Genomic DNA, 72,089 nt, shown 5'->3' with positions numbered 1-72,089 from the left:
GGCTTTGGACTTCTGCCATCACATTATCAGCCCCTACATCTTTTGCCTTTATTGAATAAATTTGTTTAAACGTTGTCTAGAAAGTTCCTTTTCTTGTTTTGACCATAATGAATCTTAGATAGCATGCAATTTTATAGCCCTTAAAACCATACTTAGAATAGTACCTCGAAGCAGAATTTAATAGCATCTAATTTATTTTAAAACGGAAAGTAGGCACTTCAACTGTGTCAGCAATAGACTAAAGAGGGCTCTAGAGGTTGAATGTTATGCTCCAGATGGGCTTTCTTTGTGCATAACATGATTCCATTTCCATTTTAGGCCATTACAGCAGGAATTAATTGCCTCCAGGAAGTTTGATTGAAGCACTAGAGAAATCGTAGTCCTGAAGTTTTGATGTGGGCATTATTTCTGTAAATTCCACCAGAGCAAGGCTAGCTTTCTGATGCCCATTGCACTCTGCGCTGTTTGATTATGAGTTGCATGAAGGCAACAAAAAAAAGCAAAATCAATCTGTAAGTTATCTTGCTGAAGGTAATTAAAATTCCAGCTGGTGTAAATGGTTAAGCTGACATAAAGCAGGCTCTCAAATGTGGGGAGTTAATGAAATCACCCCGATAGCTCAGCATCTAAAATTAAGGATTTGGTTGTGTATTGGTATTCCTTATTGTGTGAGAGCCTAGTTAGGATCTGGAATTTAATGCCTTAGAGGAGGGTGGAGGTAGATTCAATCGTAGGAAATGGGTAGGCACCTGAAGAGAGAAAAAAATTTGCAGGGTTATGGAGAAAGGACAGGGAAGTGGATTGAGCTAATTTGCTGTTACAGAGAACTGGAATGGACTCAACAGGGCTGAATGGCCTCCTTCTGTGCTGTAAACATTCTATGAATCCATAGTTATGCCTATGGAAAAGAAGGTCATAAGCTCCTGCACATAAGCATTGAGTGACATTTCAAAACATGGAGCAGGATCTTCCGGTCGACGAGCGGGGGCAGGGCCCGCATGCCAACGTGTAAAATGACACGGGATGACGTCAAGTGGAACTCCCAATGTCACCCTGCCTCATTTCCATTTTCAGATTGGCGGGGGTGCTGCCATGTCAGCTGCTCGCCCGCCGACCTGTCAACGGCCTATTGAGACCATTGAGAAACTAATTAAAATCATTAATGGACCTGCCTGTCCAACCTTAAGGTTGGTGGGCAGGCCGGGAGCCTTGGCGGTCATCAGAAAAAGCATGAAACCTCATCCACGGGCGGAATGAGGATTCATGAGGGTTTTTAAATTTTTAATAAAGGATTCGGTTAAAGTTGTGGACATGTTCCAACTCATGTAACAGTGTCACATGAGGCGACGTGTCAGGGAAATTTTTCTATCATCTTTATTGCAAATTTTAATTTGGCAGCATTTAGCCTCAGGGAGATCAGTACGCTCTTTCACTCGCATGTGCAAAAGATGGCACTCCCGGCTGAGGGAATCTCCCCCGCCTGCACAGGGAGCGCATGACGCTTCCTGGCGGACGTCACGCTTGGCGGGCCTTAATTGGCCTGCGTCCACTCCCGCACTTCCCCCCATCAGGGGGGAGAATGTTTCCCATGAAACTCTAATTACTTAAAGAAAATACAATAGTGATAGCAGGGCAGGTGACATCTTGCAGTTGTGGCACTGGTGAACATCAGTGTGATCCACAGCAACCACATCTACAGTAGGTATCTCCAGCTCGGAATTTAGCTCAGAGTTGATACGGTGGAGTCCAAGCTTTGAACACTGTGATACTTCAAGGAGGGAGAAAGTTCATGGACACTTTGTTCCACGAGACAGTTAGATCATTTAGGTTAAACACTTCAGATTTGGTCCATGGTCAGGGACAGGAGGCTGTGACTACAAGTGAGGCAGGTATGAGGATCCAGAAGATAGCGTTGGAGGAGGCTTAGCTTTTGAATTTGACCAACAAGTGCAAGGTTCTTGCAGCTTGTGTGGATGAGAGCAGGGGCTATAGGGAGGATGAACAAGCTGACCACAGAATTGTGGGACAGGGGGTCATTTAAGTGTGGGCAGTGAAAAGGAATGGGGCACAATAGCTGCCTAAGTCCTGAAGGCTGTGGTGGCTGCCCGGTGTCAGGGTTAAGGACATCTCCTCCGGCTGGTGAGGAACTTGGAATGGGACAGGGAAGGATCCAGTTACTGTGGTTCACAAAAGTACCAGCGGCATAGGTAGGACTAAGAAAACAGTTCTGCTAAGGCATTATGAGCAGCTAGGGACTAAGTTAGAAAGTAGAACCATAAAGGTAAAAATCTCCGGAATATCACCTGAGCCACAAGAAAAATGGCAACAGAGAGCTGTGCTGTTGAACAGGCTTCACTTGGACCCTGCTAAGACCAGTGTCCTGGTGAATTGAATAATAGGGGCTATAGAGAACACTTTAAAGTAAATAGTGGTGGGGGCTGGTGGGTCCACGTGAGTGGAGATTTATAAAATTAATGAGAAAGGACAAGGTAGCCTCATGGGTAATGATACCAAAGTGTGACAGGAAGAGACAGAACATTCAGACATAAGAGTGTGCCAGCAAGTAGAGTCATAGTAGGGAAGAATAGTAAAAAGACAGAATGAACAGAAATAAAGGGTCTTTATATGAATGAACAAAGCTTTCATAACATGATGGATAAATTGATAGCACAAATAAAAATAAATGCTCTTGATGCAATAAACTTTAGAGTGATTTTGTTGCAAGGTGACCAAGGCTGGGAGCTGAATATTCAAGGCTATTTGGCATTTTGGAAGGGTAGGAAGAAATTAAAAGGAGGTGTGGTAGTGCTGTTAATAAAGGATGAGATCAGTACAATAGTGAGAAATTATCTTGGCTGGGATGAAAATCAGTTTTAGTGGAGACAAGAAATAGCAAGGAAAATAAGTTATTGATTACAGTAGTTTATAAGTCCCTAAACAATAGCTATACTGTAAGACAGAGTATGAAATAAGAAATAATGGGGGCTTGTGAGAAGGATATTGCAATAATTGTGGGTGATTTTATTCTTCATATAGATTGGTCAAATCAAATTGGCAAAGGTAGCAAAAGTGACCATCGCATGATAGAATTTCACATCCAGTTAAAGGGTGAGAATCTTGGGTCTGAAACTAGTGTCTTAAGCTTAAATAAAGGCAGTTACGAAGGTATGAAGACAGAGTTAGCTAAAGTAAACTGGAAAAAAATAGGTTAAAATGTAAAATGGTAAGTAAGCAGTGGCAGACTCCAAAGTAGCTATTTCATATCACTCAATAAAGAGAAAGAAAGGCTCTATGAGAAGGATGAACCAACCTAGGCTAACTAAGGAAGTTAAGGGTGGTATCAAATTGAAAGAAAAGTTTTAGAATGCTGCAAAGAATACTGGTAGGCTAAAAGATTAGTAAAATTTTACAAAAGCAAAAAGTGATTAAAACATAGGAAGAAGTTAGAATATGAGAGCAAACTAGCAAGAAATATAAAAACATACACCTAAGCTTCTACGAGCATATAAAGAGGAAGAAGGCTACTAAAGCATTGGTCCCTTACAGAGTGAGACTGGGGAATTAATAATGGGATAAAGGGAAATTACAGAGACTTTGAACAAGTATTTTGTATCTGTCTTCACAGTAGAAGACACTAAAAGCATCCCAAGGATCCTTGAGATTCAAGGGGCAAAAGGGAGGGAGGAACTTGAGATAATAACTATCACCAGGGGCAAAAATTGCCTGCAAGGAACCTCATTTTGAATTTGTAAGGTCAAATGTGCTTTGCCTGGGGTCTTTTAAAATCTATGAGTTTTAATGTAGCCTTAACTGGGGTGTAACTGAGAGTCAGATTAATTGGGGTTTTTTTTGTAGTTATTATAATGGTAATTTTGTAGACATATGTATGTGCTTACAATTTTTATTGTATTAATAAATGTTTAATTTAGTTTTATAAAACCTCTTGAGACTCAGTGGTCTTATTACTACCAAATTCAAAGCCTGCATCTCGAAGAATAAAAATTGCAAAAATGGATTATGACAGTTGTTTCAAGTTTCCCTCTGGGATTTGAACAATTTAGCCCTTACCATCGGCTGTGTCATAATAGTTTGGTGAGATAGAGTTTTAAGAGTGAATTTTGTTCTTAAATTTTGCTCATAAAATCTAATTTGGTCTATAATTAACAGTAACTGGAAAGTACTATGTAAGCAGGCTAAGTTCCTTCTGTCTTGCAGTTTAGATGGGGTAAATTCACTCTCAGCTGTAGGAGCTGAGTAGTTATTGAGCTAATTAGTTGAATCTGGTTATTGTAGCATCTGTTCAGCTTACCAAAAATTCAAGGTTCTTTAGTTTAGCCTTTGCAATTTATAAAAAAAAAATGATTCGCAGGATGTGGGCTTTGTTAGCTGGGCCAGCATTTATTGCCCATCCTTAGTTGCCCTTGAGAAGGTGGTGGTGAGCTGCCTTCTTGAACTGCTGAAGTCCATGTGGTGTAGGTACACCCACAGTACTGATAGGAAGGGAGTTCCAGGATCTTGACCCAGTGACAGTGAAGGAATGGTGATATATTCCCAAGTCAGGATGGTGAATGACTCGGAGGTGAACTTCCAGGTGGAGGTGTCCCCATCTATCTGCTGCTCTTGTCCTTCTAGATGATAGAGGTCATGGTTTGAAAGGTGCTGTCGAAGGAGCCTTGGTGAATTCCTGCAGTGGAGTGCAGCCAAGTTAACTGAGTGAAGACTTGGAATTTGGTGAGAGGGGAGTTTGTTTGCTTTTTCTACCTTTCTCACCCCATAGAAATTGGTTCTTGCTCTGCTGCAGGGAAAGGAGCTAGCTGTTTGGTGAGTATCTGGTAAATGGTTAAGTTCTATTCGATCCCTTAGGTTTGAAATACTACACAAATTGGTGATTAATAAAATATATTAAAAAACAACATTAATATAATTAAGTAATTATTTAAAACACATTAAGGATGGCAGGGCAGGTGATATGTCAAGGCTGCAGCGTGTGGGAGTTCCTGGATTACATTGTGATCCAGGGCAAACACGTCTGCAGTAAGCTTATGTGGTTTGAAGAGCTTTGGTTCCGAGTTATTGAGCTGGAGGCTGAGTTGCAGACTCTGTAACACATTAGGGAGGGGGAAAGCTACCTGGATGCTTTATACCAGGAAGCAGTCAGACCATTTAGAATAGGAACTTCTGATTTGGTCAGTGGTCAGGGGCAGGAGGGTGTTGACTGCAAGTGAGGCAGGTAAAGGGACCCAGGCTGCAGGTCTGCAGGAGTGTGAGCCTCTGCAAATGTCCAATAGGTTTGAGGTTCTCTGAGCTTGTTTGGATGAGAGTGGGGGCTGTAGGGTGGATGACCAAGGCACGCTGGCACAGGAAACCATCCAAGTGGGAGGAGCAAAAAGAATGTAGTGGTAGTAGGGGACAGTATAGTAAGGGGGATTGGCAGTGTTCTCTGTAGCAAAGAGCAAGAGTTCAGATGGCTTTGTTGCCTGCCCAGTACCAGGGTTCAGGACATCTGCTCAGGGCTGGAGAGGAACTTGCAGTGGAAAGGGGAGGATCCAGTTGTCATGGTCCATGGAGGTACCAACGACATAGGCAGGATGAGGAAGGAGGCACTGCATAGTCAGTATGATGAGCTAGGCACCAAATTAAGAAGCAGGACGTCAAAGGTAATAATTTCTACATTATTACCTGAGCCATGTGCAAATTGGCAAAGAACAAATAAGATTAGAGAAATGAAGACCTGGCTCAAATACTGGTGTGGGAGAAGTGGGTTCCAGTTTGTGGGGCACTGGCACCAGTATTGGGGAAAGTGGGATCTGTACCGTTGGGTCTACATCTGGACTGTGCTGGGGCTGGTGTCCTCGCAAGCTGCATAACTAGGGAAGTAGAGAGGGTTTTAAACAGGATAGTGGGGGCAAGGGATAAAATTTGGGAAGATGTGGTAAAGCAAAGGGCAGAGACAAGGCAAGAGAGACAGGTATTAACATGGGGAATGATAAACAGGCTGTGACAGGAAGGGATAGGGAGTACAATTCTAAGAGTAAATCAGCAGGTAAGGCTAGATGCCACAAAAATAATAAAAGGACAAAGCTGAAGGTTCTGTATCTAAATACATGTAGCATTTGAAACAAAACAGATGAACTGATAGTGCAAATAGAAATAAATAAGTACGATCTGGTAGCCATTACAGAAACATGGCCACAGGAACATAGATTTTGACCTGAATATTGAAGGGTATGTGACAATTAAGAAGGACAGGAAATTGGGAAAAGGTGGAGGGGTGGCTCTGTTAACTAATGATGGTATTAGCACATTAGAGAGGGATGACCGAAGTTCAGGAAACCAGGATGTAGAAGTGGTTTGGTTTGAGACGAGAAATGATAAAGGCAGGAAGTCAATTGTGGGAGTGGTGTACAGGTCCCCTAATTGTAACTACATGGTAGGACAAAGTATAGAAGAAGAGATAATGGGAGCTTGCTAGAAAGGTACAGCAATAATCATGGCCGATTTTAATTTACATATAGGCCGGAATTTTATGGCCCCTTCACAGTGGGGATGGGGCTGTAAAACGAGGTGAGCCATTCTAATCTCCAGTGACTTTGGTGGGAACATAAAACCCTGCTGGTGTAAAATTCTGGCCATAGACTGGAAAAATCAGATGGGCAAAGGTAGAATAGATGAAAAGTTCATGGAATGTTTTCAGGATAGTTTCATATAACAACATGTTATGGAGCCAAACAGAGAGCTGGCTATACTAGACCTGGTGTTGAGCAAAGAGATATGATTAATTGATAACCTCATAGTGAAGGCACCCCAAGGTAGCAGCAATCATGATATGATTGAATTTTACATTCATTTTGAGGGAGAAACAAATGAGTCCAGGACTAGTATTTTAAACTTAAATAAGGGCAATTGTGAGGGCATGAAAGCAGAGCTAGCTAAAGTGAGCTGGCAAATGAGGTTAAGGGACAGGTCAATAGAGGTTCAGACATTTAAAAGGATATTTCAGAATACACAGAATAGATACATTTCAATGAGAAAGAAAAATTCCAAGGGGAGGGCCCACCATCCGTGGTTAATTAAAAAAATTAAAGACAGTATCAAACTTAAAGTAAAAGTATATACTTACACAAAGATGGGTTGCAGGTCAGAAGATTGGAAAGAATATAAAGACCAGCAAAGATTGACAAATTAGAGTATGAAAGAAAGCTAGCCAGTAATATAAGGGTGCTGGGAGCACACAGAGAGAATGACAAACTCTGGGCCACCTGCCCATCTCATCAGCATCTGTGTCTGGCGACAGTGTGGTCCAGAAGGGTTCAGCTCACAAAGGATGCCATAGGATCCCCACTCCATAATATGACCCTGTTCATGGAGAGCAAGTGCTCTGCCATCAGCCAGACAGGAGTCAGACACTCAAATAAACCATGTGAGGATCTATAGAGTGCCTCCACTACATGTCGTCATCATCCTCCTGGAATGTAGGAACTGTGAGCATCTGCTGCATCTCCATGTCAGGAGCCTTATCATAGAGGGTATGTGCAGTGCCATCAGTCAGACAGGAGTCAAACATTCAAAGATGCAATATGAGGATCCATGATGTCTCCTCGCTGCAAGTCGTCATCATCCTCCATGAATCTAGCAGCAATGAGGGCCTCCCGAGCATGGCAGCCTTGCCTCGCCATTGCGATGACCTCATCGCCATCATCCTCACCTTCGAGGACCTCCTCACGCTCATCACCGTCGACGTCCTCCTCATTGGAAGAGACGTGCAACTCCTCCATTTCCTCAGCCAGCTCCTTTACCTGTTGCAGCGCCAGGTTGTAAAGGGCACAGCAGAAGATAATGATGCATAGTACCCTCTGTGGACTGTATTGCAGGGCTACACCAGACCGGTCCAGGCACTGGAACCTCATTTTCAACATCCTGATGGTTTGCTCCACCAAGGTGCGAGTTACAGCATGAGCCTCGTAATACCTTCTCTCTGCTGCACTCTGAGGCCACTGTACAGGTGTTATCAGCCACATCCTCTGTGAATAGCCCTTGTCCCCAAGGAGCCATCCCTGCAGCCTCTCTTTACCCTCGAAGACGTCAGGGATCTGTGACCTACTGGGAATGTAGGAGTCATGGACACTCCCTGGGAACTGTGCACAGACCTGTAGGATGCGGTTGTGGTGGTCACACACCAGCTGAACATTCAGCGAGTGGAGGCACTTGAGGTGGACATAGTTGACTGCTTGTTGCCTCAGAGATCTGAGCACCAAGTGAGTGTACTTGATGCCATCCTGCACCTGTAGGAAAATTGAGATCTCGGCAAATCCCAGCACCCTTGCTTCCTAGCTTTCCTGATCCTGGGTGAAATGCACAAAGTTGTGTGCCTCTGTGAAGATGGTGTCTGTGACCTCATGGAGGCTTGTGATATCCCGTAGAGATCACCTCTGGAGCCCTGAAAGGAGGCACTGGTGTAAAATATGAGTGCCACGGTCACTTTCATGGCCGCTGGCAGTGGATGTCCTCTATGTCCCTGTGGCATCAAATCCTGCAGCATGTGGCAGATGTGACCGACTAGTTCCCTGGACATGCGCAGTCTTTGCGACACTGGTTCTCAGTCATCTGCAGGAATGACAAGCATTGTCTATAGACCCTGGGTCTAGCTAGGCGCCGACCAATGATGGCTCGCTGTGGCTCTTCAGTGGGAATCCCAGTCGCCCCTTCTTGAGGGTGTTGCTCCTCCCTCTGTCCAGCCAGGTGCCCCCATCGCTCACTTCTCCCTCATCTCCGCTCTCTGTAAGCCATGAGGCATACAGCTAGGTCACCAGGCTCCATGCTCCTGATGTACTCCCTCCTGCGGGATGAAAAAGAGAGATGCATGGGTTAGCATGGGTGTACTAGGAACCTCTCTTAGTTAAGTCGGAAAACCACTTAACGCATACCGGAGAGTGCTGGCCACCACTTGGACGGCCAGAGTTTAGTGTGCAATATGGCTGTCCAAAACCCCACCCACCTTCGCCCCACCCCATCTAACCAATTGGCTTCCCCTTTGCCCATTGGACTGCATGCTGTGCTCTCAGCCCAGGCGCAGGCATTCTCCTAAACCACACTGCAAGGCTGCACTGTTAGCTTGAACCATTGGGGAGACTTTTCCAAACCTGAAGGATAACATTGCAAGGGGCTGCTCCATGGCCAGTTTTCACAAGATTGTACAAATTGCTTAGTCATCTAATTGTTCTGCAGTCTACTAAAATGCTCATTAGTTTGCAGTCTATGCCCCAGGGGTGAAAAGCTCTGGAGCATTTGGTGGCACTTTCATGGCTCTGCGTTACTTGAGTGGGCAGATAAGCTAGAGGCCTGACTCCAAGCATGTGAACGTGGCTGCGCCTGAACTGTCTCAGCTGTGGAGGAATGGTCACTTTATACAACATTTCTCTAATGCATGGCCGCTTCCCTCACCCACCCCCACCACCCCATGTGCTTGTGCACTACCATCACACTGGGATGCCTTGCCAACCCCCCCATCAACTCGCAGCAACCGCTGAGCAGCCCTTACCCTGGCACCGCACCATCAGCCAGCCGGGTAAAAGCGGCTTGCCTGTGCCTTTGCCTGAAGGCGTGGCGCCTCAACCTTGAAGTCGAACAGGCAACCATCACAAGCGCTGCGCGAAATGCCAACATGCTGATGTGCCCGGATTATCCAGCGTGCGGGGATGATTCCAATTGGCAGGGCTTATAATGATATGCAGGTGTATTAAAATGAAGTTCCCAATGTTTGGCAGTGGGAAAAGCGGCCCGCTATTGATGGGCAGAGCGGGCGATCGTAAACTGGTTTCATGATGGCGTGAAGCTGATTTTTGCGCTTCCCTCCATATTGTCCACTCATGCCCACCATGATATCTGACACCAGCGGGCATGGAAAATTCCGTTCAGAAATACGATGGATGAACTCCCCGCATATGTTAACCAAGTTATAGCTAGTGCAATCAGGCCACACAATGGTACGTGTTTGTCCAGAATTGAGTGGCTGTCTGACCATTGAATCCCTGCGCCCAAGCTGTTAAAAGCAGTTACAAAATATTGACTACCTGGATCAGCCCCCACAAAACCCTTGGAAATGTTAATCCCAAAACTGTTACAGAAGGCAAAACTCATTCACCAATCTGATGATTCTTCTAAACCCAAAATATTCCCTGTCAAAACACCTTTGCATGTTAATGAACTATTCACGAACCCAAAATGTGGAATTGATACAAGATTTACAATGTTACAATCAAAAGGTTTGCGTCAATCATTGTCACAAGTGTGATTTTTGTACTATAAGAAGCGTACATTTCAGGGCAGAGGTTAATGCAAGGATAATCACGGGTGGGAATGATAACTTGCACAGTTAGGACAGACTTCCCCAAGTGATCGTTCAGCTGAAAACTGTTCGAAAATCAGGAGAGTTAAAGGGAATCGCATATGTGGATGCTGATTGAAATTGAAGGGAGCAGAGTACTGACGTTCGAATGTTATTCGTGGTACAATAACCAGTTAAAAGGATCCTGAGTTTTACTGAGTTGTGAGCCTTGACCATTTTACTGCACCTGGACAGATTCAGGTCACACTCTGGAATTAGAATGCAAGAGGGGAGGTGTGGGCTCGCCTACCTATAGAGATCAAATTGCACCAGAAGATAGTTGACTTTCAAAGTCAAAGTCAGAGGATAGTTGACTTTCCAAACCTGAGTTCAGTAATAGAGCAGCAGCACAGCTGTGCCATATATTACAAATCTCAGTCATGGACCACACTGCCAGTGGTAGTCATTGTCACCCGAAAGTTCCATCTTACTGTACTCCTGGTGACACAGAAGTGCCCCCCCACCGGAATTTTAATTTTCATTTTTTTTATTGCTCCAAATCATTGTTAATATTCGCAAAAACAAAATATGTGGATGCTGGAAATCTGAAGTAAAAACAGAAAATGCTGGAAATACACCTGAAAGGATCTGTGAAGAGAGGAACAGAGTTTGCGCCCTGAATTTTACTGGCACCTGCATGATAGGATTGGAGGCTCAGAGGAAGCAGGCAGCCAATTAACATAACTAAAAGTCCAATTTTAGGGGCCATTTTGTTTACCCCCTACTGCGTGGGTAGCTGCCAGCAGGCTGGAAAGGCAGCCCCCACAGCCCTAACGATGCTCATGGTAAAGTTTCCCCTCTGGACCTTGAATTTATTTCTTTTTTTTGCATTTACCTGGTCAAGCTGCCAGGGTCTCCTGCTTGCCTCGGCAGTGACCACCTCCCCTAGTGGCACTGCTCAGGTTACAGAGCTCTCACTGGGGCCAGCGGCATCAGGAGCCTGCCCAATGTCTTTAATTTGGCGATGGACCCAGAGGCAGCCAATTAGGAGGCCGCCTGTGGTAAAATTGCCGAGCCAGTCCAGCTGCCAGCAAGTGAGGGTTCGAGATCCACTTTTTGCTCCGACACCAAGGTCCCGCTTCTGCATAAAACTCAGCCCAACATTTCAGGTTCATGTCCTTTCATCACAACCCGCTGATAAAAGATCATCAACATGTAATGTTAGGCTGAATTTTCACGGTCCCCTGGAGACAAGGCTGAAGGAGTGAGTTGTGGGCAGGCGCAGGAATATAGTGGGAGAGCTCATCAAGTCTGCTCTCCAATATCTTCCTGCCACCAGGCAAATTTCCCAGGGGCAGCCAGAGAGCGGGAACCTTTGCCAAATTATCTGGTCTTGGCTTGGTTCAGCATTGCCCTCACTACTGTAGTTCTCAGGTTCCTGGTCTTCATACTATGCATGTGTACAAGAACAGGGCCAGGCTCAGGTGTGATGGTATCTCATTCAAATAGCCCATTATTCCCAGGCTCACAGGTAAAGAATAATCAAGGCAAGGTACTGGAGGCGACTGATGAACTGGATTTGCAGGACAAAGGTGCCAATCAGTCCTGGCTTCCAAATCACATGATATCTCTGAGCTGTTGACTTCTCTGCCATCTCACCAGCACCATTGCCAGAGAAACAAGGCAATTTAAAAAAGGCTGCTTATCAAGCAGGGAAAACAACAATTGAAGTGTTTATTGCTAGGTAACACCTCACAGGCAAGTGAACTTTACTGATATGATTCCAACCACAGCCTTATTGCAGCAAGATTAACATTTTGCTGTGTCAACTTTCTGCAGTCTGTTACTTGGGATCTAGCCTTCTGGTTGTGGGTTTTCTGCAGCATTGGAGTTATTTGGTTTGAATTACTTAGCTTAATGATAAAAAACATGCTGAAGCAGCCCAATTATGTTTATTGGCCAAATTGCTTTGAACAATCAGAACCCCCAAGGAAGTGATAGGGAGATGTAGATCATAATTGTGAAGTCTGATTATAAGCTCAGAGAATCTCATTTAAATGTAACTAATAAATAGCTACTTAGGGTAATTTTACTATCTTATTGAACAGATTACCCCTCTGTGTGGTCAATCCAGATAATGAAAAACAAATAAAAGGATAAATTTCTAATTCAACAGGAAGCACAGTGAAGGATATAGGTTAATATAGTAACAAGGCAAAAGGAAGTGGAAAATTATCTGAGTTGATTGTCTGCAGTACTGAAATAATAAGACAAGTTGGGTTGCTCTCTTTTATCTTCACCTTCTCATGGTCTTGTACTCTGATATAGGATTTTTAATTAAATGGACTATGGGTCAAATGCGGCACTTACAAGTCTCTGCTACAGCCCTTGGGAAGATCCAGAGTCACAAAATATATCCACTCCTTCAACAGATTGTTCCCTCACTCCCAACAAATTCATTTCAATATAAAATTGCCTTGAAATCAGCTTTATGCTTGAAAAAAATATGAAGCTCCCTACCAAAGTAATATATCACTCTAAACGTACACAGGCCTTAACACTAAACCTAGGCTGGGGAGCTTTCAGCCCTGGGCTCCTACTTCCACTCTCGGGGAAGGTCCAGAATGATTCCAAATACATTTCTGTTATGATTCCTCGCTACTTAGACTGGTCCTCTGGTCAAGATGGTGGACCACGGGCAGGTCTTCCACTCACTCACATACAGAAAGTGTATTCAATGGGTGGGCAGTGGGGTTGTTGGGGGGGGAAGGGGGGTTGGTGGTTGGGGGTGCACTGGGTGGGGATGGTGGTGTTCCCAGGCTTCTCTGTGCATTCCCCCTTTCATTCTGTCTAAACGTTGAAAAGGCCTTGGTAGAAATCATAGCAGTTGACATGTGGCATGAGGTCCCTTTCAGGTCATCTGACAACCCCAATCATTCACTTGTGTTGGAGCAGCTCCGTCAGAACTGAAAGCTGTAAAGAAAAAAATGTTCTCTTTTCTTTGATCCATTTGGACCTTGGAGTGACTTCAGGCAGGACAGTAAAATGCTGCTGCACCTTAGAGTGACATAATCCATGATCATGAAATTTGTGTGGATTCTGAATACACGTTCACTTAAAGCTTATTAAAACTGCATCTGTAAAATAGAAAGAAGCATTTAGTTGTCTGACACCTTTCACAACCTCAGAACATCCCAACCTCTTAACAGTCAATTAATTATGTGAGAAAGTATAGTTACTGTTTCAATATTTTAATGCGTGGCTTCTTTGAAGTTGGATCTGACTATATTCTATTAGATTTCAAACTTACCTGACAAGACTCAACAATTGTTGTTGGCAGAGTAAAAATCATGACCGCCAATACAAAATCAGAGCAACAGTGGGAATTTGGTTATAGCGTTACACAGAAGAAAGACAGAACTTGTATTTAAGTAGTACTTTCATATCCTCGGACCATCTGAAAGTTCTTCACTGACAATGAGTTACTTTTGAGCCTGGGGTTGGGGGGTGAAGTCCCATCCGCTGAGACCTGATGGCCAATCAGGGGCTGGCAGCTCTTCAATGCTCGACGGTGCCACTTTAATGCTTGACGGTGGCTGTTGCTGGTATGACACCCATTACAAATGGATCCAGGCACAGGTGAGTGGCTCACGGGGTGGGGGTGTGGGCTGGGGAGAAGGAGATACGGCGGCAAGGGCAAGGAGGTGCTTGTCAGTGGACCCCACCTTCCCAATGTTGTGTCCCTCAATCAGGCACTAAGCGCAAATGAACAGAGGACACCTTCACTCCCACACCCGGGGAGACCATAACGGCAACAGGGTTTGCTTCTTGGGTTCCCCACATGACGAGCCCCATGTCCACCGCTGAGTGAATGCCAGCAGTGGCACCATGAGGTCATTCAGTGGCCATTCATTAAGTTTAGTTTGCTTGTTACGGTAAAAAGGTAAAAATGTGAAATTTGTAATTTAATTCTTTGCGTGGGCCACTGGGAAATTCATAACTTTTTATAAGTTATTGTTTGATGGAGTAATGCGGTTGAGGCATAAATTCCCTCTGAAATGGCTTAGCAAGATACTCAGATGTGGGCTTCGCTGCCTGGGCCAGCATTTATTGCCCATCCCTAGTTGCCCTTGAGAAGGTGGTGGTGAGCTGCCTTCTTGAACTGCTGCAGTCCATGTGGTATAGGTACACCCACAGTGCTGTTAGGAAGGGAGTTCCAGGATTTTGACCCAGCAACAGGAACAGTGATATATTTCTAAGTCAGGATGGTGAGTGGCTTGGAGGGAGACTCCCAGGTGGTGGTGTTCCCATCTATCTGCCGCCCTTGTCCTTCTAGATGGTAGTGGTTGTGGGTTTGGAAGGTGCTGTTGAAGGAGCTTTGATAAATTCCTGCAGTGCATCTTGTAGATGGTACACACTGCTGCTACTGTGTGTTGGTGGTGGAGGGAGTGAACGTTTGTACATGTGGTGCCAATCAAGTGGGCTGCTTTGTCTTGGACAGTGTCAAGGTTCTTGAGTGTTTTGGGAGCTGCACTCATCCAGGCAATTGGGGTGGCACTTTGTGCTAGGTATGACTGCAACCAGTGGAGTGTTTTCCCTCTGATTCCCATTGACTCCAGTTTTGCTAGGGCTCCATGATGCCACACTCGATCAAATGTTGCCTTGACATCAAGGGCAGTTACTCTCACCTCACTTCGGGAGTTCAGCTCTTTTGTCCATGTTTGCCCCAAGGCTGTAATGATGTCAGGAGCTGAGTGACCCTGGCCAAACCCAAACTGGACGTCAGTGAGCAGATTATTGCTAAGCAAGTGCTGCTTGATAGCACTGTTGATGGTCTCTTCCATTACTTTACTTATAATCAGTGGTAGACAATGGGTCATTGGCCTAGTTGGATTTGTCCTGCTTTTTGTGTACAGGACATACCTGGGCAATGTTCCAATGTTGTAGCAAGTTCTGGAGCACAAGTCTTCAGTTCTATTGCCGGAATATTGTCCTGGCCCATAGCTTTTGCAGTTGTACCAAGCTGCTACAAAGTCAAAAAGGAATGATGGACTACCTGGCATTGACCTAGGCATCAGAAACGACAACCCTATTAGCCTTGCAATGTCCTCCTCACTAACGTCTGGGAGCTTGTGCCAAAATTGGGAAAGATTAGTCAAGCAACAGCCTTACATAGTCATACTTATGCAATCATGCCTTACAGACAACGTCTCAAACACCAACATCATTGTCCCTGGGTCTGTTCTGTCCTAATGGCAGGGAAGACCCAGGAGAGGTGGCGGTATATTGGTATATAGTTGGGAGGTAGTTGTCCTGAGAGTCCTCAACATTGACTATGGACCCAATGAAGTGTCATGGCATCAAGTCAAACATGGGCAGGGAAACATCCAGCTGATTACCATGGACCACAACCCCTCAACTGATCAATCAGTTCTGCTCTATGTTGAACACCAATTAAAAGAAGCACTGAGGGTGGCTTCAATATCAATCGTCAGTGGTGCCACTACTGACTGAGCTGGCCAAGTCCTAAAGGACATAGTTGCTAGACTGGGCATGCTGCAAGTGGTGAGAGAACCAACAAGAGGGAAAACTTAATTGTCCTCATCCTCACCAATCTACCTGTCATGGTCATATTGGTGAGAGTGACTACCACACAGTCCTTGCGGAGATGGTATCTTCACACTGAGGATACCCTCCATCATGTTGCGTGACATTATCACCATGCTAAATGCCATAGGTTTAGAATAGGCCTAGCAACTCAAAACTGGGCCTCTTTGAGGCAGTGTGGGCCATCAGTAGCAACATTGTATTCAACCACAATCTGTAAGCTCATGGCCCGGCATATCCCTCATTCTACCACTACCACCAAGCCCAGGGAAAAACACTGGTTCAATGAAGAGTGCAGGAGAGCCTGTCAGGAGCACCACCAGACTAACATAAAAATGAGGTAACAACCTGGTGAAGGTTCACAAGGAACATTTGCATTTGCAACTATCTTCATCCAAAATGCCAAGTGGATGATCCATCTCAGCCTCTTCCTCCGCAGCATCACAGATGCCAGTCTTCAGCCAATTCATTTCATTCCACTGCATAGGCCACAAGCCCTGACAACACTCTGGCAATAGTACTGAAGACTTGTGCTTCAGAACTAGCCATGGTCCTAGCCAAGCTGTGCCATTATAGCTAGAACATTGGCATCTATCCGACAATATGGGATGTGGACATCATTGGCTAGGCCAGCATTTATTGCCTATCAAAGGGCATTTAAGAGCATTGGAATAACATGTAGGCCAGACCAGATAAGGACAGCAGATTTCCAGATGTGTTTTTACAACAATTGACAATGGTTTCATGGTCATCATTAGACTTTTAATTCCAGATTTTTTATTGAATTCAAATTCCACCACCTGCCAGGGTGTGATTTGAACCAGGGTCCCCAGAGCATTACCCTGGATCACTAACCCAGTGACAACACCACTACACCATCATCTTCCCTCCAACACATTTACATCTTTCCTTAAACAAGGTGACCAATACTGTGCACAGTACTCCAGATGTGGTCTCACTCATGCTCTGTATAAGTGAGGTATAATCTCCCTACTTTTGAATTCATTCTCTTAGCAATAAGTGACAGCATTCTATTAGCTTTCCTAATTACTTGCTGTACTTGCATACTAGCATATTGCGATTCATGCACTAAGACATCCAGATCCCTCTGCATCTCAGAACTCTGCATCTCTCACCAATTAGATAATATGCTTCTCTTTTATGCTTCCTGCCAAAATGGGCAATTTCACATTTTACCACATTAAACTGCATTTGCTAGATCTTTGCCCACTCACTTAACCTATCTATATCTTTTTGTAGCCTACTTATGTCCTCTTCACAACTTACTTTCCTACCTGTCTTTGTGTCATCACCAAATTTGGCAACCATCCCTTCATTCAAGTCATTTATGTAAATTGTAAACAGCTGTGGTCCCAGCACTGATCCCTGTGGCAGACCACTTGTTCCATCTTTCTAACCTTTAAAAGACCCTAGTTCTGCCTACTCTCTGCTTCCTGTTAGTCAGCCAATCTTCTATCCATGCCAGGGATTAAGTGAACAAGATTTCACATTTGATCTTGCTGTATTCAGTTAAAAGCTGAATTCAATTCTCAAACTTTTCGAGAGAGAGAGAGACAACCTGTCTGTTAATGCCTTGTATCAGTTAAAAAAACATTAATTTAAAGATGGTGACAATAAAATTAGCAGTCAACTTGAAAGTATGGGCTATAAAGGCAGCAATTGTTAAAGTATTTTCTCAACACCTGAACCTTGAGGAAGAAAAATGTGATCCCGATAGTACTCAAGTTAGTTTAGCTAGAATTCAGTTGCAAATAAAACAACTGGGATTGGAAAAAGAAATGCAAAAACTTGAACCTAAGGTCCAAAGAGCAAAGAAACAGTTAAACCTTGAACTTTAAAGGGAACAAGAGAAACTAGAAAGAGAAAGTTAGAAAATAAATTTGAACCGGATAAAGGTTTCAGTTAAGAGATAGGAAAACTTGGCAATGACTAAGATTTAACCTTGGTTTAGATTTGGCAATGAATATTTGCTTCATGCATAATTTCAGTGAGAAAGGAGTTGAAATATGTCTTGTATTGTCTGAGAGAATTCTACACAGCTGCAATGGCTGAAAGAAAGTTGGACAATTTTATTGCAGAGTGCATTCGTGGGGAAAGTGTTAGAATTGTACTCGTTGCCTTCAGGCATAGAGTCTAGTGATTATGGTACAGTGGAAATTGCTGTTCTCAATGTCTATGAGTTTCTGCTGGAGGCAGAAGTTTAGAAATTTAAGGAAGAAAGGAATCAGATTTGTGTTGAATTTGCTAGAGAAAAGGAAATGATATTTGATAGGTGGTTTGGTTTATGAAGATTGAAAAGGATTTTGATAACTTTAGAGAGGTGTTGCTAATGGAAGAATTTAAAAATAGTGTCCCTTCAGGAATAAGATCTCACTTAGAAGGCCATAAGGTTTTTAAGTTGAGAGCAGCTGCCATAATAACTGACAATTAAGATTTGTCTCACAAGCATGTTTCCAGTAAGCCTTTGTTTGCAGCCGCACAGAGAAACTGGAGAGATTAGAGGCCTGATAATGTTCAGAACTATGGTTACAATGAGGAAGATCGGAAAAAAGGAAAAGACATATACTTTTCACAGTAGTAAAAAAGGATAAGTATGATTCAAGGGGACCAGCACGTTATTTTTGTCATGTATAAGTTGACTGTTAGAAATTAAAAATTAAATTTTAAAAAAAAACAAGACTGTAGAATTTGTAGGATTGCATAGGGTTTTGACAGAAAATGCTGTACCAGTAGGTGGAGCTTGTGACAAACCAATAGCTTTGAATGTATTTACTGTTTGAATAGATCAGGGCATAGAAAATTATAGATTTTGTTTTGTTTTAATTGTGAAGTGACGCCATTTTTGTCCAGTAAAGCTGGCAAGCAAATTTGTATTCTTAGTGATACAGTGTCAGCTCAATTGCTAATGTTGGCAGTTGACAAGAATTTCCCTCCAGAAAATTTGCTGTGTAAAATTGTATTGATACAGGGTATTGATGAAGGCTGTTTACTCATTCTACTTTATAGAGTTAATTTAGAATATTGTTTATTTACCAGTCTTATAATTGTGGGGGTTATGCCTAAATTACCTATTAAAGGTGTTGATTTTCAATTAGTAAATGGAGTTAAGCTGGAGTTAGGGTGTTGCACCTCCAATGATTTCAGAAAAGCCTTGTGAAGCTGTTAAATCTGAAAATGGGCAACAGAAATCAAATGTACAAAAATCCATGGCATTCTATAATCCTGTTGCAGAAATTACTATTTTAATTGAACAATTTACAACAAGTCAGACACTCAAAGGGCTAAAAAGACATTGGAACATCAGGCTAAAAATGAAGAGTCAATGACAGCTGAAAACAAATTAAATCTGTTTGAATTAAAAATGCAGGCAGAACCTAAGCAAGAAGTGACAAAGCAGAGAACAACAGTACTTAAAGCTACTGATGCAATGAAGGAAAAAAGTGCTTTAAAAGAGAATAACCAAAATTGATAGCAAAGAGCTGTGAGAAAGGATATGTGTTCTTAAACATAAATTCAAATTCAGAACGATGAAGCTATCACTCTTGATAGAAAAGAACTAGACAAAATTCACACTGAATTGGAAGACGAAAAACAAAAAGAATTGAAAAGAGGTCAAGAATTGACCAGAAAGGAATGTCAAGATTTTATATCTTATCACCGACATAACTTTAGTGAAGGTCTTAAAGCAGTTAAAGAAGATATTACTTGACAATTGCTTGCACAAAAGGAGGCAATGTTAAACCTGCATCTCCTGGAAACGAACACAGATGAACTGAATCATGAAAATAAACTTAAAAACCTAAATTTAAACTGTATGAGGACAATTTGGATGAGGCTTTCTTTACAGACTTGAACATTAAAAATCCTGCAGACTTGGAAGAGGATGGACATCAGAAGTTAAAATCCGAACAGGGTGCTTCTAAGGCTATTTTAGCAGGTCAGCACCCTGGTGAAAATGTTGTCTTGACAAAGTTAATCAGACCAATCCAAGTTTATAAATTTCTAACCAGGGACATGGAAACTCAGTATAAAACTATGCAGAATGAGAAAGGAGATTTTCTGTGATGAATGATGGAAAGCTAAGCCACTACTAAAAAAGTGCACCCTCATTTTGCAAAAGAGTAAGAACTCTAAGAACTCATGCAAACTGGACTTCAAATCCAAATTCTCACATGCAGTGTGTGGTTTCTGGTTAAGCATTATAATGTTGCCGAGATGGAATGTTTAATGGTAGAATGTAATGAAAGAGGGAAGAATGTTACCCGTACTGTATGTAGTAAGTTTGTTAGAATTTTTACAATGTTTTATTTTGATAGAAACATCATTACTATGGTAATATATTTTCATTTTTTTAGGGGGAGGTGTTATGACCACTGGAGATAATAAGATGGTTATGATTTAAACTGCCTCCTTTAATTCAAGGTACAATTGTATAGGGGAGGGGGCATGTGACCACATATGAAGTCTACCCAGAGACAAGCCCAAAGAACCTGGTTGCCATGTGGACAGCGGCTCAAGTTCAAAGCGTAAGCCATACGTTTTAGCATTTGAATAAACAAAAAAGGCAGTTGTTCTTGCTGTGCGCAGACTCACAGACTCTGAGAGGCAGTAAGACCAAGATTTTTTTGAGGAAGACCCATAACTGGCACTGCTATGCCAGGCAGAATAAAGACTGCTTTTGGATTAATCATCAAACAGAGGGCTGGTGGGAATGGAAACCATGTTCAAGGAAACAAGCAATGTAATAAGTTAAAAACCATGGAATCACCAGAGGGTACTTTGCAATGGGAAGTCCAGCCATTTTTGCTCAAAGGGTTGAGTGAAGGGGAGATTTTTAAAAGGACACAGGAAGATTCACCCTGGTGAAAGAGGGAAAAGAGATCCTGTTAGAACTGCGGGGAGCTTTGGACTCTAAACTCTTTGGAGAGTGTGTTGTTATATGTAAACTCGGCCTGAGGCTTTGAATGTGTTTAGACATTTCTTTATTCTCTCTTGGGATGTGAACATTGTTTGTTGCCCATCCCTAATTGCTCCAGAACTGAGTGACTTGCTAAATCATTTCAGAGGCCAATTAAGAGTCAATCACATTGCTGTGGGTCTGGAGTCACATGTAGGTCAGACCAGCTAAGGACAGCAGATTTCCTTCCCTAAAGGACAGTATTAAACCAGCTAGGCTTTTACAAAAATCAATGATAAGTTCATACACACTGATAATTTCATAGTCACCATTACTGGGACTAGCTTTCAAATCCAGATTTATTAATTGGATTTAAATCCCACCACCCAACTGCCATGGGGGGATTTAAACCCATATCCCAGAGCATTAGCCTGGGTCTCTGAATTACTAGTCCAGTGACAATACCACTATGCCACCATCTCAAAGTTGCTAGGGAACATCTTTTCTATAGTTTGTGTCAGTTGCCTACTAAGTAATATTTTGTCAATGCTGGTTTTAGATTGTTTGTTACAGAAAAATCTTAAAACATAAAATTTTGTTGTGTGATCCTTTGCTTAGGTCACTGGGAAATTTATATCTCTTTTTAAAATGTAATGGTCTCTACAGGGATTATAACACTATGGACAAAGTACATTTCAATTTTCTCCTGTGCACTCAGAGGCGAAATCTGATGCTATGCCACTGACAGGAAGATCTGGCCCATTAAGTTGCATCTGCTAATGTCACTTAGAATGATTTCTAAAATATTATTATTCTCTGAGGCATAGTCTATACTTTACTTCATTCACTAGTATTAGCAAATAAAGTACAATGCAGTAATATTTTCTAAGATTGGCATGAGGAGGACATGGTATGACATATCTCATTGGTCAGTGATAACCACATGCCTTTATTTATGTTTGCCAAGATAAAATATAGACGCAAGATGTATCACACATAAATCATGATGCCTTAGGTATTTAAGGATCATGTTCTCCTTGCGTTTCAGTTCCCTGATCGAGATTTTGACCCATTAAGCTCTGAGGAGAATATCTTTTCAGGTTTTCTCTGTCTTTGGACAACCATATAATTACTTTCCTTCACAGCGGTGTCTTGAGGCGATGAGAATATGATATTGAAGATAACAATAAAGGCTAGTTAGTCAATTACTTACATTCTTATATTGGTACAGAAGCTGCTGGGTGATCATAACCCTCATTTATAGTAGGCAACCTATCAAGTGGCCATCGATTAAATCTCTTTGTTAGGTCAATGTGTACAATTAGTTCTAAGAATCATGTGACGCTCATGTTATTGCAAATGAATACCAAGAAATACTTGCATCCTCTACTGCCTCACCCAAATGGTTGATCTTCATTTGTGCGTCTGTAGAGTGAGGATTGTCGGACTGTTTGATTTTGCAGTGGTGTCACAGCTGAGCCTGGTCCTGCCCTCACTCACAGTCACACGCACGCTTTGAAGCCAGTCGGTGCCCAAACTGAAAGCACAGCTAAATTAACATAGATAGGAGATAGAATATAGGCATTTCAGTCTCATTTCCACAGTATTCAGTGCACATAACAGCTGATGTATTGGATGGGCTACTTTTATGTTTTTAATGTTATACACATTTATCTAGTTCTTTCTTTGAAGACCTTCTCAATTTAATTTACACCATTTTAATTAAAAAGTGTGTTACATATGCAAGTATTTTATAGATAAATAGTGAGATTTTACAGACTATAGCTACAAAGTACCATCTACAGTGTACTCATAGCGAATGCAGTTAGGGTGAATTGATCCTACCGACTAATTTCTTTCTGTTAACAGAAAGATAATTTGGAAAGATCAATAACCTTTACTGTCTGATATTTATTAAGACAGCTGAAACTGAATCAGTGGCTCATCAACTGTTCGTAGGATATTAAGAACACCATAATTTTTGGTGCATGTATTACCAGACTTAAAAGCTATTGTTAAGAGACCAGCATCGTGACATGTTTACCCAAATTCCTGAGAAAACTTTAGCTAGATTAGATTAGGGAGTATCCAAAGTTTTCACCCTGAGAACATTTGGATTTAATCCAGATTTCATATTTTGTTATATTGCTGTTTAGCCTAATCATCTCACAGCTGTGGCTACTAATATTATTTCAAATCCCTTTACTCCTCAAAAAGGAATCAGGCTCAACTTGTTTATTCTCACCACTGTACCACTGCAGGCAATGGCAAATTAATGTCACAGTGGTGAACAGGGACCAATATTTGAAAGTATTAAACAAAATCTCAATATCGAATAATGTCTCCACAGAGGATTCCCCTGCTACTATCTATCATAGCTGAGGTGCAGTAATTAACTGTTCATTACGTAGTTAGCAGTGTATTAGAATTTCTGGCATATTTTACCAGGTTCTAGTCAGATGCAAAAGCTGCCATTTTATATTCAATAAAGCATCAAAACAATAGATTTTTCAGCCAAGCCTTTTAGAACTTACAGACAAGAGGTAGCCAGATCACAATGCCACACTGCTGCATAGCTGTGAATCAATCCAATAGTCTCTCCTCTTTTCATTGCCCTGTAGTAATGCCTGCTGGGAGCAAGGGTCTCACAAGCACTAGAATTATTTTAGTGTGACACTTATAATGAAAGGACATGCATTTATATGCTGCTTTTCATGACCTCGGGACATCACTGAGTCATGTATTTGTTGCATCCAGCTCAACCTCATTCCAAGCACACCTGCAATTAATTGTAACATATCGATAGGGGTTTAAAATACACAGACATGAGAAACTGCAGTCATAGTTACCTGAATTATCTAATAAAACTACACTGCTGTATATTATTCTCAAATCAGCTTTCCTGTGTTCGTTGTTATTCTAATCGGTTCCTCTAATGTGTCCTGAATCCTTGAGTTTGAGTTATGCATAACTATTTGTCGCTCTGGGTATTGTGCACTTTTTGCCCTAGTTAAAATTCTTATTTGCAAGTGTGCTATTGCAGCCTGTAGCTTTCACAGCTGTTAAGTATGCTTCAATCCCCTCACTATTCTACAATGTCAGGTAATGTTGATTTGTGATCCTGGAGCATTATGTATTAAGCTCACTGCATTTTTTTGTTTTAAAGACATATGCTGTTTATGCAAGAATTTGCATTTGTTTATTTATTAATGCTAGGCATTCATCACCATTTTCTCTTAAAAACTAATAATAATGCTTCTTAAATTTCTTTTCCCCTTTGCATGCATGGGGTTAATTTCCATTCAAATCATTGTTTAAATTTTAAAATATCGTACTTGAACTGGATGGCCTCCTAGGATAACATGTTAATCTGGGGATTTTAAAAATACATTGATCCTGTCTTTGTTTCTGCATATTTGAGACTTCACGTGTGAGTTGTTATTTATGTTCAACACCTCTAAAAATCTCTTCATTTGATTTGTTACATGTATAGATTAAATGATATGCATAGGGCATTGCGCCTGGAATTGTTTTCTATAATTGAGTGTTACTTGCTTCAGGGTCTTCCTTCTCGTGTTAGCTGTTACAATGTTGTCCTCTTTCCTCCTTTAAAAGTCTTCTAATCGTTTGTATTAGTGGGCTTGCAGATTTCACTCCCAATCTCTCTCTCTCTCTCCATGGCTTGATATCCAATTTGCTGTCTATTTCTACTTTGAAGGGTTTATTTCTGTTAAAAGCAAAGGATTGAATTTCCATGGAATTTTCCCCATTTCCCACTGTAATATTGACAGATGATTGATGAGAACCCTAGGAAAACATTGAAAATGGCCATCTCCACAGTTTCTCAGGGATTTCTATCAATCCTCCCCCTGCACTATGGCAAGGGGCTGGAGGAATCCCATGGAAAGTCAACATTGGTTATTGAAATGCAAGCTATTGTTGGTAAAGCAATAGATGAAAATTGTTTACAAAAACAAAATACTGCTGATCCTGGAAATCTGAAATAAAAGCAAAAAATGCTGGAAATACTCAGCAGGTCAGGAAACATCAGTGGAGAGAGAGAGAGAAACAAAGTTAACTGGCTGAGTTTTGTCCCAGTGATGGGAAATCTGCCCACCAGTTGGAGGACAGGCGGGAACGCTGCGTCGCTTCTGTGGGGGTCACCAGACGCCATTAGACACTTAACAGGATAGCGTTGGGCAAGGCCAAGGGAGTGTTGAAAGGACAAGCAGAGGAGAAAAAGATGTGGTTAAAGGAGGTGTGAATAGAAGAATGATGAATATCTGCCAATTGAAAGAAAAATAAAGGAAATAAAAGAGTGAAACAAACGAAGAGCAAAACCAGCAAAGAAAAACAAAATGCGGGCAGTTATGATCTAAAATTTTTGAACTCAGTGTTGAGTGCAGAAAGCTGTAAAATGCCCAGTTGAAAGTTGATGGGCAGAACTTTAAGTCCTGCGGGTGGGCGAGCGCTTGACCTGATCGGGCATAACATTGCGCGCGATGACGTCAGGTGAGCGTCCCGATGCTAATGTGCACTCGTGCGATATTTCGATCGGCGGGCACACGTGGGTGCCAGATTGGCACCCGTCATTAATTAAGAGGCTACTTAAGGCCCTTAACAGTCCAACTGACGGCGATTTTTCCTTGCCCGTGCGATTTTGGGCATAAACGGGATAAACGGGCAAGCAGCCAGATGACATCTTCAAAAACCTCATCGATGGGCGGGATAAAAAAGGTTAACAGTATTGCCAATGTGAGTAGTGAGGAACTTTGCTTATTGGTATTTGGCAGCCTCACCTCTGTTCGGGGCTTCATTCTTAGAATTTCCAGGCTTCATTTCAAGTCTCATTGGTGTCTGCAAGGCCACCAGAGGATTCAGACCATATGGACCATTCCAAGTATCAGACAGCCTCCGTTACCCTGGTAATGGGGATTGTGGTTTCCGCTGGAGACACCTCCTCTGAGGAGGCAGAGAGGGGCAGAACGGAGAGAAAGCCAGGTATCCCAATGCAACTTCCAGGGGAGGGACCTGTGGGAAGAGAGGCACAGGCACAAGGGGCGCAGGGCCAGCATGAAGTCCAAGGCGGAAGGGGTCGCAGAAGATGCCACTATCCTGCTGCCAAGGTTTACAGCAGCAATACAGCTACCACAATATGTCCGAGGTGCAATGCCGCAGGAGGCTCCACCTCTCCAAGAAGACCATGACCACCATTTGCCAGATAATTGGGCCTGAGGTCACTTCCAACCGTGTGGGTGGACACCCTATGCCAGTGGGCCTGAAGGTCACAGTGGCCTTCAACTTCCATGCCGTCGGCTCTTTCCAGGGATCAGTGGGGGATTTGTTTGGAGTCTCCCAATCAGCTGTCCATAGTTGTGTCAAGCTGGTGACAGAAGCTCTATTCAGGCTGGTCCTGACCTTTATTTTTTAACCATATGGACAAGGTCAGCCAGGCTGAGTGAACCAGAGGCTTCACTGCGATTTGCTGGGTTCCCCCACAACCAGGGTGTAGTCGACTGCACACATGTGGCCATCAAGACGCCAGCGGGTCAGCTGGGTGCCTTCGTCAACAGGAAGGGATTCCACTCCATGAACGTGCAGATAGTGTGTGACCACAGGATGGAAATTCTGCAAGTCTGTGCAAGGTACCCTGGCAACTCCCATGACTCTTACATCCTGAGATGCTCCCAGGTGCCGAGGCTCTTCAGTGCTCCAGCCCGACTGGATGGATGGCTACGCGGTGACATGGGCTATCCATTGAAGAGATGGCTCATGACGCCTCTCTGCCACCCAAGAACAGAGGCAGAGCAGTGTTACAATACGAGTCATACCTCCACAGGTGCGCTGGTAGAGAGGATCATAGGTCTTCTCAAAATGCGCTTCCAATGCCTGGACCAGTCAGGGGGAGCACTACAATAGACCCCAGAGCGGGTATCACTGATCGTGGTTGCATGCTGCACTCTCCACAATCTGGCACTGGCAAGGGGGGACCCACTGGAGGAAGAGGATCTTAACGCAGCTGCACAGGCCACAGATGATGAGTCCAGTTGTGAGCCCAAAGATGAGCCTGGTGAAGAGAACGCTGAAGGCGTGGAGCCAGACCTTGGTAACCTGTAGGGAGGCAGGGACACCAGGGACATCTTGATCCAATGCTTCTTGAGCTAGGCTACCAAAGATCAGCTTCAACCGCTTGCCAGGGCTGCCGCCTCCATCCCGGATTTCTGAAAAGACCTTTTCATTTGAACACAAGGAACTCAGTGCCTGTGCAATAAAGTTCAGAACTATCTGCGGCCAGTATTACACACTGGTGTTCCCCGCACCAATGAAATAAAAAGGTGAAGAGTACTCAGGCCATGATGACAAAAACACAATTTATCTCATTCTGACAGTTCCATAATATTTACATAAACGTTTCTGTTCTTCAACCCCAAAGCACTAGACATAAAGTCAACATAAATGTACATAAAATCACCTGTGACCTGTCCCTCTTGTGCTCATGGTGCCTTTAACTTATGTTTGCGAGTGTTACAATTAGGTGCTCCCCCTTCACTGGCACCAGCATTGGAGACAGGCTGCTGACTCTGCTGTCTTGTCGGCCTTGATGTCCTTGGCAGTCGTCCTGTGGCCAGTGGAGCCTGTGCTGGCCCCGTCTTGGACAGAGCAGCCGGTGCCATGTCTGGCATCTCCCCAGTTGCTGCAGCCTCAACAGATGCCATGGTCACTGGCAGAGGGGCAGAGAAGCTGTTGCCATTATCCAGAGCGCCCTGAGAGGAGCCTGCAGAGACAACAATCAGCTTGTGCGCCAATGTGAGGTTGCTGTGGACCTCCCTACTCACTATTGATGGACAGGCACTTAGCTGGGATACTGGGTGACTCATCCATCTCCCACATGGACACTGTTCGCCTGAGGTCAGTGCCTGTGTGAGGACTTTCAGGTCCGAGTGCAACCCCAGGAACCCCTGATTCTGATCCTGGAGCTGCCTCTCCATGAGAGTCTCCACTTTCTCAATGGAGGAGGCAGTGTGCTTGGCCTTGACAATCAACACAATGCTCATGCTCCACATGGAATCCTCCATAACGGAGACCATGGCATGCATACCCTTATGGATCTCCGCCAGATCCTCCCGCACATCCTGCTGGACATCCAGCATCTGCCGCCTAATGGGCGACTCCAGAGGTTCATCATCAGCCTTCGATTGAGCATCATCCTGGTCCCCAGCAGTCCTCTGACTACCGGTGCCTTGGGCACTCTCTACCTCCGCCTGCACTTCAAGTGAGTGTGAAGTGCCCTCACCAATGTGTACCAAGATCCTAGCCACTGATCTAATGCCCACCGAACTGCTGGTATCTGTACTGGTGCCTGCTTTGCAGAGCAGGTGTGATGCAGGTACAACAGGAGCTCGGTAGTCCTCCGGTGTAAGGGGTGTCCCTTCAAGGTCCACAGAGCGCACGCCTGCTGGTGAAGCTAAAAGGAAGAACAAGGACATGTCATTAGTTAAAGTCATCACACTGTCACACCTGGTTGCACAGGGCATGTGCAGGTTCTCAAGCTCCAGTGCATCTTGGTGGTATTGGGAAAGGATTAGGAGGCTAGCAGGGCCTCCGCCGGTCCGCAACTTTTCAATATTGTTGTGGGCCGTCTTCTCCTGAAACAACAGAAGAGCGTTGATTAGGCCACTCTGTACCTGCAGCACCATTGCAGCCTGGCCAACCCCAGCTGAGGAGCACCTGGCAGGGCCTTGAGCCACAAGGCACTCAGTCCAAGCAGCCAGGGCTCAAACCCTTGGCCAGCTCCAGCACCATTGACGGGTCATTGATGCGCTTCTGGCACTGGGCCCAGGTGCGCCATAGCGCATCATGGTTGCTCACCATTGCTGAAACGTCCCCCATGCCCTCTTTGTGAGGTATAGTAGCCTCCTCGACCCATCCCTGGGGACAAGGGTGTCCCTCCTGGCAGCCACCTCTCCAGGAGGATGGTGAGGCACTCATTATAAAGCGGGGGCTGGGTTGCCCACCCAACCTGCCCTCCTGCCTGCCGTGTCCAGCTGCACTTGAATCCAAAGTGAATGTACAGGAGACCCCCCTCCATGGCAGCCTTCCAGGGGCTGCCTGGGCAGTTTTTAAACCGGCCGACAGGCCCCTGCCCCAGCTCCCGCTTGTCCCTATCCAGCCAGCAGGAAAACGCAGTCAGGGCCTGATCGCAGGCTGCGGGCCGCTTTCCGGCCGATCCTGGACCTGCCCGCTGTGCCCACCCGACGACCTCAAAATCCTGGCCGATGAAATGTTCCTCGAGCTTCTGTTGAATTTCTTTAGAACAATACTGTAGGAGGTTGAGGACAGAGAAGTCAGGATGGGAGCAAGGTGGAGGATTAACATGACAGGCGACTGGAAACTCCTGCAGACCAAATGTAGGTGTTCTGCAAGGTGGTTACCCAATCTGTGTTCAGCCTTCCCAACATAGAGGAGATTAAATGGCCAGCAGCAAATAGTGTACTAAATTGAAAGAAGTACAAGTAAGTCACTGTTTCACCTGTGAGGAGTGTTTGGATGGTGAGAAAGAGATGGCAAAAAGGCAGGTGTTGCATCTCCTGCGTTTGCATGGAAAGATGCCGTGGGAAGCAGAGAGGATGTTGGGGGTGATTGAGGAGTGGGCTAGTAGTATGGTGGAGGGAAGGATCCCTTTGAAATGCTGAAAGGGAAGAGCAGGAGAAGATGTGTTTGGCAGTGGTGTCAAACTGGAGGTGACGGAAATGACAGAAGATGATCCATTGAACATTTTTAAAATTCATTCATGGGATGTGGGCTTCGCTGACTAGGCCAGCATTTATTGCCCATCCCTAGTTGCCTTTGAGAAGGCGATGGTGAGCTGCCTCCTTGAACCCCTGCAGTCCATGTGGTGTAGGTACATCCACAGTGCTGTTAGGGAGGGGGTGTCAGGATTTTGACCCAGTGACAGTGAAGGAACAGTGATATATTTCCAAGTCAGGATGGTGAGTGGCTTGGAGGAGAACTTTTAGGTGGTGGCGTTCCCATCTATCTGCTGCCCTTGTCCTTCTAGATGGTAGTGGTCATGGGTTTGGAAGATGGAACCTGATAAGGTGGAAGGTGAGGACAAGGGGATCCCTATCATGTTTCTGGGAGGGAGAGAAAGAGGTGAGAGCAAAAGCGCTAAAAGTGGGATGAGCACAGTCGAGGGCATTATCAACCGTAATGGTTGGGAGACAGGGTGAGAAAAAAGGAATTCAGAAATTCTGGCATAGAAGGTTGCATCATGAGAATGGATGTGACAGAGACAGAGAAACTGGGAGAATGAAATCATCTCTACAGAATGGAATGTGAGAAATGAAGTTAAGGTAGCTGTAGGAGGCAGTGGGCTTACATTGAATATTCATTGAAGGTAAAATTGTTTATTGACCTAAAAGGTCACAAAAGAAGATAAATTGGATCTTTCCATATCTCAGCCATTGCTATTTTCTCTAATATTTATGAAGTAATTTTATTCTTTCATCTTGTGATTGGAAATGATCTTGGAGTCATAGGCCTAGAAATTCAATCAGACTTGCAAACTGGATAACAGACTTGCACTGATGTGTACACATGGTCTCCGACACCATGGCAACTCACTATCATAATTCAACCATTATCATTAGCTATGTGCCTATTCATGGGGGTGGTAAGTCATGCTCCTGTACCCATTAAAAATGAGGTGCACTTTGACTGTTGAAACCTCATGAGTTGAAACAACTGTAAGAGGTTCAGAGAGGATACTCAGTTTCTTGAGTGCAGTGTTGGAAGCTCCTGTCCAGCTGGTGGTCAGAACCGGGGAGGGAGCAGAACCTTTCAAGCGATACCTTTGCTGGCTTTCTCCTTTATCCTTGTTTTCAAATTTCTCCATGCACACACCCCCTCCACCTCCATATCTCTATAATTTCCCCCACTCTACAATACCCTGGAATCTCTATGCTTCTCTACTTTAGGTCACTTATACCATTTCATCACTCCACCTTCAGCAGTGTGCCCTCAGCTACCTGGCACTGAGCACTGGAATTTCCTTCCCAAGCCTCTCTTTCTCCCTAACTCTCTCTATTTCTTTAAGATCCGCCTTAAAATCTACCTACCTTTTGGTCACTGTCCTAATATCTCCTTTTTTTAATTCTTTCACACAATGAGGCCATTGCTGGCGAGGCCAGCATTTATTGCCCATCCCTAATTACCCTTGAGAAGATGGTGGTGATCTGCCTTCTTGAACCGCTGCAGTCCATGAGGTGTAGGTACGCTCGTTAGGGAAGGAATTCCAAGATTTTGACCCAGCGATAGTAAAGGAACGGTAATATATTTCCAAGTCAAGATGGTAAGTGACTTGGAGGGGAACCTCCAGGCGGTGGGGTTCCATACATCCTCCGCTCTACTCTTTCCAGGTGGTAGAGATTGTGGGTTTGGAAGGAGCCTTGGTGAGTTGCTGTAATGCATCTTGTAGATGCTACACACTGCTGCCACTTTGTGTCAGTGGTGGAGGGAGTGAATGTTTGTGGATGGGGTGCCAATTAAGCGGGCTGCTAGATCTCAGATTGTGTTGAGCTTCTTGGTTGTTGTTGGAGCTGTACTCACCCAGGCAAGAGGAGAATATTCCATCTAATTCTTGACTTGTGCCTTGTAGATGGTGGATAGGCTTTGGGGAGCCAGGAGGTGAGATACTCGCCACAGGATTCCTAGCCTCTGACCTACTCTTGTAGTCACAGTGTTTATATGGCTGGCCCAGTTCAGTTTCAAGTCAATGGGAATCCATAGAATGTTGAAAGTGCGGGATTCAGTGATGGTAATGCAATTGAACATCAAGGGGCAATGGTTGGATTCTCTCTTGTTGGGATGGTCATTGCCTGGCATTTGTGTGGTGTGAATATTACTTGCCACTTATCATCCCAAGCTTGAATGTTGTCCAGGTCTTGTTGGATTTGGACATGGACTGCTTCAGCATTTGAGGAGTTGCGAATGGTCCTGAACATTGTGCAATGAGCAGCAAACATCCCCACTTCTGACCTTATGAGGGAAGGTCATTGGTGAAGCAGCTGAAGATGGTTTGGTCCTGGGCACTACGCTGGGGAACTCCTGTAATGATGTCCTGGGACTCAGATGATTATCCTTATGTGACTCCATGCCTCATTTCTTATTTCTAGCGCCCAATACACACTCAAATCTGGCCCTTGGAAACAGGCTGGGAGGTGCGGAGGCTGTAGAATCAGGAGTGTGGGCGAGGGACCGGGGTGCCTGACACCTTTTTAACTCCCTCGATTCAGTCAGGTATAGAGAATGTTGAGGACGGTGTACCCAGTTGGAGTTTAATTGAGGCCCTTGTGGCAATTAATTGGCCACTGAAGGGACCTGTTCCACTGCTGCTGGTATTCTATCAGTGGAGGTGAAGTGGGGCCCAATGCCATGTGAGGGGTCACCCAGTAAAAGCTGCCAGCCCAGGGGGTGCCCTTTTGATCGGTTACCCTGAGGGGTAACAGAGGGGCTCCTACCCTCAGTGACCGTGCCCCTCCCCACCCCACCACCTGACTGGCCCTGATGAACTCTACCCACTTACCTGGGTTCCAGGGCCTCCTCCATGGTGACTGCTCCTGGCTGCAGCCACAGCAGTGGCTATTGCTCACGGTGGCGCTGCTGAAACTGAATAGCTGCTGGCCCTCTGATTGGCCAGCAGACCTTGGAGGGGGCGATCTTTGCCCTTAAAGGGATGGAAACCCCAAAAACAGGCAGTTAATTGCCTGGTTGCCGTTGAATTGTGTTGGGGTTCCCAGAAATTGGCACAATGGGGTTGTCCCCAACTCTCCAGCCTGCTGTCGGGGCCACCACTCTGACATTAAATTCAACCCTGCGTGACAAATTCCAGACGCTTACGCCTGCCAGTTTCTCTCACAACAAAAGCTAATCCCTGTTCCTCTTTAATTTCTGGTGCTGAAAATGTGGACACCTCTCCGTCATCTCTGGAAGAACTTTGGTCCAGTGATGGTGAATCATTGCCCACAAAAGTGCAGAAGGATAGGATGACACGACCACCAGCTCGCCAGAGGACATAACTGCGTTCTGACTTTGCTGCAGAGAAACCAAATGCGGATTTCAAAGGTTCAGGATAATGAAGGCGTAAACAAGGAAGTGCTAGATTATTTAGTATAGCGATTCTGTGCACACTGACACAGAGAGCGAGGAACCCTGGTCTAACCTACATGGAGTTTTGTGCAGAATGAATGGAAGCCATTCAGCCCAACCTGAAGTTTAGTGGTCACGTCTACGAATGCCAAAATGGTGCTCACTATGATTAACCTCGCTGACAGTTCTGGCATCATCTCTGAAAGTTCACGTTGGCCACATTAGACAGCTGCTATTTTGGCTCTGTGGACCAATGTTGACAGGAACTTCAAAGCGTTATGCCATCCCTCTACTCTATTCACATGTGAAGCCTATGAGTGTGGTTGCATTGACCCAAGAGAATGGCCTTGGCCCATGGACATCCTTTGGTGTCCTGATATGGATGGAAGACTGTCTGGTTTTCTGCCAGGTGCCTTCCCAGTGTCCTGATCAGCCAGCCAGCCAGACTGGACAGCAGCAGCCCATCGCCAGATACTGCCATCGGCCGCCACGCCTTCTAGGCCCAGACCCCAATGTTGCCTACCGCGGCTGCCTGAAGCGTCCGCAATGGAGGCACAGCAACCTACCAACATCCAAATTATAGCCATCGGCAAAGAACTTCACCAGAGTCATCAGTTAGGTAGACAAGCACACAAAACAGGCACTAAGAAGTTGCACAAGGGTGAGTCTTAATTATTCCTATTAAATGTTATACACAGAGGAAATTGAGTTATTTGATAAATTTGTTTTTTTTTCAAATACTGGGGATACATTTAAGGTTGCATTGAAGGAAAACAATGGTTGAGGTAGTAGTTAGGATGGTGGGATGGAATGTAGGCCTGTAGGTGTTTTCTGGATGGGATGGAAAGTTCAGGTTATGTTCTCTACAGTGAGATAACCTCAGTGCTTTTGCAGGTATAGGGACACGGGCAGTCAATATCGCATCTGTTCTTTCTTCTTCCTTCTCTTGCTTGCAAAGTTATGCAGCAGTCCACCCCCAATCTGAATACATAATCAAGGTTGCAATACAAAGCTATGGCTTAGGCAACAAGAGTGTTGTTTGACCATACCAATCCTCTGCTTGATGTCACTTCTGGCGGTGACAAGGCTTTTGTTGTTTGGCAGCTGTGCTGGATCCCTGACAAGAGTCATGAGTCATGTTTGAAAGGAACAGCCCTTGACACCTAATAGCTAGCCTGTGGCTTGATGCCTTGGTGGGAGCAAAGATGGTATGGAGGACTAGCACAAAATGAATGAATCATGACTCCTACCCATTATCCAGGCACAGGCCTCCATGATGTGCTGCCTTTGATTAAAGAAGGGGAACTCCTTCCTATTCAGCAACATGCCATGATGACGATAGGGAGTACATGAGGCCATTTGGGTGTAGTCCATGTCACCCTGGACTCTGCAGAAGCCTGGTGCACTCTCATCCTGCCTTGCTCTGTCTGTTTCAAAATAGTTGTTTGTGTCCCTCCAGGTGTAGTGACCTACTTGATACAATGGCCAGGATTTTCAGGTGGCAGAGTTTCCCTTCCCACCATCCAAGGAGTCAGTGGCAAACGTATTCCTGCTGTTAGGGGCTGCCCCGCAACCATTTAACCTTCCAGTGAGTTTTAATTGGCTGGAGGCAGGACTTCAGCCCCTCACTTGGAGGGGAAGTCCCACCTCAGAGATCTGCCAGCCAATCTAATTGGCCAGCAGCTCTTGAGCCCCAGCAGCATCAGAAACCGCAGTGGACAGGACTGGGACCACAAGCAGTCCCCAGACTCTAAGTTCCAGGAGTCTAGGGCCAGGTAAATGTGGGGGTCTCAGGGCAGGAGGTGAGGCTCAGGGGCTCAGGAAGAGGGAGACGAGGTTGTTGGTAAAGAGGCCAGTGGGGAGGGAGCACCTGACTAGGCCAGGCCTTTTGCAGAGATGTCCTATGTTAAAACGAGGTTGCTGGTGGAGGCGCCCCCCCTGACCTCGCCTCCCCCTCTTCCTGCCCGAGGCCTCAACAGGGTCACTTTATGTCAACTCGCAGAACTTCCTCCTACCTCTCCCTGGACCATGACCCCACCACTGAACATCAAACCATTGTTTCCAGGACTGTCACTGACCTCATCTCCTCTGGAGATCTTCCTTCCACAGCTTCCAACCTGATAGTTGCCCAACCTCGGACGGCCCGCTTCTACCTCCTACCCAAAATCCACAAACAGGACTGTCCCGGCAGACCGATCGTGTCAGCCTGTTCCTGCCCCATGGAACTCATTTCCCTCTATCTTGACCCCCTTCTCTCTCCCCTTGTCCAGTCCCTTCCCACCTACATCCGTGATTCCTCTGACACTTTACGTCACATCAACAATTTCCAGTTCCCTGGCCCCAACCGCCTCCTCTTCGCCATGGACGTCCAATCCCTCTACACCTCCATCCCCCACCAAGATGGTCTGAGGGCCCTTAGCTTCTTCCTTGAACAGAGGCCCGAACAATCCCCATCCACCACTACTCTCCTCCGTCTGGCTGAACTTGTTCTCACACTGAACAATTTCTCCTTTAACTCCTCTCACTTCCTCCAAATAAAAGGTATGGCTATGGGTACCCGCATGGGCCCCAGCCTATGCCTGTCTCTTTATGGGGTATGTGGAACATTCCTTGTTCCAGTCCTACTCCGGCCCCCTCCCACAACTCTTTCTCCGGTACATCGATGATTACTTCGGTGCTGCTTCATGCTCTCGTCAGGACCTGGAAAAATTTATTAATTTTGCTTCCAATCTCCACCCCTCCATCATTTTCACATGGTCCATCTCTGACACTTCCCTTCCCTTCCTTGACCTCTCTGTCTCAATTTCTGGTGATAGACTGTCTACCAATATCCATTACAAGCCTACCGATTCCCACAGATACCTCGACTACAGCTCCTCACACCCTGCTTCCTGTAAGGACTCCATCCCATTCTCTCAGTTCCTTCGCCTCCGTCGCATCTGTTCTGATGATGCTACCTTCAAAAACAGTTCCTCTGACATATCCTCCTTCTTCCTTAACCGAGGTTTTCCACCCACGGTAGTTGACAGGGCCCTCAACCGTGTCCGGCCCATCTCCCGCGCATCCACCATCACGCCTTCTCCTCCCTCCCAGAAACATGATAGGGTCCCCCTTGTCCTCACTTATCACCCCATCAGCCTCTGCATTCAAAGGATCATCCTCCGCCATTTCCGCCAACTCCAGCATGATGCCACCATCAAACACATCTTCCCTTCACCCCCCCTGGTGGCATTCCGTAGGGATCATTCCCTCCGTGACACCCTGGTCCACTCTTCCATCACCCCCTACTCCTCAACCCCAACCTACGGCACCTCCCCATGCAAACGCAAAATATGCAACACCTGCCCCTTCACTTCCTCTCTCCTCACCATCCAAGGGCCCAAACACTCCTTTCAAGTGAAGCAGCATTTCACTTGCATTTCTCCCAACTTAGTCTACTGCATTCGTTGCTCCCAATGCGGTTTCCTCAACATTGGAGAGACCAAACGCAGACTGGGTGACCGCTTTGCAGAACACCTTCGGTCTGTCCGCAAGCATTACCCAGACCTCCCTGTCGCTTGCCATTTTAACACTCCACCCTGCTCTCTTGCCCACATGTCTGTCCTTGGCTTGCTGCACTGTTCTAGTGAAGCTCAACGCAAACTGGAGGAACAGCACCTCATCTTCTGACTAGGCACTTTACAGCCTTCCGGACTGAATATTGAGTTCAACAACTTTAGATCTTGAACTCCCTCCTCCATCCCCACCCCCTTTCCGTTTCTTCCCCCTCCCTTTTGTTTTTTCCAATAATTTATATTGATTTTTCTTTTCCCACCTATTTCCATTATTTTTAAATGTATTACACCCATCGCTTATTTAGCCCCACCCCCACTAAAGCTACCTTGCTTGTCCTGCTCTCCACTCTTAATTAGCACATTCTTTTAGATAATATCACCACCTTCAACACCTCTTTGTTCCTTTGTCTGTGACATATTTTGGTTATCTCCTATCACTGCTTGCTTGTCCCAACAACCCCCCCACCCCACTCTTCTACACCCCCCCCCCACCCCACCCCCGCCCTTAAACCAGCTTATATTTCATCCCTTTCCTATTTCTACTTAGTTCTGTTGAAGGGTCATGTGCACTCGAAACGTCAACTTTCCTCTTCTTCACCGATGCTGCCAGACCTGCTGAGTTTTTCCAGGTATTTTTGTTTTTGTTTTGGATTTCCAGCATCCGCAGTTTTTTGTTTTTATCTTTTGTTTTTACCTATGTTTTTACCACTTTATGGGCTTGCTCCCTCTCTCTGAACAACTCTTGCCAACCTGAAAATTGAGGATGGGCAGGAAATGGCCCTTAAGTAGTCAATAATTGGTCTCAATTAGGGCAAGGGCAGGTGGGCCCGACTAGGCCTCAACCGTCCCAGCATAAAACCAAGAGAGGTCGGGGCAGGTAGGAGCCTGGCGGGAAGGCCATTTGAAAAGTTTTACGGCTACCCCACTCCCCGCATACAAACCAGGAGGCAGAGAACATGTAATTCTATCCAATAATTCAGGGCTCCAGTGCTCTTGACAGTCATGGATAGTGCTGGCCATGCTCTGGTTTAAGATTTGAGATATAGCTGCAGCAGATCATACGGCTCACTGAAGCCCCTGTGGTGAAGTGAAAACATATGATATCTTCAGCGTAGTGAAGGCAGGAGAAATATTTCTGGAAGACCCTGAAGCATTTTAATGAGATGTGTTAATACTTTCAGTGTGGGCATTAGGTACCTACCAAGAAACTTGATCCATTATGCTGGGTGGTGCACCTCCGAGACAGAATGAGAGCTTCCATGCCTCCCCAATATTGGATTCTTAGTGCATAATGTAATCTTATTGCTATGCCATAGAATGTTATAACAGAGAAGGAGGCTATGACCTCCAGTCTGAAAAACCTCTACTTACAATTACTCTCTACCCAAGCTGACACATTCCCTTTAATAGCATCTACACCTTAACTTTATCAACAACCTTCCTGTGCTGGTATCTTATCTGATTTCAGATAAGTAATCAATCAAGATCTCATGAACACTCCAGTTATATTTCACAGTCAGTAATTTCCAATCACTGAAATCTCATACGTACATGCAAGTGGAAGTAACTCAGAAAGCACAGACAGCCAAGACTGTTAGGGGATTATATTGGTGGAAGAGCGAAAACCAACACTAAATGGCTGTTGTCCTAATAAGAAATGCCTGGCATGCAAATTTCAATGCCCAGCAAACAGCATTTGACAAGTGAAAGGAGAAGATAGTATCTCCACCAATTCTCGTGCATTTCAACCACATGCAAAAACATATGTCACAACAGATGCAGCTGGAAATGCGATTGGAGTTATATGCTCACAGTACGTTGAAGGAAGCAAACAACAAATTGCATACATGTCACGCCTGTTATCAGAAACTGAATGCAAATACTCTACTGGAGAGTGGGAAGTACTAGCCTGCATATACACTTGTGAACATTTATACACGTATCTCTATGGTAGAATGTTAGCTTTCTGTGCTGATCACCAAGCACTGACTACATTGTTACCCACATCAGGTCATCGGCCTCTATGCATCTACAGATGGTCAGGTCATCTTCATCAGTACAACTTCTATGTTGAGTGTCTCACAGGTTCATGCTGACAAGCCTAGCTATATTACTACCACAGGCAGCATTAGCCATAGCAAAAATGTACTTCAAGCGAACAGGCGCAAGGAAACCATGATTTGAAGTTTGAGTTTGTATCAAACAGCCAAATTGTGACCACAAGCTCCCACCATCTCTATCAGGACTGAAGCAGACCAAGTGGTTGCTTGGCACCAACTTTTGGGTGGCAACACAAAGTGGAACATGAGATGCCTGATAGTGAGAAAACCAGGATATTTTGAGGGGAATGATGATGAAGATACACTTGCATTTCCAATGAGTGACTGTGATGTTGATAATCTACCTCATTGATCTAATCACAAGGAATCACAACCTCAAATTCGTAGATACCAATGCCATCACCAGTGACGTTCATGTCCATAAGTTTGTGCTTTATGATGGTTTAATTTAAAATGGAAAAAAGATGTGGTGTTCAATTATTGGATGTTTGATTATGTGTTTCTGTTGACTATTTATTTGTATTAATTCATGGAATATGGGCTTCTCTGGCTGGGCCAGCATTTATTGCCCATCCCTAGTTGCCCTTGAGAAGGTGGTGGTGAGCTGCCTTCTTGAACTGCTGCAGTCCATGTGGTGTAGGTACACCCACAGTGCTATTAGGAAGAGAGTTCCAGGATTTTGGCCCAGTGACAGTGAAGGAACAGCGATATATTTCCAAGTCAGGATGGTGAGTGACTTGGAGGGGAACTTCCAGGTTCCTATCTATCTGCTGCCCCTGTCCTTCTAGATAGTAGTGGTCGTGGGTTTGGAAGGTGCTGTTGAAGGAGCCTTGGTGAATTCCTGCAGTGCATATTGTAGATGGTACACACTGCTGCCACTGTGCGACGGTGGTGGAGGGAGTGAATGTTTGTGGATGTGGTGCCAATCAAGTGGGCTGCTTTGTCCTGGACATTGTCAAGCTTCTTGAGTGTTGTGGGAGCTGCACTCATCCAGGCAAGTGGGGAGTATTCCATCACACTCCTGGCTTGTGCCTTGTAGATGGTGGACAGGCTTTGGGGAGTCAGGTGGTAGGTTACTTGTCACACGATTACTAGCCTCCAACCTGCTCTTGTAGCCACAGTAGTTATATGGCTAGTCCAGTTCAGTTTCTGGTCAATGGTTACCCCCCAGGATATTGATAGTGGGGGATTCAGTGATGGTAATGCCATTGAACATCAAGGGGAGATGGTTGGATTCTCTCTTGTGGGAGATGGTCATTGCCTGACACTTCTGTGGCGCAAATGTTACTTGCCACTTGTCAGCCCAAGCCTGGATATTGTCCAGGTTTTTCTGCATTTGGAGATGGACTGCTTCAGTATCTGAGGAGTTACAAATGGTGGTGAACATTGTGCAATCATCAATGAACATCCCCACTTCTATGATGGAAGGAAGTTCATTAATGAGGAAGCTGAAGATGGATGGGTCGAGGACACTACCCTGAGGAACTCTGCAGTGATGTCCTGGAGCTGAGATGACTGACCTCCAACAACTACAACCATCTTCCTTTGTGCTAGGTATGACTCGAACCAGTGGAGAGTTTTCCCCCTGATTCCCATTGACTCTAGTTTTTCTAGGGCTCCTTGATGCTAGACTCTGTCAAATGCTGCCTTGATGTCAAAGGCAGTCGCTCTCACCTCACCTCCGGAGTTCAGCTCTTTTTTCCATGTTTGAACCAAGGCTGTAATGAGGTCAGGAGCTGAGTGACCCTGGTGATACCCAAACTAAGTGTTAGTTTATTGCTAAGCAGGTGCTACTTGATAGAACTGTTGATGACCCCTTCCATTACTTTACTGATGATCAAGAGTAGACTGATGGGGTGGTAACTGGCCGGGTTGGATTTGTCCTGCTTTTTGTGTACAGAACATACCTGGGCAATTTTCCACATAGCAGGGTAGGTGCCAGTGTTGTAGCTGTACTGGAACAGCTTGACTAGGGACGTGGCAAGTTCTGGAGCACAAGTCTTCAGTATTATTGCCAGAATATTGTCAAGGCTCATAGCCTTTGCAGTATCCAGTGCCTTCAGCCGTTTCTTGATATCATGTGGAGTGAATCGAATTGGCTGAAGGCTGGCATCTGTGATGCTGAGGACCTCCGGAGGAGGCTGAGATGGATCATCCACTCGGCACTTCTGGCTGAAGATTGTAGCAAATGCAGCCTTATCTTTTGCGCTGATGTGCTGGGCTCCTCCATCATTGAGGATGGAGGTATTTGTGGAGCCTCCTCCTTCAGTGAGTTGTTTAATTGTCCACCACCATTCACAACTGGATGTGTCAGGACTTCAGAGCTTAGATCTGATCCGTTGGTTGTGGGATCGCTTAGGCTGTCTATCATTTGCTGCTAATGCTGTTTGGCATGCAAGTAGTCCTGTGTTATAGCTTCACCAGGTTGAGACCTCATTGTTATGTGTGCCTGGTGCTGCTCCTGGCATGCTTTCCTGCACTCTTCATTGAACCATGGTTGATCCCCTTGTTTGGTGGCAATGGTAGAGTGGGGGACATGCCGTGCCATGAGTACATGTTTGAGTACAATTCTGCTGCTGCTGCTGATGGCCCACAGCATCTCATGGATGCCCAGTCTTGAGTTGCTAGATCTGTTCGAAATCTATCCCATTTATACTATTATGCTACTATTTATGCTATGTGCCATTAGTTAAGCCTGTGGGTGTGGTTAGAGAAAAGGAGAAACTGAAGTAAGCTGGGAGCTTGTGAAGCAGTGAATAAAGCACCGATTAAAAGTCCTGTCCACACATAGAACCTCTGTTGTGTCATCTTTGCACATCCCTGAGGCACAAAACAAAAAAGCCAGTATTTTTCGAGCACAAATATTCTGCACTCAAGCAAAGATGTTGTCAAGGCCCATACCTTTGCTGTATCCAGTCTTTTCTTGATATCATGTGGAGCAAATCAAATTGGCTAGAGACTGGCATCTCTGAATCAAGGGACCTCAGGAGGAGGCCAGGATGGATCATCCAACTCATGGTAAGTTCTGTTAACTCATCACCCATTTGCTCACTGAGCTGCAGTGGCTCCTTGCCTGGTAATGCCTCAACTTTTAAATTCTCATCCTTGTTTTTAATTCCCTCCATGATCTTACCCCTCCCTATCTGCAGTGCAACTGAATAGCACTTGCTGGGTATAACAGGTGGAAGATATCTTTCATTTTGTGCCACCGCCCAAGGCCAATTGCTACTATTTTCTATTTCCTCTATTTTCACATCAATGTCCCAAAAGCTGTTACAGTTGGAGATGTAAAATGGGCTGCTGATTGTCTATCATCCACATTACACTATTGCACTAAGTTAAAACCTGCCTCACTGCGAACAACATCATGAAATTCATTAGTATTTAGTGAAGATGGAAAAGAAACATTGAAATTTCTTACTATCAGTATGTTTTAAATATTCAAAATGTGAAAAGATTACAATGAACTTTAACATCAACATCCTTTCCCCTTTTTTTATTTTAGCTGCATAGATTCTCAAATTCTAAGTGCTGATAACAAAGAAGTTGTGAGGAGTTGCTAAGTCTTATCATGCTAGGAAGTTGAATTAAAATGATTAGATATACTCATTAACCCTGGGCGCCTCCATGAACCTGTAATTTCACCTGTATACGTTCATTCAGCTTACTCATGCTCTTAAATTCAATTAATTTGGCAAGTCAATTTGCAGTGTGATGTTCTAATACTCACTGTTCAAGCAAAATGTCAAAAATGAGTAGAGATCAGCAAAGGAATATTGATTCGGAGACTCTGGACCATTACTATTTAAAGTATTTTAAATACAGATCATTTACAAACTTCTGTTATAGTTAATATATAAACTCCACTCCCAAAAAAACATCAAAGTCTGTGATGAAACAATCATGAAAACTCACCCAAAATCCAAGTGTCCTATGTTTATATTGAAAGATTATTCTTGGTGACTGAAACCTATCTTCATAAGCAATATCAACATACTTTAAACAATTTGTGTGTTATTTTTAGTTAATGTTTAGCAGTAAAAATAGTTCTATCATTTTGGCTTGGCTGTCTTTCTATATTAAAGAAATGAAATGATAGCAGAAAATTGAACGCAACTTATCTGCCTTAAGGAACTTCTAGCGTGTTTCCCTGCATTACAACAGTGACTAAATTTCAAGGGCAGAATCTTTGGCTCAGCGAGTGGGGGCGGGGCCCACTCGCAGAGGCGTAAAATGACGTGGGTTGACGTCAGGCGTGCATCCCGACATCACCGTGCATCATTTAGATTTTCAGTTCGGCAGGCTATGTGCCCGCCGAACTAGGCCATTTAAAAAGTCATTTAAGCAATTACCTGAGCTGCTCGTCCAACGTTGGACGCTGCTCGTTGGCGGGCAGGCGAAGAGCCCAGGCGACCTTTGCATTTTTCATGGAACCTCATCCATGGGCGGGATGAGGTTTCACGAATGATTTTAAATTTTCACAAAAATTTTTATTAAAATTAATGCACATGTCCTAGCTCATGTGACAGTTTCACATGAGGGGACATGTCATGAAAATTTTTTCACCACTTTATTAAACTGTTTAACCTTAAAACTTATCTCCCTGGGGCACCTCTGCGCCTCAGGGAGGTTTCTGCGCACTTTCATGCATGAACAAAAGAGTGCACTCCCAACTCAGGCAAACCACCCCACCCCCCAGCCTGCACAAGGAGCACACTGCGCTTCCGGGCATGCGTCACGCTGGGCGAGCCACGTAAAATGATAGCACGGACCCGATTGGGGGCACTGATCAGGTCCGCGCCCACCCACGCCCGGTCCCGCACCGCCCACCCGACAGGCAGAAAATTCTGCCCCAAATGCACTTCATAGGATTTCTAGTACTTCGGGACATCCTGAGGTGAGAGGTGCCAGGCACGTGCTAGTTCCTCCTTTCTACCTGAGATATTTCAAGAGTTGAGCTCAAATTTTATTTAAATATTAAATAAAGATTACATCTCTTGTTAAGAAATTGCTAAAGTCTATAATTAAGAATATGGTGACTGAGCTCATTGCAGACTTTCATCTGATCCAAGAGAGCCAACATGGACTTGTAAAGGGTAGGTCATGCCTGAGAAACCTGAGTGAATTTTTTGAAAGGTTGACTCTAAAGTAGTGAACAGGGGAATATGCATGGATGTTATTTATACAAACTTCCAGAAGGTATTTGGTAAAGTTTCTCATAAGACACTGTTAAATAAAGTTGAAGCTCAAAGAATTGAAAGCAAATTACTGACCTGGCTAGGAAATTGGCTGAGTAGCTGGGGACAGATTGTCGGGATAATAGATGTTATAATATGCCTTTAAGGGATAGCAACATGCCATCACTAGAAGGGAAGTATGTCATGTGATCCAGCCTCAGTTTCACTTTGGTCTATGAGCAGGACACAACACATACAGCTCTGCTGTTGATGCCTTCAAGCTTTCTATTTACATATATATGTTCTTATGTACATGGCCTAAATAAATGAACCAACAACATGTTTACACAATCCCTTATGGGTGATTGGTGCCTTTATATCATTGTAAAAACACAGCAATGGGCAAGTACTCAAATTGACAGGATATGTCTAGTGGTGTCCCATAAGGATATGTGTTTCGACCTCACTATAAACAGTATTCTTGAACAACTTAGATGATGGGATATAAATCTACATATTCAAATTTGCCAATAACTCAAAGAAAGCTGGCATTGCAAGCAGAATAGCAGTAGTGAACTGCCTAAGGGCAGACTCTCTGCTCATTTCTGCATGCTTCACAGTCCTGCGCTTTCCTCTTTAGTTGCTTATAAGAGCCTCCTAATTTCAACTTCAATGAACAATATGACTAGAGAGAAGAATAGATGAGGTGGTTTCCTCTTGTGCTCCTCATGTGTGCTTCAAGGAAACAGAAGTCCTCTTCCCAAAGTATGTTCTACCTTTACATAGATGTTGTTCCACAAGGTGTGGACTCTTTCACCATTACCACTGAAAATTGGTTGGTTCCGCTATTGCCCATGGTTTGTAACCCTGAGCATGGGACCTTTACCTAGGTTGAGCAGTGTAGATGGAAGTTTAAAATTGTAATGAGGTATTAATAGATTAAGTGAATGGGCGAAACTGTGGCAAAGGGATTTCAATGTAGGCAAATGTGAGGTCACCTACTTTGAACATAAAAAGGATATAATGTTGAAAAGTTAGAAAGAATGGAGGCCCAAAGGGCTCAGTTACAGAGATCGTCAAAATGTCATGAACAGGTACAGTAAATAAACAGAAGGGTTAATGAAAATGCTGTCTTTTACATCTAGAGGAATAGAATAGAATTAAAAGGGAGCAAAGTCATGCTTTAGCTATACAAAGCCATGGTTAGACCAGGCCTGGAATACTGTAAGCAGTTCTAGACACCATACCTTAGAGAGGATATATTTGCCTTAGAGGGAGAGAGGGCAGCATTGATTTACTGAAATGATACATGGGGCAGAATTTTATGCTCGGCGTGTGGGCACGCGCCTGACACGCCCAAGTGTAAGATGGCGCGCAATATTTCGTTTGGCGGGCACGCGCCAGAGTCCACTGTGTGCCCGCCGATAATTGAAAGGCCTATTAAGACCATTAAGAAGCTTGTTAAAATCAAATTTACACTGCCTGTCCAACCTTAGGGTTGGCAGACAGACAAAAAGGCCAAGCGGCCTTTACATTTTTTTAGGGAACCTTATCCATGAGCGGGATGAGGTTCCCTAAAGCAAATAAACATTAAATAAAAACTTTATTTTGAAATTAAAAACGTCCCATCTCAGGTGATAGAGTCACATGAGGGGACATGTTTTTAAATAATTTTTACTGTCTTTATTAATTTTTTAAAAAAGCGCTTCAATTTCCCTGAGGCAGCTCCGTGCCTTAATTGGCCCGCATGCATGAAATCACAGTGTGGAGCCGATGGCGGGCAGTGGTCGGCTTCCCGACACCCCCGCCCCCTCCTGCCAAGCCCGCTCGACAAGGGAATAATTCTGGTCCTGGACTCCAAGGATTAAGCTACGAGAGAGATTAAACAATTTAGCATTGCATTCCTTGGAATTTAGAGAGTTAAAGGGTGAATTGATTGAAGTTTTCAAAATATTAAAGAGAGCAGGTGGGTAGGTTGGGAGAAACTATGTCCACCAACTCAGGAGTCTAGGACATTGTCAAAAAATTAAAACCAGACATCCCAGAAGTAAAATTAGGGAAGATTTATTCATGCAAAGACTTATTGGAGTGTAGAAGTCTCTTTTGCAAACCGCAAATCGCTGCTAAATCAATTGTTCATTTTAAATCTGAGATTGACACATTTTTGCCAGCCAAAGGTATTAAAGAATGTTCTACAAAATTGGGTTGTGGAGTTAGTTCACAAATCAGCCATGATCTCATTGATTTGTGGAGCAAATGGCCCACTCTTGCTCCTATATTTCAATGTGAGAAGTTTTGCACATTTGTACAATATCTTGCATCTCCCACATGGTGATAGTAACATCCAAGAAGGTTTCTCTCGGTCCATAGGACTGGAAAGTCAATCCATCATATAGATTGCTATCTACTCCAGCACTACAAGGGAGTCTGACAGATAAGAAGACAAACCTCTTAAAGTGTGTAACCAAACTCTTATAACAGAATAATTATTCTAAATTGCTTAATTTATAGTGCAATTACTCTGCTTATTAAACAGACAAAGAAGCAGCTTTCCACCCTATTCCAATACTAACAAAATTGTTGCTTGGTAGAATAGATTTTGAGTATTGCTGGAAAAGAGGCATGCTGTTGAAGCTTTCCATCTTGCAATCACCTGGACAGATATAAGGATATCAAATTTCAAAGGAAACAACAATTTATAATGCATGAGAAAAGGTTGCTAATTGGTTGGCAAATGGACTTTGATTGGTCGAGGCATTGCCATGGGGAATTCACCAAGAAACAGTTGTCCCCCATTTTTTTTGTTTAATTGAGAAAGGTGTAATGCTTGGACATGTTCTTTCTGCTTGTATGAATATAAGTAGCTTCTAGCAAGCGTTAGCGAGCCACATTGTGAGCCCAACCGATAAACTTAAATTGGTTGTCAGTGTAATACTTAGCACACTCAGGTTCATTCAGTAAGTTTTTTAAAACCTATTTGTTCATGGAATGTGGGCCTCACTGGCCAGGCCAGCATTTATTACCCATCCCTAGTTCAGAGGGCATTTAAGAGTCAACATATAGGCCAGGTCAGGTAAGGATAGCAGATTTCCTTCCCTAAAGGACATTAGTGAACCAGATGGGTTTTTACAACAATCAACAATAGTTTCATGGTCTATATGAAGGGTGCTGTCAATTCTTTATCCATCAGCAAGAGAACCTGAGTGCAAATGGCAAAGAAATTTGCTGATATCAGAAAATCTACCAATGTAAAGTCATCCAGGACTTTTCCAAACCAAATAGATGGCAGAATATGCATGTCACAGAGTGTTTCATCTCAACCTATTAAATCTTCACTGTTGCCATATAAAAAGCACCCAGACAACACTTTCATAAATGCTCATGTATATCTGTATTACAACAGAGTGAGCATTCCAACTACAAAGTAAACATGGGCCTATCCTTGCATTAGTAACTGTGACAGTAAATGCACAAAGGAAGGAACTAGCAGTTTGGTACTAGTCACTTTATGCATGCAGATACTGGGATGCAACTCTTTCGAGTACAATCACAGTTCTTGGTTTCCGGGAGTGGGACATGAACCCACAACCCTCTGATTCAAAGGCGAGGGTGCTATGAACTGAGCCACAGCTGACACCTTCAATACTGGGATGCAAGGTGGACATAGTGTGGGATGTTTTCCAATTGATTACATCTGATAATTGGGGATAAAGTGGGTGTAGCCAATCAAAAGTGAGGACAGAAATCAGTTCCACTGGCTCTCTGCCTATTTAGCACCCCACTTAATTTTCCAATTAGGTTGTCAAATGACAATTTCTCTTGTTGCAATATTTAAGTGAGATCTCAAGAGAATCATACAAATATGTGTGCAATTTTCTGGAGTTCTGATACAATCACACTGAGAAATAAACTGGCTCCAGATAAAATGGATGTCTAAAGTTTCCAATGTTGATAGTCTAGGTAGAAGTATATTTTAAAAAGGTCTGAGAACATTTGCCAACATTACTGTGTTTTTATCAGTTTCAAGTCAATGTTTAGTTGCTCAGATTGCATTGTGTTGTGTTTTCAAAGTCCCATTCCTTTTTTGGAGTGCCACATTATTAGAATTGTCCTCTACTTATGTTTTTCTGGGGGGAAAAACAGAAGGTGCAAAGCAAATCAGGTTATGTTAGAGATAGATTGTGTCCACAAATCAATAACCTCAAATCAGGCTGAAGGATATCCACTTGCATTTGTCAGAGAATCTCTGCCTGCAAATGCTCTAAATCTCTAGGGAGGCAGTGACAGAGCTGTACTAGATAATTGAAGAATGTGTTAAAATGCACCATTATTCTGGGACAGCAACAGTCAGCTACATCCCCAAATTCTGCACTTCCTACTCCTTGCAGGCAAATGCTAGTACTCTGCTGGACTGCCAAATAGAACCAACCTCTTCATTATCCACCCATTTACAACATCATCACAGATAACCCAAAAAAGGCCAGGATATGAGTCGGCTGAACAAACAAAATGGATCCACTGGTGCGATGAGTGATATTTAGTGTGATTGAAGACCTTATTGTTTATGCTCTCCAAATGTCCAATATTTCGATACTAGGGCCTGGAATAACAATGGAGAGCCAGTATAACACATATGGAAATTACTTTTTGATCCCTGGTTATTTCTGCCACTTTGAGATTTTCCACTGGAAGTGAAGGGAATGTAATGGCATGCGAATGACTGAAATACATCATATGACAGAATTACTACCATGTATTTCTTAGCAATAATTTTATAGGTCAAGGAACTGTTCTTTTTATTTGAAAAAAGATACTCAGTTGTGCTAGCTATACCATGCTGTGGCAAGCTGGGCATTGAATTTGACCGTAAGAAATCACCATCAGAGTCAGGGATACATCCATAGAGGCCACAGAACTCCCTGCTTACTGTACTTCCACTGGTGAAAGGGCAAATGAAAAATCTAGGCATATGTCTCAGCTTGCAGGAGGAGGGAGCACAGAGCAAGAGGGAGGCCAAGTAGCATTCAGGCCATAAATGATCTTGAGGAAACCACTAATGAATTCTCTAGTTGGAGGCCATGAAGAAAATGGAGCAGAGTGAAACTAGAGACCTCCCTCTAGCTCTGAATGGGAGCTATTCTTGTCCTGTTTTTCTCTTCACTCTCTTAGTATCTCAGTCATTCGCTCACTTACCTGAACTCCATGATCATGGAATATAGCTATGTAAGCATCTTCTGCAAGGATGTCTTACAGCCAACATTTTAACATATCAGATTGAATTTCCCTTTCTCACAATCATCTTAACATATCCTTGATGAAAGATCAGCTGAAACACTGGAGAAATTGCAACAGGTAAAAACACACCACTCGCTTAAACATTGTGTCGTTGCTGTATTGGAGGTTCTCTACTGATCATATTCCAGGAAGCATATCAAAGCTAAATTATTCTGAGTCTCTACACAGTTGTGTTGGTAAGAGTGGCGAAGGGCAGTACATTACTAGTGCAACCAAACCTGCTTTGTAGGGAAGAAAACCTGCTAGGAGTTCCCATAATTCTGATTTTTGATTACAGCAATGACAAAAGCGTGCAAAAAAAAACAGGCATTAAAAAAATCCTTCAAATTAAATGCAGAAAGGAAGTACAGCAATTAAAAATCTCTCCATCAAAAATTCAAGCAAAAGTGATAACAAGGGGCCAGAAGCATTATCCCCATACAGCACCAATGCTGTTCAAAGTACCTGTGTACCTGTGATTGACTGGACGGATATTGCCATATATTGCAAAGTCAGCTGCTTAGAATATTTTGATGGAGGGTGTTCGCGATACATGGTATGTGCTCTGGGCACAGAGACAACGTGGGATGGGTGCTTTGGAAACTTGGAATGAAGATGTGTGGAACCAATATTTCAGATGGCAGCAGTTGACGGCTGGGTGTCCGATGGTGGGGGGGAAAGGGTTCCAAGGGTGGAAGGGGTCTGGTGGGGAGGGGGGGGATGTCCAAGTGAACATTCAAGGGAGGGCTCTGATGAGTCCATGACTGCCTCCTAGGGAGTGAACTGAGTGTGGGCGTGGAACGAGGGGATGGTGAGAATGACCGAGGGCATACGGAGCCAGTAGGATGGGACGGTGAGGGTTCAATGGTCACAGTAGAAAGGATGGCACGAGTGGGTGGTTGGGATTAAGCGGCAGACACGGACCCTGGGAGTGAGAAGGAGGAGGTTGGGGATGTGGATGGGAGTGGGACTTTTGGTAGGGAAGGGGATGTACATGTTCACCCGGACATCCCCGAAAGAAAAGGTTTGCAACTGGTAGGTCATGGAGGTGAGCTGGAAGGTGATGCCAGGGGGGTCAACTGTGATGGAGGAAAGGAAGTGAGTGACTGGGGGAGGGGAAAAGATGATGAAAAAGCAAATCCAGACCCTGCTGTCCAGTCTGAAAGTGAAATGACAGTCATGGTGGGCAAGGTCAGCTGCTGCATGAGAGTGTGATCTTTGGATAGGCAGAGATGCAGGTCAGCTCAGATGGACAACTGAAAGTGACCCATCGCAGGCAGCATTTAAAATGCTCAGGACATTGAAGTGAGTGTAATACATGAAGGATCCGTGTGCGTGGGAGAGTGCTTAACCGAAGCTCCAAAAGGCCTTACCCCACACACGCACTTCTCCCTCCAGAATCACTCGTTGGCCGGCTGCTCCCTCTGCAGTGACAAAGGACGAAGTTGAGGGGGTCACAGGCAATAGGGATGCAGAGGGAGAGGACAGTCTCTGAGATTCTTGAGTGGATGACCCACTGGTGTCCAGCTGCTGCTCCTCCTCCCTTTGGATGCCCAGGAGCCCTGGCCTGACTCCTGGAGGGGAAGGAGCACCTGGAGGGACGTTGAAGTGCCCCATTTCCCTCTTGTGTTGCCACTGCAGGAACTCACCCATGGCACACATCTCCATGCTCTGCTGGATCAGGGTCCCCATGGCATCTGCCATCCTCCCCATGGAAACATCCATACACGCACATGTGGGCGCCACTTCTTCAGAGGGCAGGCGGATGCAGTCCTCTGACTCACATGCCACTCTTTTGAGGGCTTCCAACAGCTCTGCATGACGTCCCACGCCTTTGCTGAGTCTCCAGGATGAGTTGGAAGGCCAAACCCAGAGGCTCATCAACTGACTCAGCCCTCACAGATACCTCTTCCCCAGCAGTCCTCCGAGTGCTGGGGAGCTCGCACAAACCTGCCTCCTCTTGCTGCAGACATGTGTCCATGCAGTGACCACCAGATTGTGAACCTGAGCCTGCTCTAGATCAAGGTTCCACCAAGGTGTGTGTCTCTGTGCTGGTGGAGGGTGTGGGTAAGCGCTGTGATAGGTCTTCCAGGCTGCTTATTTCCAGCTCTTCAATGGTGGAGGAATCCTCTTGGCTGGAGGTGAGGATCTGGATGGAGCTGAGGGACTGGCTGGCTGAGGGTGTTGATTGCTTGGCAGAGCTCCCTGTGAATCAAAGTAGAGATAATAGTGCATGGCAGCAGAGCCAAAAGCAGGAGGGAAAGCACTCACATTTGTGTTGAGAGAGGGATGATGTAGTGTAGGGTCCTCATGAGGGTGTTTGTCACCGACCTCACCGTCACCACAGGCAGAGTCCATATTCCCACTGTTTAGTGCAATGGCACCTCCTCAAATTGAGTGTGGGTCCGAATGTGGGCCACTCCATCCCGATCTGGGACTTCTCCCTGCTGATGTGAGCAGGCTTATCCTGCATGAAAACAGATGGAGAGAGTGTGAGCAGGATGCATGGCACTGTGTGGAATGTTTGTGTGACGAGCAGAGCCATAGACAAGATGAGGACGTGAGCTCGAGAGGGTATGAGTCTGATAGAGATGTGAGTGTGTGAGCGAGCATTAGTGGTGTTGTCCCCTGAGGTGTGAGATCTCTGTAGATGTGTGATGGATTTGTAAGTGTGTGAGTTGAGAGAGATGAGAAGAGTAGCTTACCCTGGCGGAATGGGTGAGACCATTCATCCTGTAGTGGCACTGGGTGGCTGTTCTTTTTTGCAAGGCATTGGCACTGACCACCACTGCCACCACCTCCCATGCTGGATTGGTGATGCACCTGCCCATCCTGCGGCCAGACCGGGGGTAGAAGGCATCACGACGGGCCTCCATGGTGTTAAAAAGGTGCTCGGGGGATGTGTCACTTAAGTGGGCGGCGCAGACCTTTTGCCTTTCAGGGCCATCCTGTGTGGCAGTCCTGGGCTGGAAGCACTGAGCGGTGTGCGCACGGCTGTACTTTAAATGTGGTGCCTGGCATGATGAAGCAGTGAGGTGATGGCATAGCGAGCGAAGGAGAGCCTGCCCACTATAGAAACAGTGTGTTTCCCAGGAATGTATAATTAACGTGGCGAGTTTGGGATGATACAGAGTGAAAAACCACCATTGAGCCCGACAAGTAAAACATTGTTTTATCTGCCCGCTACCGCACTTGGTGCAAATCTGGGACAATTCTGCCCATTGTTTTTATAAGGGAGCCTGCTTCGGCATCCACCAAATCTTCCTCTTCTCCTTTCTAGTACCAGCAAGAAAAGGGGGAGGAAGAGAAGCCAGCTGACTCACAGCTCCAGCTAGAACTCCTATCCTACCTCTGAAGATGATGGCTCAGAGTCCTGAAAAGATGTACCATCACAGCGTTCACTACACTCTTCACCAGCATAGTTACATTCGCTTCCGTGGGTTCAGATTCTAGACTAAGCTTGGGGTCACAATCTAGTGAGCACCTCACTGACACGGGCCCACAGCTGACGGAGGAATTGACAGCCATGGGTCCTGACACTCAGAGGACTGCTGGACTCCAGGCCCCTGCTCAGCCCCATGCAGATGGTGAGCATCTGGACTCAGTCATAAAAGATTTGATGGAGACGCAGAGACAGGCAGGGGAACATCAGGTAGAATATACAAGAATACATATCAGGTGCATGTGATAAAGGGATGGCAATAATCATGAGCGACTTTAACCCATACATAAATTGGATAAATCAGATTGGAGTATTTGCCTGGATGAAGAGTTCATAGAATGCTTTTGAGATAGTTTCTTAGAGTAGCATGTTCTGAAACCAACCAGAGAGTAGGTTATATTAGGCTTAGCATTGTGCAATGTGACAGGATCAATTAATGAGATCAGAGTAAAGACACCCCTCAGTAGCAGCAACCAAATATGATTGAATTTTATATCCAGTTTCAAAGGGAGCAGAGTGGGTCTAAGACTAGTATTTTAAACTTAAATAAGGGCAACTACGTGGGCATGAAAGCTGAGCTAGCTGAAGTGAACTGGGACACTAGGCTAGAGAATAGATCAATAGAGAAGCACTGGAAGACATTTAAGGGGATATTTCAGAGTACTCAGAATAAGTATATACCTACTATAAAAAAATTCTAAGGGGAGGACTCACCATCTGTGGTTAACTAAAGAAGTTAAGGAAAACATCAAACTTAAACAAAAAGTATATAACTTTGCAAAGTTGAGTGGCAGATCAGATGATTGGTCAGAATATAAAGACTGGCAGAGAATGACTAAAAGGTTAATCAGGAAAAAGAAATTAGAGTATGAGAGGAAGCTGGCTGCCAATGTAAAATGGATATCAAGAGTTTCTACAGATATTTAAACAGGAAAAGAGTAAGTAAAGTGAGTGTTGGTCCTCTAGAGAGTGAGAATGGAGAGTTAATAGCAGATAATAAGGAAATGGTGGATGAAATGAACAAACATTTTGCTTCTGTGTTCACTATAGAGGATACAAAAAACATTCCAGTAAGAGCTGTAAATCAGGAGATGGAAGGTAGAGGGGAACTTGGTGAAATTAAAATTACTGGGGAAGAAGTACTGAGCAAACTGATGGTGCTGCGGGCTGGCAAGTCTCCAGATCCAGATGACTTCATCCTAGGGCCTTAAAGGAGGTGACTAATGAGGTAGTAGATACGTTTGTGTTAAATTCCCAAAATTCCCTAGATTCTGGAAAGTTCCATCTGACTGGAAAGTAGCAAATATAACCCCTCTATTCAAGAAGGGAGGGAGGCAGAAAACAGGAAACTATAGGCCAGTTAACTTGACGCCTGTTGTGGGGAAGGTGCTGGCGTCGATTATTAAAGAGGTTATAGCTGGGCACTTGGAAAAGCTCAAGGTTATTGGGAAGAGTCAGCATGGTTTTATGAAAGGGAAATCGTGTTTAACCAATTTATTGGAGTTCCTTGAACGAGTAACCTGTGCAGTGGACAGAATGGAGCCTGTGGACGTACTGTACTTGGATTTCCAGAAAGCATTTGATAAGGTGCCACATCAAAGGTTATTGCAGAAAATAAAAGCTTATAGTGTAATGGATAACATATTAGCATGAATAGAAGATTGGCTGGCTGGCAGAAAACAGAGAGTTTGCATAAATGGGTCTTTGTCAGATTGGCAGGATGTGACTAGTGGCGTCCTGCAGGGGCCTGTACTGGGGCCTCAGCTCTTTACAATATACATCAATGACTTAGATGAGAGGAGTGAAGGCATGGTAGCTAAATTTGCAGATGACACAAAGATAGGTAGGAAAGTATGTTGTGAAGAGGACAAGAAGAGGTTGCAGACGGATATAGGTAAGTTAAGTGAGTGGGCAAAAATCTGGCAGATGGAGTATAATGTGGGAAAATGTGAAATTGTTCACTTTGGCAAGAAGAATAAAAAGGCAAAGTATTACTTAAATGGAGAATGACTACAGAATTCTGAGGTGTAGAGGGATCTAGGTGCATAAGTCAGTATGCGGGTAACATAAGTAAGGTACAGCATGTAATCAAGAATGCTAATGGAATGCTATCCTTTATTATGAGAGGAATTGTGCAGTTTTGTCTTCCTTATTTAAGGAAGGATGTAAATGCATTGGAGACGGATCAGAGGAGGTTTACTAGGTTGATACTTGGAAGGAGCAGATTGTCGTATGAGGATAGATTGGATAGGCTGGGCTTGTTTCCACTGGAGTTTAGAAGAGTGAGGGGTGACTTGATTGAAGTATATAAGATCCTAAATGGTCTTGGCAAGGTGGAGGTGGGAAGGGTGTTTCCTCTTGTGGGTGAGTCCAGAACTAGGGTGCACTATTTTAAAATTAGGGATCGCCCTTATAGGACAGAGATGTGGAGAATTTTTTTCTCCCAGAGGGTTGTGTGACTTTGGAATTCTCTGCCTCAGAAGGTGATGGAGGCGGGGTCACTGAATAATTTTAAGGCGGAGGTGGATAGATTCTTGTTAGGCAAGGGAATCAAAGGTTATTGGTCGTAGGTGAGAATGTGGAACTCGAAACACAAATAGAGCAGCCATGATCTTATTGAATGGCAGAGCAGGTTTGAGGGGCTGAGTGGCCTACTCTTGCTCCTAATTCGTATGTTAATTTTATCATATGTGCAGACTGGACCGAAGGCTGCTGGAGTCCATCCATCTTCTGTCTGCTGTCGTGGCTCCGGCATATGAGCGATTGGTTGTCTCCAAGGAAAGGGTGCTGGCCATCTTGGAGTCCCAGTTCCAGCAGAACACAAAGTTGAAGCAGGAAAAGAGAGAAAAGACTGGCAGCCAACATAAAGGGGAATCCCAAAACCTTCTATAGGCATATAAATAGTAAAAGGGTGGTAAAAGGAGGAGTAGGGCCGATTAGGGACCTAAAAGGGAATATATACATGGACGAAGGGCCATAGCTGAGGTATTAAATGAATACTTTGCCTCTGTCTTTACTAAGTAGGTAGATGCTTGCCAGGCCATGTGACAGATGAGGCAACTCTGTTACTAGAAGGATTCAAACTTGATAAGGAGAAAGTTGATTAGACTGTCGGCACTTAAAGTTGACAAGGCACCGGGACTGGATGAGATTCATCCAAGCATATTGAAGGAAGTGAGAGTAGAAATTGCAGGGGCACTGGCCATAATTTTTCAGTCTTCCCTAGACTCAGGGGAGGTTCTAGAGGGCTGGAGAAATGCAAACACTGTGCCCTTGTTCAAAAAAGGTTGGAGGATATGCCCAGCAATTACAGACCAGTCAGTTTAACTTCAGTATAGAGAACATCAACCGACCTTTAAAATTCTGTGAACTTAGTTGTAGAAGTTCACCCCACCGCCATTTAATGTAGACATCACTGATAAGGCCAGCATTGGTTGTCCAGCCCTATTTGCCCTTGAACTGAGTGGTTTGCTAGGCCTTTCCAGAGGGCAGTTAAGAGTCAACCATGTTACTGGGGACCTGGAGTCACATGTAGGCCAGACAATTGCCTTCCCTAAAGGGCATTAGTGAACCACGTGGGTTTTTATAACAGCCAATGACAGTTTCATAGTTACCATTACTGAGACTAGTTTTATATTCCAGATTTATTAATTGAATTTAAATTCCACCAGCTGCTTTGATGGGGTTTGAATCATGTCCCCAGAGCATTAGCCTGGGCCTCTGGAATATTACTCAAGTGACATTACTGCTACGCCACTGTCTCCTTTAAATTAACTTCCCTGCCCGCCAGTCTTCCAGTTCATGGTGGGCCTGGAAGATTTCGCTACATGGACTTGAAAGAATAAGTTAATGATTACTTTCTGAAAACTTGCAAGGATGTATTGTTTTGATCAATTTTCTAATGGTGCATGTGTTTTGCCTCTGACTAGTTGGCAAGTGGATAATTAATGGAATAATTATTCTCCTTTATATTCAGTGTAACAATTTTAAAGCTGATTGAGGTCATTTTTAATTAAAATTATTGAGGAACATTAAACAACCCATTTGAGACAGAGTCCCTCTTGTCTCCCACTTTGACCAAGTTCCCATCTGCAAAGAAAATAAGTTTGGTTAAATATTACATATTTTGTTGGATGACTTGACATATAGCCAGTAAGTACAAGATGTAGGAAAAGAAGGTTCATACCACCTCTCTCAAAGCCCCCCAATCATTCAAAGTTGACTCGGCCATCCCATCCCAGATAGGTGTCATTCCCACTGCTCGTCCACCTGGCTTTGATCTCCCACAACAACAGTGGGCCTTTTTAAACCGTTTATGAACTGACCAAGACCTCTGTGCAGACATCCAACATCTGCGTGGGCTTGCCATGATCATTCAGGCTACAGCTGTGGTGCAATCCAAATAATGACACACATTGTCGAGGTGTATCCACTATCTAAATTTGAAGGCAGACTTGAAGAACTCCATCTAGCCACTGAAAAGGCAATTGCCTGGCTCCGTGACAATGCACATGCTAAATAAATAAATCTGACAAGGGGATACAGCCTGCTAATTTTCCCCAATTCCATAGTAAAATATTAAGCACCTAACTCCAATATAAAATAAGAACTCTATTTTGATTTTATTGCTTTTCTTTGAGACTGAGCAATGAAAGAACAAAGATGAATTCATTTTTTTGCATGTAACAGTTTTGATGGAATAAAACACAAATGCATCGGGTTGACAACCTTTAAGGGATTCCTCGTGGGAAGGTCCAAACTTGATTCAATAGACATTGACCTAAATTTCAATGCAGTTTTTGTGTGTCAAATTAAGCTGCATGAATATGAGGCACATGCATCATAAAATCCTAAGTACTGTATGTACATTTATAATAAATGAAAATTAAACTCATTACTGGATACAATGTTTAAAAAATTGAACTCTGTCCATTAATCATGACATATTGTTACCTTGTTCTCGATAATGCCGCTCATAAGTTACCGCTTTCTAGTAAGGTAATGTGGATAAATCCATCTCTACCGCAAATATTATGCATGTTCCTGGAGAAGGACAATTAACCAATAAATTCTAAAATGATGGAGGTCATTTACATTGACCCAAAAATATAAGAAAGCATGGCACATGAAAATGTCATTTGACCTATTAAGCTCACTATCTGAATATACTTCTGTGAGATGCTGCACAAGTGCTTCATTAACAACCTTAAAAAGACCTTTACAAGCAGAAATGAGATTTATTTTTGCTAATATTCATTGATCCATTTTCTCATGGTGTAGGAAGGACACAACAGTACTAAACATTGATCAATGGTCTATTAGTACTTTTGACCTTATTTCCACAATTCCCTCTTGTGATCAGCAAAAGTTGGAACTTCAGCCTCACTGAGAAGATAAGACCTACAAACCAATGTTAACACTTGTTTCTCATTTTGTACTTCAGGAGTGTTCTTTCATATATCACACACAGTCTGCTGAAACAGCACGATAAAATGAATGCCCTACACTTCAAAACTGAACCATTTATTTTTTTGTTTTTGCTCAAGTAATGGGGATGTAATTTTGTGTGACCGGATATGCACACATGTATGGAATTACCACAGGAGATATGTCATTAAATGGTGCTTGAAATTGCACATGTCGAACAGTGTAAAGTGATACTCATTTTTCTTCTAACACATGAAGTTTATAAGGATTTCCTTAATCTCTCAGAGCTCAATTTACATCACATTATGACCAAAGCAAGGCGCAGTTTGCATTGTCAAGAGCTCAGTAAGCATTTGCAATGTGATCAATGTGATATTGTGGTCTTGGGATTGTCAGAGACTGGACGCAGTATGCAGGATGCACCCAGAAGAAGTCCTGACATGCTAAATCTGTGGGATTTTTTTTTCTATTCATTGGATGTGGGCTTCTCCGGCTGGGCCAGCATTTATTGCCCATCCCTAGTTGCACTTGAGAAGGTGGTGGTGAGCTACCTTCTTGAACCATTACAGTCTATGTGGTGCAGGTAGACCCACAGTGCTGTTATGGAGGGATGTCCAGGGTTTTGACCCAGCGATTGTGAAGGAACAGCGCTACATTTCCAAGCCAGGTTGGTGAATGACTTGGAGGGAAACTTCCAGGTGGTGGTGTTCCCATCTATCTGCTGCCCTTGTCCCTCCTGTCCTTCTAGCTGGTAGTGGTCCTGGGTTTTGAAGGTACTATCGAGGGAGCCTTGGTGAATTTCTGCAGTGCATCTTGTAGATGGTACACACTGCTGCCACTGTGCCTCGGTGGTGAAGGGAGTGAATGTTAATAGATGTGATGCCTATCAAGCGGGCTGCTTTGTCCTGGATGGTGTCAAGCTTCTTGAGTGTTGTGGGAACTGCACTCATCCAGGCAAGTGGGGAGTATTCCATCACGCTCCTGATTTGTGCCTTGCAGATGGTGGACAGGCTTTGGGGAGTCAGGAGGTGAGTTACTTGTCACAGGGTTCCAAGTCTCTGACCTGCTCTTGTAGCCACAGTATGGCTAGCCCAGTTCAGTTTCTGGTCAGTGGTAACCCCCATAAGACCATAAGACGTAGGAGCAGAAGTAGGCCATTCAGCCCATTGAGTCTTCTCCGCTATTCAATGATTTCATGGTTGATCTGATAACCCTCAACTCCACTTTCCTGCCTTTTCCCCATGACCCTTGGTTCCCTTACTGATTAAAATATGTCTAACTCAGCCTTGAATATACTTAACGATCCACCTCTACAGCCCTCTGGGGTAAAGAATTCCACAGATTGACGAACCTCTGAGAGAAGAAATTCCTCCCTATCTCTGTTTTAAATGGATGCCCCCTTACTCTGAGATTATGCCTTCTGGTCCTAGACTCTCCCACAAGGGGAAACAACCTCTCAGCATCTACCCTGTTGAGCCCCCTAAGAATCTTATATGTTTCAATAAGGTCACCTCTCATTCTTCTAAACTCCAATGAATACAGGCCCAACCTACTCAACATCTCCCCACAAGAAAATCCCTCCATACCCGGGATCAACCTAGTGAACATTCTCTGGACAACCTCCAATGCCAGTATATCTTTCCTTAGATAAGGGGACCAAAACTGTTCACAGTATTCTAGGTGTAGTCTAACTAGTGCCTTGTATGGTTTTAACAATGTTTCCCTATTTTTATACTCCATTCCCTTTGAAATAAAGGCCAACATTTCATTTGCCTTCCCTATTTCCTGTTACCTGTTGAACTTATTTTAGCTTTGTGGGATTCATGCACAAGGACTCCCAAATCCCTGTGTGCTGCAGCCTTCTGCAGTCTTCACTTCCCTCATCTAAGTCATTAATATATTTTGTAGATAATTGTGGCCCCAGCACTGATCCCTGTGGCACTCCACTAGTTACAGGCTGCCATCCTGAAAATGCACCCCTTATCCTAACTCTCTGTATTCTATTAGTTAGCCATGGGCTCTTATCTTATTTAATATCCTTATGTGCGGTACCTTATCAAACGCCTTTTGGAAATCCAAATATATTACATCTACTGGGGTTTCACTGATGGTAATGCCATTGAGCATCAAGGAGCGATGGTTAGATTCTCTCTTGTTAGCGACGGGCTGAGATTGCCGTTGCCGGTCAAGTTTCATTCCTTTTTTGTGACTTTGTAGAGGTTTGATACAACTGAGAGGCTTGCTAGAGTCAACCACATTGCTGTAGGTCTGGAGTCACATGTAGGCTAGGCTAGGTAGGGATGGCAGATTTCCTTCCCTCAAGGGCATTAGTGAACTAAGTGGATTTTTATAACAATTGACAATGGTTTCATGAGATCATTAGACTTTTAATTCCATATTTTTTATTGAATTTAAATTCCACCATCTATTGTGGCGGGATTCAAACCCAGGTCCCCTGACCATTACCCTGGGTCTCTGGGTTACTAGTCCAGCAGCAATACCGCTATGCCACTGTCTCTCCTAAATTAACTTCCCTGTCCGCCAGTCTTCCAGCTCACGGCAGGCCATTTGGGGAACTGACCTGTTTTTTGGAAGGTCCGAGGGAGCAAGGCAATTGCCAGGGTAGTTTGAACTTCCGGTGGGCAATTCCCTTGCTCCCCTGGACCCTCCCAAAAACAGGGCAGTTGCGTGGTACTTACCCAAATAGTTACCCAGGAAATGTTGAACAGAAAAATCCTAGTCTAACTCCTTGGTAACTATAAAATTGACACCCCAATCACCCACACTTAATAGCCCCAACTAACTCCCTTGACCCCACCCCTACCGACCCAACCTAACTACTCCTCCCGGCGTGACCACCCCCGACCCAACCTGACTACACCTCAGCACACAATTACACCGCTGACCCAACCTGACTACACCCCAGCACACAACTACACTGCTGACCCAACCTGACTACACCCCAGCACACAACTACACCGCTGACCCAACCTGACTACACCCCAGCACACAACTATACCGCTGACCCAACCTGACTACACCCCAGCACACAACTACACCGCTGACCCAACCTGACTACACCCCAGCACACAACTACACCGCTGACCCAACCTGACTACACCCCAGCACACAACTACACCGCTGACCCAACCTGACTACACCCCAGCACACAACTACACCGCTGACCCAACCTGACTACACCCCAGCACACAACTACACCGCTGACCCAACCTGACTACACCCCAGCACACAACTACACCGCTGATGCAACCTGACTATACCCTAGCACACAACTACAACGCTGATCCAACCTGACTACACCCCAGCACACAACTACACCGCTGACCCAACCTGACTACGACTAAGCACCTGACTGACCACCGACCCGACTAGCCACCACCACCCAACTAGGGGGATGATTAGTAATCCAAAGGCTCAGGCTAATGCTCTGGGGATATGGGTTCAAATCCCTCCCTGCCAGCTGGTGGAATTTGAATTCAATTAATAAATCTGGAATTAAAAGCTAGTCTTAGAAATGGAGACCACAAAACCGTAGTCGGTTGTTGTTAAAAACCCATCTGTTTCACTAATGTCCTTTAGGGAAGGAAATCTACTGCCCATACCTGGTCTGGCTTACATGTGACTCCAGACCCATAGCAATGTGGTTGACTCTTAACTGTCCTCTGAAATGGCCTAGCAAGGCACAAGGTGTATCAAAGCACTGCAAAATTTAAAAAGACTGAAGCTAGACAGACCACCCAGAATAGAACAAGGCACCAGAAAAAACAATGGCACATGCAGCCATGTCAACACTGCAAGGTCATCCTTATCTACATCTGGTACTTGTGCCAAAATTGGGAGAGCTGTCCCAGAGAGTAGTTAAACCTGACATAGTCACACTCACTGAATCATAGCTTACAGATAATGGCTCAGACACCATCACCATCCTGCGGTATGTCCTGTCACACTGGCAGGACGGTCCCACCAGAAGTGTACAGTTGGGAGGGAGTTGCCCTGAAGTCCTGAACGTTGACTTTTGACCCCATGAAGTCTCATGGCATTAGGTCAAACATGGACAAAGAAACCTTCTACTGATTAACACCTACCAACCTCCTCAGCTGATTCCTCCATGTTGAATACCAATTGGAAGGAATACTGAGGGCTGCAAAAGCGCAAAATGTACTCTGTGTGGGGGACTTCAATGTCCATCACCAAGGCTGGCTTGATAGCACCACTACTGACCGAGCTGGCCAAACATTAAAGGACATAGCTGCTAGACTGGGTCAGCCGCAGGTGGTGAGGGAACCAACAAAAGGGAAAAACCTACTTGACTTCATCCTCACTAATCTACTTGTTGCAGATGCATCTGCCCATGACAGTATTGGTAGGAGTGACAACCGCACCATTCTTGTGGAAATAAAGACCCATCTTCATATTGAGGATACCATCCACCATGTAGTGTAGCACTACCACCTTGGTAAATGGGATAGACTTTGAACATATCTAGCAACTCAAAACTGGGCATCCATAAGGTACTGTAGAAAATCAGCAGCAATGGAATTGTACTCAACCACAATCTGTAACCTCATGGCCTGGCATATCCCCCACTCGAGCATTCCCATCCAGCTGGGAAATCAACTCTGCTTTATTGAAGAGTGCAGAAGGGCATGCCAGGAGCAGCACCAGGCATACCTAAAAATTAGATGTCAACCTGGTGAAGCTACAACACTGGACTACTTGCATGCCAAACATTAGAAGCAGCATGCGATAGGGCTAAGTGACCCCATAACCAATGGATCAGATCTAAGCTCTGCAGGCCTTCCACGTCCAGTTGTGAATGGTGGTGGACAATTAAATAAGTAACAGGGGGAGGAGACTCCACAAATATCCCCATCCTCAATGATGGAGGAGCCCAGCACATTAGTGCACAAGACAAGGCTGAAGCATTTGCAACAATCTTCAGCCAGAAGTGTCGAGTGGATGATCAATCTCGGCCTCCTCTGGAGGACCCCATCATCATAGCTGCTAATCTTCAGCCAATTCGATTCACTTCACGTGATATCAAGAAATGGCTGAAGGCACAGGATAGTGCAAAGGCTTTGGACCCTGACAACATTACGGCAATATTAATGAAGACTTGTGCTTCAGAACCAGCCACACCCCTAACTAAACGGTTCTAGTACAACTACAAAACTGGCATCTACCTGGCAATGTGAAAAATTGTCCGTGTATGTCCAATCCATAAAAAGCAGGACAAATCCAAACTGGCCAATTATTGCCGCATCGGTCTGCTCTCGATCATCAGTAAAGCGATGGAAGTGTCGTCAATGGTGCTATCAGGTGGCACTTACTCAGCAATAACCTACTCATTGACACTCAGTTTGGGTATCACCAGGGCCACTCAACTCCTGACTTCATGAGCAGAAGACCATAAGACGTAGGAGCAGAAGTGGGCCATTCAGCCCATTGAGTCTTCTCCGCCATTCAATGAGATCATGGTTGATCTGATTACCCTCAACTCCACTTTCCTGCCTTTTGCCCATAACTCTTGATTCCCTTACTGATTAAAAATCTGTCTATCTCAGCCTTGAATATACTTAACGACCCAGCCTCTACAGCCCTCTGCGGTAAAGAATTCCACAGATTCACGAACCTCTGAGAGAAGAAATTCCTCCTCATCTCTGTCTTAAATAGGTGACCCCTTACTCCGAGATTATGCCCTCTGGTTCTAGACTCTCTCACAAGGGGAAACAACCTCTCAGCATCTACCCTGTCAAGCCCCCTAAGAATCTTATATGTTTCAATAAGGTCGCCTCTCATTCTTCTAAACTCCAATGAGTACAGGCCCAACCTACTCAAACTCTCCTCATAAGAAAATCTCCCCATACCCAGGATTAACCTAGTGAACCTTCTCTGGACAGCCTCCAATGCCAGTATATCTTTCCTTAGATAAGGGGACCAAAATTGTTCACGGTATTCTCGGGGCAAAATTTTTCGCTTGGTGTGCGGGCACATGCCCGACACACTTGAGCGTAAAATAGCATGTGATGATGCTGGGTGAGCGTATTGACGTCATCACACGCTCACGCAATATTTCGGTCGTCGGGCGTGCGTGGGTGCCGGAGCCGCTTGCGCCATTAAGTGACAGGCCACTTAAGGCCCTTAACAGCCCAACTGATGGCGATTTTTCATTGACGATGCAATTTCACACTCATCGCACTGGCAAAATGGGCAGGCAACCAGCTGATATTTTCAAAACCTCATAAACAAGTGGGATAAAGAGGGTCAGCAGCATTGCCAGTGTCAGTAGTGAGAAGTTTGGTAGATAGTTTGCTGCTGGTTGCTTATTGGTACTTGGCAGCTTCATCTCTGTTCGAGGCTTCAATGTTAGCATTTCCAGGCTTCATTTCAGGACTTATTGGTGTCCACAAGGCCCCCGGAGGATTCAGACCATATGGACCCTTCCAGGTATCAGACAGCCTTCTGTTACCCTGGTAATGGGGATTGTGGTCTCCGCTGGAGGCACCTCCTCTGAGGAGGAAGAGAGGGGCAGAAGGGAAAGGAAGCCAGGTATCCCAATGCAGCTTCCAGGGGAGGGACCTGTGGGAGGAGAGGCGCAGGCACAAGGGGCACAGGACCAGCAGGAAGTCCAAGGTGGAAGGAGCCGCAGAAGACGTCGCTATCCTGTTGCCAGGGTTTACAGGTGGCGATGCAGCTACCTCAATATGTCCAAGGTGCAATGCCGAAGGAGGCTCAGCCTCTCCAGGGAGACAGTGACCTCCATTTGCCAGGTGATTGTGCCTGAGATCACCTCCGACTGTGTGGGTGGACACCCCATGCCAGTGGCTCTGAAGGGCACAGTGGCCCTCAACTTCTATGCCTCCAGCTCTTTTCAGGGGTCTATGGGGGATCAGTGTGGAGTTGCCCAATCAGCTGTCCACAGTTGTGCCAAGCTGGTGACAGAATCTCTGCTCAGGCAGGTACTAACTTTTATTCTTTACCATACGGGTGAGGCCAGCCAGGCAGAGCGAGCCAGAGGCTTTGTAACATTGTCTGGCTTCTCCTGCGTCCAGGGTGCAATCGACTGCACACATGAGGCCATCGAGATGCCAGTGGGTCAGCCCGGTGCCCTCGTCAACAGGAAGGGCTTCCACTACTCCATGAATGTGCAGATAGTGTGTGACCACAGGATGCAGATTCTACAAGTCTGTGCAAGGTGCCCTGGCAGCTCCCATGACGGGTACATCCTGAGGTGCATCCCAGGTGCTGAGGCTCTTCAGTGCTCTAGCCTAACTGGATAAATGGCTGCTGGGTGACAAGGGCTATCTGATGAAGAAGTGGTTTATGACACCTCTTCGCCACCCAAGAACAGAGGCAGAGCAGTGTTACAATACGAGTCATGCCTCCACAGGTGCGGTGGTAGAGAGGACCATAGGTCTTCTCAAAATGCGCTGCCAATGCCTGGAACGTTCAGTGGAGCACTACAATACCCCCCCGAGTGGGTGTCACTGATAGTGGTTGCATGCTGCACTCTCCACAATCTGGCACTGGCAAGGGGGGCCCACTGAAGGAAGGGGATCTTGACGAAGCTCCACAGGGCACAGATGATGAGTCCAGTAGTGAGTCAGAAGATGAGCCTGGTGAGGAGAATGCTGAGGGTGTGGAGCCAGACCTCGGTAACCTACAGGGAGGCAGGGACACCACCTTGATCCAACGCTCCTTCAGCTAGGCTACCAAAGCTCAGCTTCAGCCGGAAGCCAGGGCTGCCATCTCCATCCTGGATGTCTGAAAGGACCCTTTCATTTGAACACAAAGTCCACTCAGTGCCTGTGCAATAAAGTTCAGAGCCACTTATGTCCAGCATTACACACTGGCTTTCCCTGCATCAATGAAATAGAAAAGTTCTAGCATACTCAGGCCATGACAACAAAAACACAACTTATCTCATTCTGAGAGTTCAATAACTTTTACATAAATATTTCTGGTCTTCAACCCCAGGCCAGGATACATAAGTCAACATAAATGAACATAAAATGACCGGTGACCTGTCCCTCTTGTATTCATAGTGCCTTTAACTAACGTTTGCGAGTTCTATGGCTAGATGCTGCCCCCTCACTGCCACTGGCATTGGAGACAGCCTGCTGACTCTGCTGTCCAGTTGGCCTTAATGACCTTGGCGGCTGTCCTCTGGCCAGTGGAGCCTGTGCTGGCCCCGCCTGGGAGGGAGTGGCCAGTGCCATGGCTGCCATCTCCCCAGCCATCTCAGCCTCATCAAATGCCACGGTCATTGGCAGAGGGGTGGAGGAGCAGCTGCCATCATCCACAGCACCCTAACAGGAGCCCACAGAGATGAAAGGCAGCTTGTACACCAAATGTGAGGTCACTCTGGACCTCCCTGCTCACCATTGATGGACGGGCACATAGCTGCGATACTGGGTTCCTCCTCCATCTCCTGCACTGGCACTGACCACCTGAGTCAGTGTCTGTGTGAGGGCTTTTGGGTCCAAACGCAACCCCAGGAACCCCTGATTCTGTTCCTGGATCTGCTTCTCCATGAGAGTCACCACTCTCTCAATGGAGGAGGCAGTGCGCTCGGCCATGACAGTCAACGCATTGCTGTCTCTGCATGGATTCCTCCATAACGGAGACCATGGCACACATACCTCCTGCAACCTCGCTGGAGCATCTGCCGCCTAATGGATGACTCCAGAGGCTAATCATCAGCCTTCGACTGAGCATTGTCCTGGTCCCCAAAAGCCCTCCGACTTCTTTTTATTCATTCATGTGACGTGGGCGTCGCTGGCTAGGCCAGCATTGCATTTATTGCCCAACCCTCATTGCCCTTGTTCAGAGGGCATGTAAAGTCAACCACATTGTTGTGGGTCTGGAGTCACATGTAGGCCAAACCAGGTAAGGACAGCAGGTTTCCTTCCCTAAAGGATATTAGTGAACCAGGCGGGGTTTTACAAGAATTGGCAATGGTTTCATGGTCATCATTAGACTTCAAGTTCTACAATGAGCCGTGGTGGGATTCAAACCTGGAACCCCAGGGTCCCTGGATTACTAGTCCAATGACAATACCACTACGTCCTGAGCACTCTTTGCCTCCTCCTGTGCCTCAAGCGATTGTGAATTGCTCTCACCAATGTGCTCCCAGACACCAGCTGCTGAACTAATGCCCACTGAGGTGTTGGTGTCTGCGCTGGTTCCTGCTTTAGAAAGAAGGTGTGATGCAGGTGGAACAGGAGCTCGGTGGTCCTTCAGTGTCAGGGGTGGCCCTTCGGAGTCCGCAGAGCGCATGCCTACTGGCGAACCTAAAAAGGAGAACAAGGACATGTCATTAGTTAAAGTCAACATGCTGTCACTGTGCACGCCAGGCACCCTGGTGAGACAATGGAGATCTGCATCACGGTGCCCTCACCTTCCAATGATCAGTGGGGACTCCAGGTTCAAGGCTCATATCAATAAAGAGACTACACCAGAAAAATTGCATAAGTCAAGAGTCTCACCTCTGTGCACTGGACTCTTACCTTCGTCTGGCACCCCCGCCTCTCCATGCCCAGTAGCACGGAGCACGTGCCGGCTCTCAAGCTCTAGGGCATCTTGCTTGTATCGGGACAGGATTAGGAGGGTAGTGAGGCCTCTGTCGGTCCGCGGCCTTTCTATATTGTTGTGGGCCGTCTTCTCCTGAAACAACAGAGGAGCATTGATTAGTCCACTCTGTACCTGCAGCACCATTGCAGCCTGGCCAACCTCAGCTGAGGAGCACCTGGTAGAGCACTTCCAAGTCGTGGCCCTTGAGCTGCAAGGCACTCAGTCCAAGCAGCCAGGGCTCACCCCCTTGGCCATATCCAGTAGCATTGAAAGTTGGCACTCAGACTCTAACACCCCTGAGGTCCACGGGGGTGTGGGGGGTGCGGATACACATTAACAGTTCTGCACAGCGACCCATGCCAACACTCTTCCTGAGCACAGCAGCTCATTGAAGCGTTTCCAGTACTGGACCCAGGTGCGCCGCACCACGTCATGGCTGCTCACCATTGCTACCACCTCCTCCCAAGCTCTTTTTGTAAGATGTGGTGGCCTCCTCCTCGCATCCCTGGGGTCAAGGGTGCCCCTCCAGGCTGCCACCTCTTCCAGGAGGACAGTGCAGCCCTTGTCAGAATAGCAGGGGGCCGAGTGCCCCCCTGACCTGCCCTCCCGCCTGCCGTGTCCAACTGCAGTCGAATCCATGGTGGGAGAACAGGGGATGTTCTTCCATGGCAGCCTTCCAGGGGCTTCCTTGGCCACTTTTAAACCGGCCGCCGGGACGCCATTGGGCCTTAACTGGCCTGCCAGCGTGAAATCGCGGTCGGGGCCTGAATGTGAGCGGCGGCCCATATCTTGGCCACTCCCAGGCCCGCCCGCCACGCCCACCCGACGACCTCAAAATTCTAGCCCAGGTGTGGTCTAACTAGTGACTTTTATAGTTTTAGCAAGACTTCCCTATTTTTAAACTTCCTTCCCTTTGAAATAAAGGCCAACATTCTATTTGTCTCCCCATTACCTGCTGAACTTGTATGCTAACTTCATGCGTGAGGACCCCCAAATCCCTCTGTGCTGCAGCTTTCTGCAGCCTTTCTCCATTTAAATAATATTCAGCTCCACTATTCTTCCTGCCAAAGTGCATAACCTCACATTTTCCCACATTATATTCCATCTCCTAATTTTTTTCCTACTCACTTAACCTGTTTATATCCCTCTATAGACTCTTTGTGTCGTCGTCACCGCTTGCCTTCCCGCCTATTTTTGTATCGTCTGCCAACTTGGCGATAGTACATTCACTTCTCTCGTCCAAGTCATTAATATATATCGTAAATAATTGTGGCCCCAGCACTGATCCCTGTGGCACTCCACTAGTTGCCATCCTGAAAATGCCCCCCTTATCCCAACTCTCTGTCTTCTATTAGTTAGCTAATCCTCTATCCATGCTAACATACTACCCCCTACACCACGGGCTCATCTTTTTAAGTAGCCTTATGTGTTGTACCTTGTCGAACGCCTTTAGGAAATCCAAATATGTTACATCTACTGGTTCCCCTTTATCTATCCTGCTCATTACCTCCTCAAAGAATTCTAATAAATTTTCCAGGCATGATTTCCTCTTCATGAAGCCATGCTGATCCTGGCTTGATCATATTATGTATTTCAAATGCTCTTGCATTGCCCACTTCTAATAGACACTAACATTTTCTCTGTAATGGCTCTATAATGGCTATAAGAGCATACCCATTAACCTCCATTTGTGCCATTAACTCATTTATTTTGTCCCGAATACTACGTGCATTTAAGTAAAGAGCCGTTGATTTTGACTTTTTACCATTTTTTCCCCCTTTGACCCTATTTGCTGCTCTTTTTTTTATGTTTCCACACTCTGTTCCTTCCTGTCACACTCTGGGTAGCATTACCTAAATATCTACCATACAAAGCTGCCATATCCTTTTGCTTTGTAAGCCTCCGTATCCCCTCTCCAGAACCCCCCACCCCTCTATTTAGTTTAAAGCCCTCTCCATATCCCTAGTTATTCAATTTGCCAGGACACTAGTCCCAGCACAGTTCAAGTGAAGCCTGTCCCACTGGAACAGCTCCCTTCTACCCCAGTACTGGTGCCTGTGCCCCAGGAACTGAAACCCATTCCACCACACTAATCTTTGAGCCACACATTTAACTCCTTGACTTTATTTACCCAATGCCAGTTTGCCCGTGACTCCGGTAGTAATCTATTGGTCCAAAGATGGACAAAAGAGCTGATCCCGAGAGGTGATGTGAGAGTGACTGCCCTTGACATCAAGGTCACATTTGACTGAATGTGGCATCAAGGATCCCTAGCAAGACAAGCCAATGGGAATCAGAGAGAAAACTCTCCATTGGTTGGGATCATACCTAGCACAAAGGAAGGTGGTTGTGGTTGTTGGAGGTCAATCATCTCAGTTCGTGATAACACTGCAGGAGTTCCTCAAGGTAGTGTTCTTGGACCAACCATCTTCAAATTCTTCTTCAATGACCTTACCTCCATACTAAGGTCAGAAGTGTGGATGTTCACTGATGACTGCACAATGTTCAGCACCATTTGCGACTCCTCAGATTTTGAAGCAGTTCAAGTCCAAATGCAGCAAGACCTGGACAATATTCAGGTTTCTGCTGATAGGTGGCAAGTAACATCTGCCCTACACAAGTGCCAGGCAATGACCATCTACAACAAGAGAGAATCTACCATCTTCCCTTAACATTCAAAGACATTGCCATTGCTGAATCCCCCAGTACCAACATCCTGGAGGTTACCATTTACCAGAAACTGAACCAGGTCAGCCTTATAAATAATGCAGCTACAAGAGCAGGTCAGAGGCTGGGAATTCTGCAGAAGCAACTCACTATCTGACTCCCCAAAGTCTGTCCACCAAATTCAGGGCAGAAGCCAGGAATGTGATGGAATACTCCCCATTTCCCTGGATGAGTGCAGCTCCAACAAAATCATGAAGTTCGCCACCTTTCAGGACAAAGAAGTTGGCTTGATTGGCACCCATTTACCACCTTCAACATTCTCTCCCTCCACCAATGATACATAATGGCAGGAATGTGTACCACCTACAAGATACGCGGCAGCAACTCACCAAGGCTCCTTCGACAGCACCTTCCAAACCCTTGACCTCTACCACCAAGAAAGAAAGGACAGCAGGTGCATCGGAACACCACCACCTGCAAGTTCTGCTGCAAGTCACATACCATCCTGATTTTGACCTATATCACCATTCCTTCACTGGCGCTGGGTCAAAATCCTGGAACTCCCTTCCTAACAGCACTGTGGGTGTACTTACAAAACATGGACTGCAGCGGTTCCAGAAGGTGGCTCAGAACCACCTTCTTAAGGGCAATTAGGGATGAGCAATTATGGCTGGCCTGGCCAGGGATGCCCACTTTCTGTGAAAGAATAAAAAATTGGACACTACAGTGATGCCATCTTTGTTGCAAGCTCAAGTCACACTTAAAGTCTGTGCTTTGGGCTGATAAGTGGCAAGTAACGTTCGTGCTACACAAGTGCCAGGAAATGACCATCTCCAACAAAAGAGAATCCAACCATCTCTCCTTGGCATTCAATGGCATTACCATTGCTGAATCCTGCATGATCAACATCTTGGAGGTTACCATTGACCATAAACTGAGCCACACTAGCTATATAAATACTGTGGCTACAAGAGCAGGTCAGAGGCTGAGAATTCTGCAAAAAGTAACTCAACTCCTGACTCCCCAAAGCACGTCCGCCAACTGCAAGACACAAGACAGGACTGTGATGGAATACTTTTGACTTGCCTGGATGAGTGCAGCTCCAACAACACTCAAGAAGCTTGACACCATCCAGGACAAAGCAGCCCACTTAATTAGCACCCCATCCACTACCTTCACCATCCACGCCCTCCACCACTCTTGCACAGTGGCAGCAGTGTGTGCTATCTAAAGATGCACTGCAGCAACTCACCAGGGCTCCTTCAAAACACCTTCCAAGCCCACGACTTCTACCGCCTAATAGGACAAGGGCAGCAGATGCAAGTTCCCCTTCGAGCCACACAATCATCCTGACTTGGAAATATATTACCGTTCCTTCACTGTTTCTGGGTCAATATCCTGGAGCTCCCTGCCTATCAGCACTGTGGGTGTACGTCCACCACATGGACTGCAGCGGTTCAAGAAGTCAGCTCACCACCACCTTCTCAAGGGCAATTAGGGATGGGTAACAAATGCTGGCCTTGCCAGCGATGCCCATGTTTCTTGATGGAACTAAAAAAAGTCTCTGTTTTTAAAAAAATTGTTTTTCCAGCCGCTGGATTAAAAATCATTATTTGGCAACAAGCATGTTTCGTGACACCATTAATTTTAATACATTAAAGTTAATTAACATGAATATGTGAAAATCACAAATTACACATTCTCCAAGATGAAGTCCCATGGGCATTGCTTCCCAATGGGTCTACTTGATTATGAATTCACCCCTTCTGTTAATTCATGTTTATTGAATGCCCTTTTTATTTACCAAGTATTCAGATGCTCTAACATGAAATATTTCCAAAGAAGACTTGTTAGATGTCCCTCATGCTGCATAACATCAAGGACATTTGAATAAATGT

Source organism: Cetorhinus maximus, chromosome 1 (genome assembly GCF_964194155.1).
Source record: "Cetorhinus maximus chromosome 1, sCetMax3.hap1.1, whole genome shotgun sequence".
Classification (NCBI taxonomy): Eukaryota; Metazoa; Chordata; class Chondrichthyes; order Lamniformes; family Cetorhinidae; genus Cetorhinus; species Cetorhinus maximus.
This window is presented reverse-complemented; position numbering follows the sequence as displayed.